Genomic DNA, 72,089 nt, shown 5'->3' with positions numbered 1-72,089 from the left:
CTTTAATCTTCAAAATCAGTTCTGACTCGACTGAACTGTATATAAGCTCAACGGTTCATAACAATCGGTATCAAACACGGATTCAGAATGATAACAATCTCAGATCAGATTCAGAATATCAATACGCAATACTGATCTAATAACTGCATAGAACGCAATTTCTGAACCTCTGCCATATTCAATGTCGTTTTCAGCCACTGATCATGGTCTCACTGTGCTATCATCAGTCAGTATACTGTCTTCAGATATTATAGACTCTGAATACAATCTGTTACAATCGAGATCCATATCCGAACAATTCTGTATACAACAATCTCAGTTCTCAGAATATTCAGTATCATTTCAACTGTTCAATTCAATCAATCATATGCTGCGAAGATATCAAAATATCATAGATAGACTTAGCATAAAATCATCAGAACACTTCCGAGTACAGGATTTATCAAACCATAAACCGAACTGAAGGATTTTCCAAAGAAACGCATAATCAGATGTAACTCTAACTCTTCAGGCAATAAATCTTTCAACTGATATCTCAATCTTCTCAATTCAATCAATATCAGTTTATAAGTAATTCTCAAATGAAACCAATACCTGGAATCACATCAAGGCTGAAATCATTCTCCCTGATACAGGACAAACCTGAAATCTCATCTGCAAGACTATAGCAAACTTCCTGCTACTAGTAAATCAATCCCTGATAGACTTCATCTTCAGTAATCAACTGAATATATGAGGAGTTACTCCATTCCTTTCGATAATCATCGAATCATATATATAATACGGATATCAAGGAATTCAAAATCAAGAATCCTTACCGTATATCATTCATTCTTTGGCCATTTCAGGTCCAAATCTTACCATCTCCTGGCAAGACTCTATAATAGCTCTGTACTAGTTCGATATATCAATATCAATCACGCAGTCATCATCAGACAATCCCAGTACAAGCCAGTCTAATTCACTCTTATTATCAACTTACTGTAGTATATGACATATCACAGGATATCACTGATATCGAATTCTTTCCCCAAAAGATAAAGAATCAATACTACAGTAAATACAGACTCAACAGGTACAATGTATATCAATGCAACTCAGTCAAAGATAATCGTAAAAAATGCATCAGTATATATCAATACATATGCAATCTTATAATAAAAGACCAGTACCTGTCACTGTATCTTCAAGTGTGCCCTGGGACTGTTTCTCGATCCCTCCCACCAGAGGATTCTGCTCCCTGAAATCTTCGGGAACTCTTCTGTGGACAGACTCTAGCAAAGTGTCCTTGCTGTTTACAGAAGTTGCACCTACCAGTCACTCCATGGCACAGCTCCGGGGAATGTCTCCCACCGCAATTCCTGCAATAAACTCCAGTATAATTCGGACTAGAGCCACTGGAGCTAGATGAACCACTCGGTCCACCTCCTACTTTCTTAAACTGTTTCTTTCGAGCTTTCAGCAATTCCTGCTTCCCACTCGTACTACCACTATCAAATCTGGAAGGGAATTGTTGTGTCTGGGGTTGCATCACACACAACCTTTGTAGTTGCCTACTCAGACTCGTCTCCGCTCTCTTCGCTTTACTCAAGGCATCAGCAAAATGGTAAGGTCGTTGCATATTCATCAATGCAACTATCTCCGAGTTCAATCCTCTGATGAACTGAGCCGTTACAGCTTCATCATTCCCAGCTACCTGAGGAGCAAAATGCAGTAGAGTAGAGAATTTATCAACATACTCTTCAATATTAAGTTGACCTTGGCTCAAATTCTCAAATTCTACTTTCTTGTCCTCTCGGTACGATCCTGAGAAGAATCTTTGATAAAATTCAGCTTTAAAGACTTCCCATGTGATCACAATACCACGTAGTTCTAATATTCCTTTGGTTGTAATCCACCAACTCCTGGCGGTCTCTTGCAACTGATGGAATACCAGTTTAACTTTCTGTTCTTCTGTACAATCAACTAAATCAAACAGGATTTCTATATCATCCAACCAGTTTTCACAACCTTCAGACGTCTCGATACCACTCAGAATCGGCGGTTGCAGTAACTGAAACTCTCTCAGCTTTATTTCCATCTGAGTTTCTGATGCATCTATCTGATCAGACGAAGTACTACCCCTTTCTAGAATCCTTCTAGGAGGAATATCTGATAATCACCGATGTTAGTAGTAACAAGAGACAAATCCGTCTCAATTCCAATCCTGATCAGCTTACCTCTGAACAAGAATTGGTTCTGATCCAGTTTCAAATAATACATATTACCAAATCAACTCAGATATTCAGGTAACATGTAGCTTTCTAAACAATAACACATACTGAAATCTTAGTATATACAATGTAATTTCAACATTATATTTGCTCATGTGCCATATAAATCAAGGCAATAAAGCATCATATCATGCTAGCATACACAATGTAATCCACATTATAATAAATCACATGCTAGCAATCAAACGCAGGTAAGAAACTCAATCTACCCCGCTCACTCTTTTCTATCTCAGTGCTAAAGAACCTATAGTTCAAGGACCTACGGCTCTGATACCACCTGTTGTGGGGACCCGGACGCTAATCAAGTTCTTAATCATCATTGGGACTAATTAATCAATTAGTAAAACAGGGTCTAAATTTTTTTTTTTTAAAATACAAAGCGGAAACGTAATGTAATTAAATTCAAATTACATATTAAACATACATATAATTATTGTATGATCTACAATAATCCAACTAGGTTCAATTACATATCAGTACTGAATCCTAAGTTGCTTCTGAAGCCCGGATCTCCACGCTATCTAGTCCAGCCTCGTTCTCTTCCTGACCCTTATCCTGTCCCACCTGTTGTCAAGTACACATACAGACAAGACAACAGCCGGATAAACCGGTGAGAATAACTCCCAGTATAAATCAATGAAACATGCAATCATATAAACAATTATAAAACATGTAATCAGGTATCAACCATATGTAACGAATCTGAAACATAATCAATAGCACGCTGTCAACAATACTCGTAGCTACATAATTCAGACTAGACTCAATCCTAGTCTAGGGATCCCGGTTCCAGACGTCGGCATGTATATATCGACTAACAGTAATAGAAAAGACTCCAGTTCTATCCACGTCGATATAGTATCGATTAACAGTAATAGAAAAGACTCCAGTTCTATCCACACCGATACAGTATCGATTAACAGTAATAGACGAAGCCCTGATTCTATCCACATTGATATATTATCGATTACCAGTAATAGAGCAAGCCCTGATTCTATCCACATTGATATGATATCAATTAACAGTAATAGAAGAAGCTATACGTCTATCCACATCGATATAATATCAACCAACATCTAGTGACAGTTTTTGGCACATCCGCCAATACACCATCTTATGACATCGTGCAATGTGCCCGTGGTGATCCCACCACTAACGGCACTTCTGTCATAAGATTACTCTTCTAATACCTGTAATCTATAACTCAAGAAACAAGTATATCAATCAATCAATGCAAATATCAATGCAATAAAGTAAAGTATGTGATTTAGGGAAACCCAAGTCTAAACCGACTCAAGTCCATCTCCCAGTACCACATTGACTTATACATTTATCTTCTCGCTCAGAAGAAGAAGAAGTCCCGACTCTGTCTCGGTCCATTCCCAATCTGGTGATAACAATACCGAACAAATATAATATCAATAAACAACTCAAATCAATACCTGTTCTGATCAATACTCAAATCAACACATAATCTGATCAATGTCAATTCAAGACACAATCTAATCCATATCGACGATATCACGATATAATCGAAATCACTACTGAATCTGATCAATACCAATCAACTGATGTTTCGACGGCATAACAATACTGTCTGGATAACCCCGTCAGTCCAAACATCACAAATATAATACCAGAACTCATAATCAATATCGATATCAGTTATAATCTCAATAACCATATACATCTGATATAAATTCTCAGTCAAATCGACTTCAAAAATCATAACAATTTCATAAGCAGTCTGTTTCTCAATCTGACTTCGACTCTATGATGTCTAACATGACAAGAACATCATATATGAATTCTATTCAATTCTGACAACATCATAATTTCAAAACATGTCAAAACGTAGCAAAACTTACGTCCAGTTGTAGCCTACGTTGATAGGAACTCGATACTGTACTCAGATTCAAAATCTGACGGACGGATTGAAATAAAAAGGCGTAAGGATTTTTGAAGCTTCCCTCGTGGCTTCTCTCAATTTCTCCCGAATGCATTTTCAATGTTTGTACATATATATATCTATATACATACACGTTTGCATGCAATTGACAAAGTGGCAATTTCTTGTTTCGCATGCCTCGCCCTCGGGCGGTCAAAATATACCGCTCGAGCGCGGAGCCTTCTGTCCGGAACCACGCTGGTTATCCAATGGCGCTCGGGCGGTAATTCTTTACCGCTCGGGCGCCATACATTCTGCCCAAACATTTCCTTGCTATCCACTGGCGCTCGAGCGGTCATAAACTACCGCTCGGGCGCCACTCTTTCTGCCCCAGATTTCCGAATTTCACATGTAGTCTCCTTTTCGTGTCCCGATTAATCCTCTCATAATCATATCACATTATATATCAGTAATTATAGATTACTAGGATTAAATTTTACGGGCATTACAATACTGGTTCTTTAACCTCCCAAATCTATTACTAAATAGATTGTGACGGTTTTGTTTAAATAAACCAAATTAACCGGTTCCGATTCTGTTTCTCGGTCGGATCCGAGTAAAATAATTAAATAAATAAAAAATAATTATGGCTTTTGGGCCAACGCCATTGCATAGATTTGAAATAATAAAGAGTATAGATTCTCTTTCATTAATTTTCTTGTTTGAATTTGTGTTTGGGTGAGGCATGGGTAATATTCTTTAACACACACCTCTATCACCATACCCAAAAATCTGGATACTTGATTATCCATTTATTTAATCGAGTGAAAATCACCTTCATACCCTCTTTCATTCGTGTTGATTATCGGATTATCTGTCAAGTTTGGAAGAAATTATCATCCCTACTCAAAACTGTTTTCACGGGTTCGTGTATCAATATGTCGAGACTATATCTCGGTTCCATGATCAATAAAACTATATATGCATATTATATATATATTTTTTAAATCAAAACTACATTTTATTGTTCTATTTTTATTTTTACAGAAAAATAGAAAAACAATGTCTTCGTACATTTACATTTATGTTTTTTTACAATATTTTATTTACATTCTAGATTCTGAGTAATCGTTTTATCAAGCTGTCTTCAAAAGTTTATATTTCAATTTTCTCAATTACTTTTTACATCGTGTATTTCATGTTATAATAATATAGTATAGATACACAAAATTTGGTAATATGTTATATTTCGATTTACTATTGTATAGGCTTGTATTATTCATTACTTATAATATACTCACTTTGTTTATATATATATGTCTATTGTTTCTAGTTAGCATGTGAAATTTTATCAATTGCTTAATGAAAATTATTATTTTTAAAAGTGATTGATGCACAAATATGTGCAAATGGTAAAGAAGAATAATACAATTTAACAGAATGAAGAATATCTTACTTTTCATTACACGAGACAACGAATACATGCAACTACAAGAATAATTATAAACTAAAGAGAGTGAGTGATTCTCTGTCACTATTCAAGCTATAATAAAAGTAAGTGATTGATTCTCTCAAACTACTTGACAGATAATTATGTTGAATATTTACAACTAAATATTACATAATATATAATTTATCCAACGTTGATGATTTCCTTGATATGCCCCCTCAAGATGGTGTCTCTTGGGAGGACACCAATCTTGACTCGAATTTTCTCGAGACGTTGTTGAGAGAATGCCTTAGTGAGTCAATCTTGTAGTTGATCATCAAAAGAGACACGGGAAACTCGAGTCCTGCTGATTTGTACTTTTTCTGGAACAAAATGAAAATCAATAGCTATGTTTCATTCGAGAACGAAAGACTGGATTTGCACATAAGTATGTAGCACCAATATTATCACAATAAACTGTCAGAGTGGTAGAAATATGAAGCCCTAGTTCATGTGATGTCGACTGTATCCAAGTGATTTCAACATTGAAAGAGATCGCAGCTCGATATTCAGCTCAGTAGAAGAGTGGGTGACAATGTGTTGCTTCTTCAAGCTCCATGAAATAACATTATGACAAGAAACACAACAATAACATTTATCGAGGTGCGATCATTGGTGTTACCGGCCCAATCATGATTTTCTGCTAAATGCATCAGCAACTATGTTGGCCTTTCTCGGATGGTAATTGATACTACAGTCATAGTCTATCACTAACTCCAATCAGCGCCATGTCACACTTTCAGTTCCTTCTGCGTGAAGAAATACTTGAGGCTATTGTGATAATTATAAACCTCACATATTTTACCAAACATATAATTCATCCATATTTTTAGATCAAACACAACAACTTCCAGCTCCAAATTGTTGGTAGGATAATTCTTCTCGTGAATTTTCAACTGCTGGAGGCGTAGGATATCCATCTATCGTTCTCCATTAATACGGTGCCCATCAGTATATAGAACATATCCTCATTGCCCTACTGACATCATTAATAACAGAGCCTTCATCAACTCTTGCTTAAATCCATCAAAACCTTTCTGGCACTCGGGATTCCAAACATACTAAAACATTTTCTTTTCCAGAGAAGTCAATGGTAGTGCCATCTTATAAAATACCTGGGAGAATCTTCTGTTTGCCCTATGAGACCCAAAAAACTATGGATCTCGACGACAGTTTTAGGCACAGGCCAATCACTCACTGCTTCCACATTTTCTGGGCCCACATCTACACCTTCATTCAAAACAACATGACCCGAAAATCCCACATTCTTCAGCCAAAATTCACATATACTGAATTTAAAATACAACTATTTACTTTTTAGGATCTGCAACACTGCTGGGGACAGGTCTGGTGGTAAGGAAAGGGTAATACTGATCTCTAAAAGACATGAGATACTACCAATATATAGACAAGCACCTCTTTGGACCCGACCCCTAGCACCCAAGTAGGTGCACTTTGAGCTACCACTGATATAAAAATAAAGTCGCATATTTGCTAACAGCTATATCTTTTAGCCTAGTGGTAAGCGCTTGATCCTAACACTTTATATCAGAGTGAGGTCATGAGTTCAAGTCTCCCAAGAATCATACTTCTATACTTTTTAGAGGGGGAATGTTGAGTTAAGCTTGTATTAGTAATAGTAGTACTTAGGATGGGTGGCCTTTGGAAAATTCTCATGTGTCAAGCTGCTGACACTGCGCCGCTTGATCTAGTTGACTAGGTGAGTAGTAAAAAGTGACGCTAGATCTTAACGGGTAATATTGTCTCTGCTGGGGATAGAGTAGGCGGTAGAGAAAGTGTAAGAAAATCATACTTTATAAATTTTAGTGGGGGGAAGTTGAGTTAATCTTGCATGAGTGAGATTAGTACTCGGATGGGTGAGGTCTTAGAAAGTTGTCGTGTGTCAAGCTGTTGACATTGCACCGCTTAGAGACTGATCAGCCGACCTAGCTATGAATCGAGCTAAGACGGCTATCCTTCTAGCCAATCTTTGGATTTCTTGCAGATTGCGAGGGGAGCCCATAGTGGCCAAGGCCCGGACTTTCTGGGGGTTGGCTTCAATCCCTTGCCTTGTGATCATATAGCCCAAATTTTTCGGTCCAACCTTCTAGTGTGCATTTGCTGGGGTTGAGCTTGGGCCTGTAATCGCGAAGTGTCCGAAAGGTCTACTCTAGGTCGGTTATAAAGTGCTCGGCTATCTTTGTTTTAATGAGGATGTCGTCCACATATACTTCAATATTTTTCCCGATTTGTTTTCAGAACATGCAGTCCATGAGCCTTTGATAATTAGCCCCTTCATTTTTAAGGTCGAATGGCATAACAATATAGCAATTAGTTCTTGTGGATGTGACAAAACTCACTTTGTTTTGGTCTTCCATCGCTAATGGAATTTGATGGTATACCTGATAGGCGTCCAAGAAACTCACCAATTCATGACTTGCTGTGGAGTTTATTAATGGATCTATCTTGGGCAGGGGATATCAGTCCTTAGGGACACTTTGTTCAGATCACGAAAGTCGATGCACATCCGTCATTTCTCGAGGACTCAACCAGGCAGGAAAATGTACTTCCTGGATGTGCCCATCTCTTAAAAGATCTTCCACTTGTTCCCGAATGATGGCATCTTTGTCCGGCCCGAAATAGCGTTTCTTTTGAATGACGGGTGAGAAATCATTTGAGATGTTTAATTTACGCTCCATTACATCTCTTCGGACCTCTGTGAGATCGACCACGGACCAAGCAAAGACATCTTTTTTTTCTTTTTTTCTTTCTGCAAGCATGTTATCACCTGACTCCTTAGGGGTTCTTGCAGTGTTTTTCCTATTTTAACCGCTCCTACCGGGGGGAGGGGGAGGGGGGAGATAATAATTTCTTTGCACTCCTCTCCCGAGGACATCTGGACGGTGTCTACTATTATGTTCAAATGGTCGTGCTCCCGGGCCCTGGTTGGCTTGGGTGCTCGGTTTTAGTGACCTTTTGTTCAACCCGCACCTCTTCCACATAGCACTTCCGTGCTAATTTCTGATACCTTCTCACTTCTCGGACTTCATTTCCGACCGGGAACTTGATTTTTTGATGTAGAGCTGAGGCGACCGTTGAGAAAGCAGTCATAGCTGGTCGGCCTAGGATGGCATTATACGACGATGGTGCATCCACTATTATGAAATTTATAATCATTGTTTTCCTAGTGTCAGCTTCTCCCAGTGTGAGGGGAAAATTTATCATGTCTATCGTTCGAATGGCATGTCCAGTAAGTCCAGACAGGGAAGTTAACACCGGCTCGACTTTGTATTCTCCCAAGTCCATCTAATCCATAATTTCTTGAAAGAGCAGGTTGACTGAGCTTCAAGAGTCGACGAATATCCGAGCCACTTCATAATTGGCCATCATGTCTCAGATGACCAATACGTCGTTGTGAGGGTCGGACAAATTTTACCTCGGGTACTGTCTGGAGAGTGGATCTTCAAATCTTCACAGCTGATCGGGTCGGGTCGGAAGCTTGGGCTCGGAACAGATAGAAATAAGGTTAGTAGGTGTCGGAGAGTTTTCTAGCGTGACCCTTCCGATTCTTAAGTCAGTCCGGAGAGAAAACTTAAGGAGGAGACAAGTATATTAATGTGAAGGAGGCAAGAGAATGTGAGAGTGTAAGTAATCAAACCGTAGGCCAATACCTGGTATTTATAGGGAGGAGGATGAACTTTCATGTAAGGTTAGGACCCCTATCAAGATAGAGCCTTACCCGATATAGGAGGTTTCAAACATTATAACTTTTGTCTGCGGCGACTGTGACTCTTGTGATTAGATTGACCTGAAACCAGGATTTATCGAGGCTGTAATCTATCCGTTAGCATATATCCATATACTTTAAAAACGTAGGAGCTCAAGACTCCCGACTCTTTTGATAGAAAATGAATAAAAATATACTACATAAGAATAACCAAGAAATCGAATAGAATAAAGAAAAACAAAACAAATCACAAAAATAATATACTACATAAAAATAACCAAGAAATCGAGAACTAACAAACCACTCAAATCTTCCTATAAACACAAAGATATGAGAGACATGAAAGCAGTACGAACATACAAACGAAAAGCTAATAAAAATAAAAAAAAAACAATTGACATGCAATCAAATCGATGTGAATAATATCAAACCAAAAAACATGCTACTAATTAATAAGTAAATAAAAAATCTAAATCCCTCACTACATTTATATGTACTAAATAGTGTTGTACCATCAATATGAAAGCGAAAGTTGACGACAACATAGAAGAGCGATTAATGTTGGTGTATTGACAGAAAGTTTTTCAGTTTCAAATTTATAGTAACATCTGTACATATACAAGTGATTACTCTCTTTTTTCATGTTGGTTATGAATATCTTTGGATGCTACAGTACTTTTCAAATCCTGCGCAGAGGATATCTTTTCAAGCATTATCGAGATCCTCGGCACATTGTTCCGTAGTTGTCGGATGCTGATAGTATCCAAAAACCAGCACTTTGTCGCCCATCTTTACTGCACAACCACGAGCATCTCCCTCCATGCTCACACACAACAGAAAACCATCTGGCCATTTTTTGTCACTCTGTATCTCTGGCCTCCGAGTGATAGTCCACTTACAAGATATGAAGGGTTATTAATGACCCTATTTATCCCACGAAACTCATCATTCGTCAGTTGTTATCACAGATTGATTACAACAAAAAAGAAAGAAATAATTGGGCAAATTAATTATCAAATCAAAACAAGAGATATACCATCGGGAACTGGCCTCTATCGCCCCACATCATGCCACCATCTAGCACGTAGATAGCGGCAGCGGCGAGACCCTTGACTATGAGATCGTTCAAAAAGTCATCCCCATTGAAATCAGCAAGTTGGTCAGGACCAAATTGTATCAGATTTTCATCTTTAGTATAATCATAGTCATTCTGAGGATCCTCACAACCTTCTTCTGAACCTTCTTACTCTTCTGAACTTTCTTCCTCCTAAGAACATTCTTCCTCATCTGAACCTTATTCCTCCTCATAATCCAAATGATCATAATTTCCTTCATCATCTTCCCTTAATATTCTAATCGGTTTACCCCTCAGTTCGGTTAGGTTGAGGCGCTCTAGAGCTGTACAAGATGTTGAAATGTGAATAGAATAAAGAAAAACAAAACAAATCACAAAAAATATACTACATAAAAATAACCAAGAAATCGATGTTAATGACATGAAAGCATTACGAACATACAAACGAAAAACTAATAAAAAGAAAATCATAGACCATTAACATGCAATCAAATCGATGTGAATAATATAAAACCAAAAAACATGCTACTAATTAAGAAGTAAATAGAACCTGCAGGACAAAGTGCTACATGATCGGAGCCACCTCTTGAACTGTAGTAGCCACCTCTTGAACCTGCAGGACAAAATGCTACACTGTAGTAACCACTTTTTGAACTGTAGTAGCCATCTGTAGTAGTCACGTTCTGAATGATGGGTGATTGTGAAAATTCTTGTGTCAATTAATGTTGGTGTATTGACAGAAAGTTTTTCAGTTTCAAATTTATAGTAACATCTGTACATATACAAGTGATTACTCTCTTTTTTCATGTTGGTTATGAATATCTTTGGATGCTACAGTACTTTTCAAATCCTGCGCAGAGGATATCTTTTCAAGCATTATCGAGATCCTCGGCACATTGTTCCGTAGTTGTCGGATGCCGATAGTATCCAAAAACCAGCACTTTGTCGGCCATCTTTACTGCACAACCACGAGCATCTCCCTCCATGCTCACACACAACAGAAAACCATCTGGCCATTTTTTGTCACTCTGTATCTCTGGCCTCCGAGTGATAGTCCACTTACAAGATATGAAGGGTCATTAATGACCCTATTTATCCCACGAAACTCATCATTCGTCTGTTGTTATCACACAATGATTACAACAAAAAAGAAAGAATAATTGGGCAAATTAATTATCAAATCAAAACAAGAGATATACCATCGGGAACTGGCCTCTATCGCCCCACATCATGCCACCATCTAGCACGTAGATAGCGGCAGCGGCGAGACGCTTGACCATGAGATCGTTCAAAAAGTCATCCCCATTGAAATCAGCAAATTGGCCAGGACCAAATTGTATCAGATTTTCATCTTTAGTATAATCATAGTCATTCTGATGATCCTCACAACCTTCTTCTGAACCGTCTTACTCTTCTGAACTTTCTTCCTCCTAAGAACATTCTTCCTCATCTGAACCTTATTCCTCCACATGATCATAATTTCCTTCATCATCTTCCCTTAATATTCTAATCGGTTTACCCCTCAGTTCGGTTCGGTTGAGGCGCTCTAGAGCTGTACAAGATGTTGAAATGTGAATAGAATAAAGAAAAACAAAACAAATCACAAAAAATATACTACATAAAAATAACCAAGAAATCGATGTTAATGACATGAAAGCATTACGAACAAACAAACGAAAAACTAATAAAAGAAAATCATAGACCATTAACATGCAATCAAATCGATGTGAATAATATAAAACCAAAAAACATGCTACTAATTAAGAAGTAAATAGAACCTGCAGGGCAAAGTGCTACATGATCGGAGCCACCTCTTGAACTGTAGTAGCCACCTCTTGAACCTGCAGGACAAAATGCTACTTTGTAGTAGCCACCTCTTGAACAGTAGTAGCCACCTCTTGAACCTGCAGGAAAAAGTGCTACACTGTAGTAGCCACCTCTTGAACTGTAGTAGCCATCTGTAGTAGTCACGTTCTGAAGGATGGGTGATTGTGAAAACTCTTGTGTCAATTAATGTTGGTGTATTGACAGAAAGTTTTTCAGTTTCAAATTTATAGTAACATCTGTACATATACAAGTGATTACTCTCTTTTTTCATGTTGGTTATGAATATCTTTGGCTGCTACAGTACTTTTCAAATCCTGCGCAGAGGATATCTTTTCAAGCATTATCGACAGCCTCGGCACATTGTTCCGCAGTTGTCGGATGACGATAGTATCCAAAAAACAGCACTTTGTCGACCATCTTTACTGCACAACCACGAGCATCTCCCTCCATGCTCACACATAACAGAAAACCATCTGGCCTTTTTTGTCACTCTGTATCTCTGGCCTTCGAGTGATAGTCCACTTTCAAGATATGAAGGGTCATTAATGACCCTATTTATCCCACGAAACTCATCATTCGTCAGTTGTTATCACACATTGATTACTACAAAAAATAAAGAAATAATTCGGCAAATTAATTATCAAATCAAAACAAGAGATATACCATCGGGAACTGGCCTCTATCGCCCCACATCATGCCACCATCTAGCACGTAGATAGCGGCAGAGGCGAGACCCTTGACCATGAGATCGTTCAAAAAGTCATCCCCATTGAAATCAGCAAGTTGGTCAGGACCAAATTGTATCAGATTTTCATCTTTAGTATAATCATAGTCATTCTGAGGATCCTCACAACCTTCTTCTGAACCTTCTTACTCTTCTGAACTTTCTTCCTCCTAAGAAATTCTTCCTCATCTGAACCTTATTCCTCCTCATAATCCACATGATCATAATTTCCTTCATCATCTTCCCTTAATATTCTAATCGGTTTACCCCTCAGTTCGGTTCGGTTGAGGCGCTCTAGAGCTGTACAAGATGTTGAAATGTGAATAGAATAAAGAAAAACAAAACAAATCACAAAAAATATACTACATAAAAATAACCAAGAGATCGATGTTAATGACATGAAAGCAGTACGAACATACAAACGAAAAACTAATAAAAAGAAAATCATAGACCATTAACATGCAATCAAATCGATGTGAATAATATAAAACCAAAAAACATGCTACTAATTAAGAAGTAAATAGAACCTGCAGGACAAAGTGCTACATGATCGGAGCCACCTCTTGAACTGTAGTAGCCACCTCTTGAACCTGCAGGACAAAGTGCTACATGATTGGAGCCACCTCTTGAACTGTAGTAGCCATCTCTAGTAGTCACGTTCTGAACGATGGGTGATTGTGATAATAATTGTGTCAATTAATGTTGGTGTATTGACATAAAATGTTTCAGTTTCAAATTTATAGTAACATCTGTACATATACAAGTGATTACTCTCTTTTTTCATGTTGGTTATGAATATCTTTGGCTGCTACAATACTTTTCAAATCCTGCGCAGAGTATATCTTTTCAAGAATTATCGACAGCCTCGGCACATTGTTCCGCAGTTGTTGGATGCTGATAGTATCGAAAAAACAGCACTTTGTCGGCCATCTTTACTGCACAACCACGAGCATCTCCCTCCATGCTCACACATAACAGAAAACCATCTGGCCATTTTTTGTCACTCGGTATCTCTGGCCTCCGAGTGATAGTCCACTTACAAGATATGAAGGGACGTTAATGACCCTATTTATCTCACGAAACTCATCATCCGTCGGTTGTTATCACACATTGATCACAACAAAAAATAAAGAAATAATTGGGCAAATTAATTATCAAATCAAAACAAGAGATATACCATCGGGAACTGGCCTCTATCGCCCCACATCATGCCACCATCTAGCACGTAGATAGCGGCAGCGGCGAGACCCTTGACCATGAGATCGTTCAAAAAGTCATCCCCATTGAAATCAGCAAGTTGGTCAGGACCAAATTGTATCAGATTTTCATCTTTAGTATAATCATAGTCATTCTGAGGATCTTCACAACCTTCTTCTGAACCTTCTTACTCTTCTGAACTTTCTTCCTCCTAAGAACATTCTTCCTCATCTGAACCTTATTCCTCCACATGATCATAATTTCCTTCATCATCTTCCCTTAATATTCTAATCGGTTTACCCCTCAGTTCGGTTCGGTTGAGGCGCTCTAGAGCTGTACAAGATGTTGAAATGTGAATAGAATAAAGAAAAACAAAACAAATCACAAAAAATATACTACATAAAAGTAACCAAGAAATCGATATTAATGACATGAAAGCAGTACGAACATACAAATGAAAAACTAATAAAAAGAAAATCATAGACCATTAACATGCAATCAAATCGATGTGAATAATATAAAACCAAAAAACATGCTACTAATTAAGAAGTAAATAGAACCTGCAGGACAAAGTGCTACATGATCGGAGCCACCTCTTGAACTGTAGTAGCCACCTCTTGAACCTGCAGGACAAAGTGCTACATGATTGGAGCCACCTCTTGAACTGTAGTAGCCATCTCTAGTAGTCACGTTCTGAACGATGGGTGATTGTGATAATAATTGTGTCAATTAATGTTGGTGTATTGACATAAAGTGTTTCAGTTTCAAATTTATAGTAACATCTGTACATATACAAGTGATTACTCTCTTTTTTCATGTTGGTTATGAATATCTTTGGATGCTACAGTACTTTTCAAATCCTGCGCAGAGGATATCTTTTCAAGCATTATCGAGATCCTCGGCACATTGTTCCGTAGTTGTCGGATGCCGATAGTATCCAAAAACCAGCACTTTGTCGGCCATCTTTACTGCACAACCACGAGCATCTCCCTCCATGCTCACACACAACAGAAAACCATCTGGCCATTTTTTGTCACTCCGTATCTCTGACCTCCGAGTGATAGTCCACTTACAAGATATGAAAGGTCATTAATGACCCTATTTATGCCACGAAACTCATCATTCGTCAGCAGTTATCACACATTGATTACGACAAAAAAGAAAGAAATAATTGGGCAAATTAATTATCAAATCAAAACAAGAGATATACCATCGGGAACTGGCCTCTATCGCCCCACATCATGCCACCATCTAGCACGTAGATAGCGGCAGCGGCGAGACCCTTGACCATGAGATCGTTCAAAAAGACATCCCCATTGAAATCAGCAAGTTGGTCAGGACCAAATTGTATCAGATTTTCATCTTTAGTATAATCATAGTCATTCTGAGGATCCTCACAACCTTCTTCTGAACCGTCATACTCTTCTGAACTTTCTTCCTCCTAAGAACATTCTTCCTCATCTGAACCTTATTCCTCCTCATAATCCAAATGATCATAATTTCCTTCATCATCTTCCCTTAATATTCTAATCGGTTTACCCCTTTGTTCGGTTCGGTTGAGGCGCTCTAGAGCTGTACAAGATGTTGAAATGTGAATAGAATAAAGAAAAACAAAACAAATCACAAAAAATATACTACATAAAAATAACCAAGAAATCGATGTTAATGACATGAAAGCAGTACGAACATACAAACGAAAAACTAATAAAAAGAAAATCATAGACCATTAACATGCAATCAAATCGATGTGAATAATATAAAACCTAAAAACATGCTACTAATTAAGAAGTAAATAGAACCTGCAGGACAAAGTGCTACATGATCGGAGCCACCTCTTGAACTGTAGTAGCCACCTCTTGAACCTGCAGGACAAAATGCTACACTGTAGTAGCCACTTTTTGAACTGTAGTAGCCATCTGTAGTAGTCACGTTCTGAATGATGGGTGATTGTGAAAATTCTTGTGTCAATTACTGTTGGTGTATTGACAGAAAGTTTTTCAGTTTCAAATTTATAGTAACATCTGTACATATACAAGTGATTACTCTCTTTTTTCATGTTGGTTATGAATATCTTTGGATGCTACAGTACTTTTCAAATCCTGCGCAGAGGATATCTTTTCAAGCATTATCGAGATCCTCGGCACATTGTTCCGTAGTTGTCGGATGCTGATAGTATCCAAAAACCAGCACTTTGTCGGCCATCTTTACTGCACAACCACGAGCATCTCCCTCCATGCTCACACACAACAGAAAACCATCTGGCCATTTTTTGTCACTCGGTATCTCTGGCCTCCGAGTGATAGTCCACTTACAAGATATGAAGGGTCATTAATGACCCTATTTATGCCACGAAACTCATCATTCGTCAGTTGTTATCACACATTGATTACTACAAAAAATAAAGAAATAATTGGGCAAATTAATTATCAAATCAAAACAAGAGATATACCATCGGGAACTGGCCTCTATCGCCCCACATCATGCCACCATCTAGCACGTAGATAGCGGCAGCGGCGAGACCCTTGACCATGAGATCGTTCAAAAAGACATCCCCATTGAAATCAGCAAGTTGGTCAGGACCAAATTGTATCAGATTTTCATCTTTAGTATAATCATAGTCATTCTGAGGATCTTCACAACCTTCTTCTGAACCTTCTTACTCTTCTGAACTTTCTTCCTCCTAAGAACATTCTTCCTCATCTGAACCTTATTCCTCCTCATAATCCACATGATCATAATTTCCTTCATCATCTTCCCTTAATATTCTAATCGGTTTACCCCTCAGTTCGGTTCGGTTGAGGCGCTCTAGAGCTGTACAAGATGTTGAAATGTGAATAGAATAAAGAAAAACAAAACAAATCACAAAAAATATACTACATAAAAATAACCAAGAAATCGATGTTAATGACATGAAAGCAGTACGAACATACAAACGAAAAACTAATAAAAAGAAAATCATAGACCATTAACATGCAATCAAATCGATGTGAATAATATAAAACCAAAAAACATGCTACTAATTAAGAAGTAAATAGAACCTGCAGGACAAAGTGCTACATGATCGGAGCCACCTCTTGAACTGTAGTAGCCACCTCTTGAACCTGCAGGACAAATGCTACACTGTAGTAGCCACTTTTGAACTGTAGTAGCCATCTGTAGTAGTCACGTTCTGAATGATGGGTGATTGTGAAAATTCTTGTGCCCATTAATGTTGGTGTATTGACAGAAATTTTTTCAGTTTCAAATTTATAGTAACATCTGTACATATACAAGTGATTACTCTCTTTTTTCATGTTGGTTATGAATATCTTTGGATGCTACAGTACTTTTCAAATCCTGCGCAGAGGATATCTTTTCAAGAATTATCGAGATCCTCGGCACATTGTTCCGTAGTTGTCGGATGCCGATAGTATCCAAAAACCAGCACTTTGTCGGCCATCTTTACTGCACAACCACGAGCATCTCCCTCCATGCTCACACACAACAGAAAACCATCTGGCCATTTTTTGTCACTCTGTATCTCTGGCCTCCGAGTGATAGTCCACTTACAAGATATGAAAGGTCATTAATGACCCTATTTATCCCACGAAACTCATCATTCGTCAGTTGTTATCACACAATGATTACAACAAAAAAAGAAAGAAATAATTGGGCAAATTAATTATCAAATCAAAACAAGAGATATACCATCGGGAACTGGCCTCTATCGCCCCACATCATGCCACCATCTAGCACGTAGATAGCGGCAGCGGCGAGACGCTTGACCATGAGATCGTTCAAAAAGTCATCCCCATTGAAATCAGCAAGTTGGCCAGGACCAAATTGTATCAGAATTTTCATCTTTAGTATAATCATAGTCATTCTGATGATCCTCACAACCTTCTTCTGAACCGTCATACTCTTCTGAACTATCTTCCTCCTAAGAACATTCTTCCTCATCTGAACCTTATTCCTCCACATGATCATAATTTCTTTCATCATCTTCCCTTAATATTCTAATCGGTTTACCCCTCAGTTCGGTTCGGTTGAGGCGCTCTAGAGCTGTACAAGATGTTGAAATGTGAATAGAATAAAGAAAAACAAAACAAATCACAAAAAATATACTACATAAAAATAACCAAGAAATCGATGTTAATGACATGAAAGCATTACGAACAAACAAACGAAAAACTAATAAAAAGAAAATCATAGACCATTAACATGCAATCAAATCGATGTGAATAATATAAAACCAAAAAACATGCTACTAATTAAGAAGTAAATAGAACCTGCAGGACAAAGTGCTACATGATCGGAGCCACCTCTTGAACTGTAGTAGCCACCTCTTGAACCTGCAGGACAAAATGCTACTTTGTAGTAGCCACCTCTTGAACAGTAGTAGCCACCTCTTGAACCTGCAGGAAAAAGTGCTACACTGTAGTAGCCAACTCTTGAATTGTAGTAGCCATCTGTAGTAGTCACGTTCTGAATGATGGGTGATTGTGAAAATTCTTGTGTCAATTAATGTTGGTGTATTGACAGAAAGTTTTTCAGTTTCAAATTTATAGTAACATCTGTACATATACAAGTGATTACTCTCTTTTTTCATGTTGGTTATGAATATCTTTGGCTGCTACAGTACTTTTAAAATCCTACGCAGAGGATATCTTTTCCAGCATTATCGACAGCCTCGACACATTGTTCCGCAGTTGTCGGATGACGATAGTATCCAAAAAACAGCACTTTGTCGGCCATCTTTACTGCACAACCACGAGCATCTCCCTCCATGCTCACACATAACAGAAAACCATCTGGCCATTTTTTGTCACTCTGTTTCTCTGGCCTCCGAGTGATAGTCCACTTACAAGATATGAAGGGTTATTAATGACCCTATTTATCCCACGAAACTCATCATTCGTCAGTTGTTATCACACATTAATTACAACAAAAAATAAAAAAATAATTGGGCAAATTAATTATCAAATCAAAACAAGAGATATACCATCGGGAACTGGCCTCTATCGCCCCACATCATGCCACCATCTAGCACGTAGATAGCGGCAGCGGCGAGACCCTTGACCATGAGATCGTTCAAAAAGTCATCCCCATTGAAATCAGCAAGTTGGTCAGGACCAAATTGTATCAGATTTTCATCTTTAGTATAATCATAGTCATTCTGAGGATCCTCACAACCTTCTTCTGAACCTTCATACTCTTTTGAACTTTTTTCCTCCTAAAAACATTCTTCCTCATCTGAACCTTATTCCTCCTCATAATCCACATGATCATAATTTCCTTCATCATCTTCCCTTAATATTCTAATCGGTTTACCCCTCAGTTCGGTTCGGTTGAGGCGCTCTAGAGCTGTACAAGATGTTGAAATGTGAATAGAATAAAGAAAAACAAAACAAATCACAAAAAATATACTACATAAAAATAACCAATAAATCGATGTTAATGACATGAAGCAGTACGAACATACAAACGAAAAACTAATAAAAAGCAAATCATAGACCATTAACATGCAATCAAATCGATGTGAATAATATAAAACCAAAAAACATGCTACTAATTAAGAAGTAAATAGAACCTGCAGGACAAAGTGCTACATGATCGGAGCCACCTCTTGAACTGTAGTAGCCACCTCTTGAACCTGCAGGACAAAATGCTACACTGTAGTAGCAACCCCTTGAACTGTAGTAGCCACCTCTTGAACTCTAGTAGCCATCTGTAGTAGTCACGTTCTGAAGGATGGGTGATTGTGAAAATTCTTGTGTCAATTAATGTCGGTGTATTGACAGAAAGTTTTTCAGTTTCAAATTTATAGTAACATCTGTACATATACAAGTGATTACTCTCTTTTTTCATGTTGGTTATGAATATCTTTGGCTGCTACAGTACTTTTCAAATCCTGCGCAGAGGATATCTTTTCAAGCATTATCGACAGCCTCGGCACATTGTTCCGCAGTTGTCGACTGCGGATAGTATCGAAAAAACAGCACTTTGTCAGCCATCTTTACTGCACAACCACGAGCATCTCCCTATATGCTCACACATAACAGAAAACCATCTGGCCATTTTTTGTCACTGTGTATCTCTGGCCTCCGAGTGATAGTCCACTTACAAGATATGAAGGGTCATTAATGACCCTATTTATCCCACGAAACTCATCATTCGTCAATTGTTATCACACATTGATTACAACAAAAAAGAAAGAAATAATTGGGTAAATTAATTATCAAATCAAAACAAGAGATATACCATCGGAAACTGGCCTCTATCGCCCCACATCATGCCACCATCTAGCACGTAGATAGCGGCAGCGGCGAGACCCTTGACCATGAGATCGTTCAAAAAGTCATCCCCATTGAAATCAGCAAGTTGGTCAGGACCAAATTGTATCAGATTTTCATCTTTAGTATAATCATAGTCATTCTGAGGATCTTCACAACCTTCTTCTGAACCTTCTTACTCTTCTGAACTTTCTTCCTCCTAAGAACATTCTTCCTCATCTGAACCTTATTCCTCCACATGATCATAATTTCCTTCATCATCTTCCCTTAATATTCTAATCGGTTTACCCCTCAGTTCGGTTCGGTTGAGGCGCTCTAGAGCTGTACAAGATGTTGAAATGTGAATAGAATAAAGAAAAACAAAACAAATCACAAAAAATATACTACATAAAAATAACCAAGAAATCGATGTTAATGACATGAAAGCAGTACGAACATACAAACGAAAAACTAATAAAAAGAAAATTATAGACCATTAACATGCAATCAAATCGATGTGAATAATATAAAACCAAAAAACATGCTACTAATTAAGAAGTAAATAGAACCTGCAGGACAAAGTGCTACATGATCGGAGCCACCTCTTGAACTGTAGTAGCCACCTCTTGAACCTGCAGGACAAAATGCTACACTGTAGTAGCCACTTTTTGAACTGTAGTAGCCATCTGTAGTAGTCACGTTCTGAATGATGGGTGATTGTGAAAATTCTTGTGTCCATTAATGTTGGTGTATTGACAGAAAGTTTTTCAGTTTCAAATTTATAGTAACATCTGTACATATACAAGTGATTACTCTCTTTTTTCATGTTGGTTATGAATATCTTTGGATGCTACAGTACTTTTCAAATCCTGCGCAGAGGATATCTTTCAAGCATTATCGAGATCCTCGGCACATTGTTCCGTAGTTGTCGGATGCTGATAGTATCCAAAAACCAGCACTTTGTCGGCCATCTTTACTGCACAACCACGAGCATCTCCCTCCATGCTCACACACAACAGAAAACCATCTGGCCATTTTTTGTCACTCGGTATCTCTGGCCTCCGAGTGATAGTCCACTTACAAGATATGAAGGGTCATTAATGACCCTATTTATGCCACGAAACTCATCATTCGTCAGTTGTTATCACACAATGATTACTACAAAAAATAAAGAAATAATTGGGCAAATTAATTATCAAATCAAAACAAGAGATATACCATCGGGAACTGGCCTCTATCGCCCCACATCATGCCACCATCTAGCACGTAGATAGCGGCAGCGGCGAGACCCTTGACCATGAGATCGTTCAAAAAGACATCCCCATTGAAATCAGCAAGTTGGTCAGGACCAAATTGTATCAGATTTTCATCTTTAGTATAATCATAGTCATTCTGAGGATCTTCACAACCTTCTTCTGAACCTTCTTACTCTTCTGAACTTTCTTCCTCCTAAGAACATTCTTCCTCATCTGAACCTTATTCCTCCACATGATCATAATTTCCTTCATCATCTTCCCTTAATATTCTAATCGGTTTACCCCTCAGTTCGGTTCGGTTGAGGCGCTCTAGAGCTGTACAAGATGTTGAAATGTGAATAGAATAAAGAAAAACAAAACAAATCACAAAAAATATACTACATAAAAATAACCAAGAAATCGATGTTAATGACATGAAAGCAGTACGAACATACAAACGAAAAACTAATAAAAAGAAAATTATAGACCATTAACATGCAATCAAATCGATGTGAATAATATAAAACCAAAAAACATGCTACTAATTAAGAAGTAAATAGAACCTGCAGGACAAAGTGCTACATGATCGGAGCCACCTCTTGAACTGTAGTAGCCACCTCTTGAACCTGCAGGACAAAATGCTACACTGTAGTAGCCACTTTTTGAACTGTAGTAGCCATCTGTAGTAGTCACGTTCTGAATGATGGGTGATTGTGAAAATTCTTGTGTCCATTAATGTTGGTGTATTGACAGAAAGTTTTTCAGTTTCAAATTTATAGTAACATATGTACATATACAAGTGATTACTCTCTTTTTTCATGTTGGTTATGAATATCTTTGGATGCTACAGTACTTTTCAAATCCTGCGCAGAGGATATCTTTTCAAGCATTATCGAGATCCTCGGCACATTGTTCCGTAGTTGTCGGATGCCGATAGTATCCAAAAACCAGCACTTTGTCGGCCATCTTTACTGCACAACCACGAGCATCTCCCTCCATGCTCACACACAACAGAAAACCATCTGGCCATTTTTTGTCACTCTGTATCTCTGGCCTCCGAGTGATAGTCCACTTACAAGATATGAAGGGTCATTAATGACCCTATTTATCCCACGAAACTCATCATTCGTCAGTTGTTATCACACAATGATTACAACAAAAAAGAAAGAAATAATTGGGCAAATTAATTATCCAATCAAAACAAGAGATATACCATCGGGAACTGGCCTCTATCGCCCCACATCATGCCACCATCTAGCACGTAGATAGCGGCAGCGGCGAGACCCTTGACCATGAGATCGTTCAAAAAGTCATCCCCATTGAAATCAGCAAGTTGGTCAGGACCAAATTGTATCAGATTTTCATCTTTAGTATAATCATAGTCATTCTGAGGATCCTCACAACCTTCTTCTGAACCTTCATACTCTTTTGAACTTTTTTCCTCCTAAAAACCTTCTTCCTCATCTGAACCTTATTCCTCCTCATAATCCACATGATCATAATTTCCTTCATCATCTTCCCTTAATATTCTAATCGGTTTACCCCTCAGTTCGGTTCGGTTGAGGCGCTCTAGAGCTGTACAAGATGTTGAAATGTGAATAGAATAAAGAAAAACAAAACAAATCACAAAAAATATACTACATAAAAATAACCAAGAAATCGATGTTAATGACATGAAAGCATTACGAACAAACAAACGAAAAACTAATAAAAAGAAAATCATAGACCATTAACATGCAATCAAATCGATGTGAATAATATAAAAGCAAAAAACATGCTACTAATTAAGAAGTAAATAGAACCTGCAGGGCAAAGTGCTACATGATCGGAGCCACCTCTTGAACTGTAGTAGCCACCTCTTGAACCTGCAGGACAAAATGCTACTTTGTAGTAGCCACCTCTTGAACAGTAGTAGCCACCTCTTGAACCTGCAGGAAAAAGTGCTACACTGTAGTAGCCACCTCTTGAACTGTAGTAGCCATCTGTAGTAGTCACGTTCTGAATGATGGGTGATTGTGAAAATTCTTGTGTCAATTAATGTTGGTGTATTGACAGAAAGTTTTTCAGTTTCAAATTTATAGTAACATCTGTACATATACAAGTGATTACTCTCTTTTTTCATGTTGGTCATGAATATCTTTGGCTGCTACAGTACTTTTAAAATCCTGCGCAGAGGATATCTTTTCCAGCATTATCGACAGCCTCGACACATTGTTCCGCAGTTGTCGGATGACGATAGTATCCAAAAAACAGCACTTTGTCGGCCATCTTTACTGCACAACCACGAGCATCTCCCTCCATGCTCACACATAACAGAAAACCATCTGGCCATTTTTTGTCACTCTGTATCTCTGGCCTCCGAGTGATAGTGCACTTACAAGATATGAAGGGACATTAATGACCCTATTTATCCCACGAAACTCATCATTCGTCAGTTGTTATCACACATTGATTACAACAAAAAATAAAGAAATAATTGGGCAAATTAATTATCAAATCAAAACAAGAGATATACCATCGGGAACTGGCCTCTATCGCCCCACATCATGCCACCATCTAGCACGTAGATAGCGGGAGCGGCGAGACCCTTGACCATGAGGTCGTTCAAAAATTCATCCCCATTGAAATCAGCAAGTTGGTCAGGACCAAATTGTATCAGTTTTTCATCTTTATTATAATCATAGTCATTCTGAGGATCCTCACAACCTTCTTCTGAACCTTCATACTCTTTTGAACTTTTTTCCTCCTAAAAACCTTCTTCCTCATCTGAAACTTATTCCTCCTCATAATCCACATGATCATAATTTCCTTCATCATCTTCCCTTAATATTCTAATCGGTTTACCCCTCAGTTCGGTTCGGTTGAGGCGCTCTAGAGCTGTACAAGATGTTGAAATGTGAATAGAATAAAGAAAAACAAAACAAATCACAAAAAATATACTACATAAAAATAACCAAGAAATCGATGTTAATGACATGAAAGCATTACGAACAAACAAACGAAAAACTAATAAAAAGAAAATCATAGACCATTAACATGCAATCAAATCGATGTGAATAATATAAAACCAAAAAACATGCTACTAATTAAGAAGTAAATAGAACCTGCAGGACAAAGTGCTACATGATCGGAGCCACCTCTTGAACTGTAGTAGCCACCTCTTGAACCTGCAGGACAAAATGCTACTTTGTAGTAGCCACCTCTTGAACAGTAGTAGCCACCTCTTGAACCTGCAGGAAAAAGTGCTACACTGTAGTAGCCACCTCTTGAACTGTAGTAGCCATCTGTAGTAGTCACGTTCTGAATGATGGGTGATTTTGAAAATTCTTGTGTCAATTAATGTTGGTGTATTGACAAAAAGTTTTTCAGTTTCAAATTTATAGTAACATCTGTACATATACAAGTGATTACTCTCTTTTTTCATGTTGGTCATGAATATCTTTGGCTGCTACAGTACTTTTAAAATCCTGCGCAGAGGATATCTTTTCCAGCATTATCGACAGCCTCGGCACATTGTTCCGCAGTTGTCGGATGACGATAGTATCCAAAAAACAGCACTTTGTCGGCCATCTTTACTGCACAACCACGAGCATCTCCCTCCATGCTCACACATAACAGAAAACCATCTGGCCATTTTTTGTCACTCTGTATCTCTGGCCTCCGAGTGATAGTCCACTTACAAGATATGAAGGGACATTAATGACCCTATTTATCCCACGAAACTCATCATTCGTCAGTTGTTATCACACATTGATTACAACAAAAAATAAAGAAATAATTGGGCAAATTAATTATCAAATCAAAACAAGAGATATACCATCGGGAACTGGCCTCTATCGCCCCACATCATGCCACCATCTAACACGTAGATAGCGGCAGCGGCGAGACCCTTGACCATGAGATCGTTCAAAAAGTCATCCCCATTGAAATCAGCAAGTTGGTCAGGACCAAATTGTATCAGATTTTCATCTTTAGTATAATCATAGTCATTCTGAGGATCCTCACAACCTTCTTCTGAACCTTCATACTCTTTTGAACTTTTTTCCTCCTAAAAACCTTCTTCCTCATCTGAACCTTATTCCTCCTCATAATCCACATGATCATAATTTCCTTCATCATCTTCCCTTAATATTCTAATCGGTTTACCCCTCAGTTCGGTTCGGTTGAGGCGCTCTAGAGCTGTACAAGATGTTGAAATGTGAATAGAATAAAGAAAAACAAAACAAATCACAAAAATATACTACATAAAAATAACCAATAAATCGATGTTAATGACATGAAAGCAGTACGAACATACAAACGAAAAACTAATAAAAAGCAAATCATAGACCATTAACATGCAATCAAATCGATGTGAATAATATAAAACCAAAAAACATGCTACTAATTAAGAAGTAAATAGAACCTGCAGGACAAAGTGCTACATGATCGGAGCCACCTTTTGAACTGTAGTAGCCACCTCTTGAACCTGCAGGACAAAATGCTACACTGTAGTATCAACCCCTTGAACTGTAGTAGCCACCTCTTGAACTGTAGTAGCCATCTGTAGTAGTCACGTTCTGAAGGATGGGTGATTGTGAAAATTCTTGTGTCAATTAATGTCGGTGTATTGACAGAAAGTTTTTCAGTTTCAAATTTATAGTAACATCTGTACATATACAAGTGATTACTCTCTTTTTCATGTTGGTTATGAATATCTTTGGCTGCAACAGTACTTTTCAAATCCTGCGCAGAGGATATCTTTTCAAGCATTATCGACAGCCTCGGCACATTGTTCCGCAGTTGTCGACTGCTGATAGTATCTAAAAAACAGCACTTTGTCAGCCATCTTTACTGCACAACCACGAGCATCTCTCTATATGTTCACACATAACAGAAAACCATCTGGCCATTTTTTGTCACTCTGTATCTCTGGCCTCCGAGTGATAGTCCACTTACAAGATATGAAGGGTCATTAATGACCCTATTTATCCCACGAAACTCATCATTCGTCGGTTGTTATCACACATTGATTACAACAAAAAAGAAAGAAATAATTGGGTAAATTAATTATCAAATCAAAACAAGAGATATACCATCGGGAACTGGCCTCTATCGCCCCACATCATGCCACCATCTAGCACGTAGATAGCGGCAGCGGCGAGACCCTTGACCATGAGATCGTTCAAAAAGTCATCCCCATTGAAATCAGCAAGTTGGTCAGGACCAAATTGTATAAGATTTTTATCTTTAGTATAATCATAGTCATTCTGAGGATCCTCAGAACCTTCTTCTGAACCTTCGTACTCTTCAGAACATTCTTCCTCCTAAAAACCTTCTTCCTCATCTGAACCTTATTCCTCCTCATGATCCACATGATCATAATTTCCTTCATCATCTTCCCATAATATTCTAATCGGTTTACCTCTCAGTTCGGTTCGGTTGAGGCGCTCTAGAGCTGTACAAGATGTTGAAATGTGAATAGAATAAACAAAAACAAAACAAATCACAAAAAATATACTACATAAAAATAACAAAGAAATCGATTTTAATGACATGAAAGCAGTACGAAAATACAAACGGAAAGCTAATAAAAAGAAAATCATAGACCATTAACATGCAATCAAATCGATGTGATTTTATTGTGAATAATATAAAAACAAAAAACATGCTACTAATTAAGAAGCAAATAGAACCTGCAGGACAAAGTGCTACATGATCGGAGCCACCTCTTGAACTGTAGTAGCCACCTCTTGAACCTGCAGGACAAAATGCTACACTGTAGTAGCCACCTCTTGAACTGTAGTAGCCATCTGTAGTAGTCACGTTCTGAAAGATGGGTGATTGTGAAAACTTTTGTGTCAATTAATGTTGGTGTATTGACAGAAAGTTTTTCAGTTTAAAATTTATAGTAACATCTGTACATATACATGTGATTACTCTCTTTTTTCATGTTGGTTATGAATATTTTTGGCTGATGCAGTACTTTTAAAATCCTGCGCAGAGGATATCTTTTCCAGCATTATCGACAGCCTCGGCACATTGTTCCGCAGTTGTCGGATGACGATAGTATCCAAAAAACAGCACTTTGTCGGCCATCTTTACTGCACAACCACGAGCATCTCCTCCATGCTCACACATAACATAAAACCATCTGGCCATTTTTTGTCACTATGTATCTCTGGCCTCCGAGTGATAGTCCAGTTACAAGATATGAAGGGTCATTCATGACCCTATTTATCCCACGAAACTCATCATTCGCCAGTTATTATCACACATTGATTACAAAAAAAAAAAAAGAAATAATTGGGCAAATTATTTATCAAAACAAAACAAGAGATATACCCTCGAGAACTGGCCTCTATCGCCCCACATCATGCCACCATCTAGCACGTGGATAGCGGCGGCCGACGAGACCCTTGGCCATGAGGTTGTTCAAAAAGCCATCTCCATTGAAATCAGCAAGTTGGTCAGGACCAAATTGTATCAGATTTTCATCTTTAGTATAATCATAGTCATTCTGATGATCCTCATAACTTTCTTCTGAACCTTCGTACTCTTCTGAACTTTCTTACTCCTAAGAACCTTCTTCTGAATCTGAACCTTATTCCTCCTCATAATCCACATGATCGTAATTTCTTTCATCATCTTCCCATAATATTCTAATCGGTTTACCCCTCAGTTCGGTTCGATTGAGGCGCTCTAGAGCTGTACAAGATGTTGAAATGTCAATAGAATAAAGAAAAACAAAACAAATCACAAAAAATATACTACATAAAAATAACCAAGAAATCGATGTGAATGACATGAAAGCAGTACGAACATACAAACGAAAAGCTAATAAAAAATCATAGACCATTGACATGCAATCAAATCGGTGTGAATAATATAAAACCAAAAAACATGCTACTAATTAAGAAGTAAATAGAAAAACCTAAATCTCTCATTACATTTATAAACACTAAATAGTGTCGTACCATCAATATGAAAGCGAAAATTGACGACAACGCAAAAGAGCGATTCCTGAGGGGCCTCGTAGTGACGGAGACTGACGGAAACCAGTGGGCCTACTGCTCCAAATGTTTCTTCCAATTCTTCTTCTTCAACTTTCGGGTACAGATATCCATAAAGAGTGAGGTCCTTTTCGGATAATCACCCATTGTTCTTCTTTCTCTATAGCATCAAGAAAAAATATACCAATTTATACACATAAAAAAATACATTATTATACTACATGAGAATTAACAAAAAAAAAACTCTCAAATTTACATAGAAACACATGCAAGATTTCGAGTGCTTAAGAAAATATAGATACTCAAGTGACTCTCATTCAGTCATTTTCGATGGATCCTCAAAGATGTCGTGGACTCCATCAAAGGAGTCGCATCGCCTTTCACTAGAGCTCCAAAGATTTAAATAATTTTTTTTACTGAGAAAAGCCACAACTCTTGTCGAAAAATCAGTGAGGATGACTCCTTGAATATCTTTAGACAAATCAACTCGATAAAATATTATATCAATGGTTTTTCTCTAGAGATTCAGTGTGATACCTTTTGTCTCACATAGTAAAATTTAAAGCTTAAAAATAAGTTTATAATGAGCTACAATGGACTTCTATAGCAACTTAGGTTAATCATTTTCGTAAAAGGAGGACAAATACGAAGTAGTTGCTATAGAGGCCCATTGTGTAGTCACATAGGCGTGGGACCAGGCTCGAGGTGTGACAGAATGGTATCAGAGACGGTCACCAGCAAAGAACACCGGGAAATAAATGTCATGCGGGGCAAGGTGCTACGTGCATGGGAGCCACCTCTTGAACCTGCGGGGCAAAGTGCTACATGATCGGAGCCACCTATTGAACTGTAATAGCCACCTCTAGATTCTCAGCGCTAGTGGATCGAGGGGTCAAGCGCGACAAGGACGTCACGTTCTGAAGGATGCGTGATTGTGATAACTCTTGTGTCAATTAATGTTCGTGTATTGACAGAAAGTTTTTCAGTTTAAAATTTATAGTAACATCTGTACATATACATGTGATTACTCTCTTTTTTCATGTTGGTTATGAATATTTTTGGCTGATACAGTACTTTTAAAATCCTGCGCAGAGGATATCTTTTTCAACATTATCGACAGCCTCGGCACATTGTTCCGCAGTTGTCGGCTGCTGATAGTATCCAAAAAGCAGCACTTTTTCTGCCATCATTACTGCACAACCACAAGTATCTTCCTCCGTGCTCACACATAACAGAAAACCATCTAGCCATTTTTTGTCACTTTGTATCTCTGGCCTCCCAATGATAGTCCACTTACAAGATACGAAAGGTCATTAATGACTATATTTATCCCACGAAACTCATCCTTCGTCAGCAGTCATCACACATTGATTACAACAAAAAAGAAAGAAATAATTGGGTAAATTAATTATCCAATCAAAACAAGAGATATATCATAGGGAACCGGCCACTATCGCTCCACATCATGCCACCATCTAGCACGTAGATAGCGGCGGCCGACGAGACCCTTGACCATGAGGTCGTTGAAAAAGCCATCCCCATTGAAATCAGCAAGTTGGTCATGACCAAATTGTATCAGATTTTCATCTTTAGTATAATTATAGTCATTCTGGGGATCCTCATAACCTAATTCTGAACCTTCGTATTCTTCTGAACTTTCTTCCTCATCTGAACCTTATTCCTCCTCATAATCCACATGATCATAATTTTCTTCATCATCTTCCCATAATATTCTAATCGTTTTACCCCTCAATTCGGTTCGGTTGAGGCGCTCTAGAGCTGTACAAGATGTTGAAATGTGAATAGAATGAAGAAAAACAAAACAAATCACAAAAAATATAGACTACATAAAAATAACAAATAAATCGATGTGAATGGCATGAAAGCAGTACGAACATACAAACGAAAAGCTAATAAAAAGAAAATCATATACCATTGACATGCAAACAAATCGATGTGAATAATATAAAACCAAAAAACATGCTACTAATTAAGAAGCAAATAGAAAAACCTAAATCTCTCATTACATTTATAAACACTAAATAGTGTCGTACCATCAATATGAAAGTGAAAGTTGACGACAACGCAGAAGAGCTATTCCTGAAGGGCCTCGTAGTGACGGATACTGACGAAAACCAGTGGGCCTACTGCTCCAAATGTTTATTCCAATTCTTCTTCTTCAAATTTCGAGTACAGATATCCATAAAGTGTGAGGTCCTCTTCGGATAATCACCCATTGTTCTTCTTTCTCTATAGCATCAAGAAAAATATATCAATTCATACACATAAACAAAATACATTATTATACTACATGAGAATTAACAAAGAAATAACTCTCAAATTTACTTAGAAATACATGGAAAGATTTCGAGTGCGTAAGTAAATATAGATACTCAAGTGACTATCAAGTCATTTTCGATGGATCCTCAAAGATGTCGTGGACTCCATCAGAGGAGTCGCATCGCCTTTCAATAGAGCTCCAAAGATCCAAATAATATTTTTACTGAGGAAAGCAACAACTCTTGTCGAAAAATCAGTGAGGATGGCACCTTGAATATCTTTAGACAAATCAACTCGTAAAATATTATATAAATGGCTTTTCTCTAGAGATTCAGTGTGATACCTATTGTCTCACATAGTAAAATTTAAAGCTTAAAAATAAGTTTATAATGAGCTACAATGGACTTCAATAGCAACTTAGGTTAATCATTTTCGTATAGGGAGGACAAATACGAAGTAGTTGCAATAGGTGCCCATTGTGTAGTCACATAGGCTGGGCCCGGGCTCGGGGCGTGACAGAATTGTATCAGAGACGGTCACCAGCAAGGAACACCGAGAAATAAATACGGGGCAAAGTGCTACGTGGATTGGAGCCACCTCGTGAACCTACAAGGCAAAGTGCTACATAATCGGAGCCACCTCTTGAACTGTAGTAGCCACCTATAGATTCTCAGCGCTAGTGGATCGAGGGGTCAAGGCGCGATGAGGACGTCACGTTCTGAAGATTGGGTGATTGTGATAACTCTTGTGTCAATTAATGTTGGTGTATTCACAGAAAGTTTTTCAATTTCAAATTTATAGTAACATTTGTACATAGACATGTGATTACTCTCTTTTTTCATGTTGGTTATGAATACTTTTTTCTGATACAGTACTTTAAAAATCCTGCGCAGAGGATATCTTTTTCAGCATTATCGACAGCCTCGGCACATTGTTATGCAGTTCTCAGCTGCTGATAGTATCAAAAAAAACTGCACTTTGTGGGCCATCTTTACTGCACAACCACGAGCATCTCCCTCCATGCTCACACATAACAGAAAACTATCTGGCCAATTTTTATCACTCTGTATCGCTGGCCTCCCAGTGATAGTCCACTTACAAGATATCCAGGGTTCATTAATGACCCGATTTATCCCACGCAACTCATCCTTCGTCAGCTGTTATCACACATTGATTACAACAAAAAATAAAGAAATAACTTGGTAAATTAATTATCAAATCAAAACAAGAGATATATCATCGGGAAGCGGCCACTATCGCCCCACATCATGCCACCATCTAGCACATAGATAGCGGCGGCCGACGAGACCCTTGACCTTGAGGTCGTTCAAAAATCCATCTTCATTGAAATCAGCAAGTTGGTCAGGACCAAATTGTATCAGATTTTCATCTTTAGTTTAATCATAGTCATTCTGAGGATCCTCATAACCTTATTCTGAACCTTCGTACTCTTCTGAACTTTCTTCCTCCTTAGAACCTTCTTCCTCATCTGAACCTTATTCCTCCTCATAATCCACATGATCATAATTTCCTTCATCATCTTCCCTTAATATTCTAATCGGTTTACCCCTCAGTTCGGTTCGGTTGAGGCGTTCTAGAGCTGTACAAAATTTTGAAATGTGAATAGAATAAAGAAAAACAAAACAAATCACAAAAAAATATACTACATAAAAATAACAAATAAATCGATGTGAATGGCATGAAAGAAGTACGAACATACAAACGAAAAGCTAATAAAAAGAAAATCATATACCATTGACATACAACCAAATCGATGTGAATAATATAAAACCAAAAAACATGCTACTAATTAAGAAGCAAATAGAAAAACCTAAATCTCTCATTACATTTATAAACACTAAATAGTGTCGTACCATCAATATGAAAGCGAAAGTTGACGACAATGCAGAAGAGCGATTCCTGATAGGCCTCGTAGTGACGGAGACTGACGGAAACCTGGGGGCCTACTACTCCAAATGTTTCTTCCAATTCTTCTTCTTCAACTTTCGGATACAGATATCCATGTAGAGTGAGGTTCTCTTCGGAGAATCACCCAGTGTTCTTCCTTCTCTATAGCATCAAGAAAAAATAGACTAACTCATACACATAAACAAAACACATTATTATACTACATAAGAATTAACAAAGAAATAACTCTCAAATTTACATAGAAACACATGCAAAGATTTCAAGACAGTCACCAGCAAGGAACACCGGGAAATAAATGTCATGCGGAGCAAAGTGCTACGTGCATGGGAACCACCTTTTGAATCTGCGGGGCAAAGTGCTACATGATCGGAGCCACCTCTTGAACTATAGTAGCCACCTATAGATTCAAAGCGCTGGTGGATCAAGAGGTCAAGCCACGACGAGGACATCACGTTCTGAATGATGGGTGATTGTGATAACTCTTGTGTCAATTAATGTTGGTGTATTGACAGAAAGTTTGTCAGTTTCAAATTTATAGTAACATCTGTACATATACATGTGATTACTCTCTTTTTTCATATTGGTTATGAATATTTTTGCCTGATACAGTACTTTAAAAATCCTGCTCAGAGGATAACATTTCCAGCATTATCGACAGCCTCGGCACATTGTTCTGCAGTTGTCGGCTGCTGATAGTATCTAAAAAGCAGCACTTTGTCGGTCATCTTTACTGCACAACCACGAGCATCTCCCTCCATGCTCACACATAACAAAAAACCATTTGGCCATTTTTTGTCACTCTGTATCTTTGGCCTCCGAGTGATAGTCCATTTACAAGATATGAAGGGTCATTAATTACCCGATTTATCCCACGAAACTCATCATTCGTCAGCTGTTATCACACATTGATTACAACAAAAAAGAAAAAAAATAATTGGGCAAATTAATTATCAAATCAAAACAAGAGATATACCATCGTGAACTGGCCTCTATCGCCCCACATCATGCCACCATCTAGCACGTAGATAGCGGGAGCGGCGAGACCCTTGACCATGAGGTCGTTCAAAAATTCATCCCCATTGAAATCAGCAAGTTGGTCAGGACCAAATTGTATCAGTTTTTCATCTTTATTATAATCATAGTCATTCTGAGGATCCTCATAACCTTCTTCTGAACCTTCGTACTCTTCTGAACTTTCTTCCTCCTAAGAACCTTCTTCTGAATCTGAACCTTATTCCTCCTCATAATCCACATGATCATAATTTCCTTCATCATCTTCCCATAATATTCTAATTGGTTTACCCCTCAGTTCGGTTTGGTTGAGGCGCTCTAGAGCTGTACAAGATGTTGAAATGTGAATAGAATAAAAAAACGAAACAAATCACAAATAATATATACTACATAAAAATAACCAAGAAATCGATGTGAATGACATGAAAGCAATACGAACATACAAAAGAAAAGCTAATAAAAAAAATCATAGACCATTGACATGCAATCAAATCGATGTGAATAATATAAAACCAAAAAACATGCTACTAATTAAGAAGCAAATAGAAAAACCTAAATCTCTCATTACATTTATAAACACTAAATAGTGTTGTACCATCAATATGAAAGCGAAAGTTGACGACAACGCAGAAGAGCGATTCCTGAGGGGCCTCGTAGTGACGGAGACTGACAGAAACCAGTGGGCCTACTACTCCAAATGTTTCTTCCAATTCTTCTTCTTCAACTTTCGGGTACAAATATCCATGTAGAGTGAGGTCCTTTTTGGAAAATCACCCATTGTTTTTCCTTCTCTATAGCATCAAGAAAAAATATACCAATTCATACACATAAACAAAATACATTATTATAATACATGAGAATTAACAAAGAAATAACTCTCAAATTTACATAGAAACACACGCAAAGATTTCGAGACGGTCACCAGCAAAGAACACCGGGAAATAAATTTCATGCGGGGCAAAGTGCTACGTGCATGGGAGCCACTTCTTGAACCTGCGGGGCAAATTGCTACATGATCGGAGCCACCTATTGAACTGTAGTAGTCACCTCTAGATTCTCAGCGCTAGTGGATCGAGGGGTCAAGCGCGACAAGGACGTCACGTTCTGAAGGATGCGTGATTGTGATAACTCTTGAGTCAATTAATGTTCGTGTATTGACAGAAAGTTTTTCAGTTCAAATTTATAGTAACATCTGTACATATATATGTGATTACTCTCTTTTTTCATGTTGGTTATGAATATTTTGGCTGATACAGTACTTTAAAAATCATGTGCAGAGGATATCTTTTCCAGCATTATCGACAGCCTCTGCACATTGTTTTGCAGTTTTCGGCTGCTGATAGTATCCAAAAAGCAGCACTTTGTCGGCCATCTTTACTGCACAACCACGAGCATCTCTCTCCATGCTCACACATAACAAAAAATCATCTGGCCATTTTTTGTCACTCTGTATCTCTGGCCTCCGAGTGATAGTCCACTTATAAGATATGAAGGGTCATTCATGACCTTATTTATCCCACGAAACTCATCCTTTGTCAGCTGTTATCACACATTGATTACAACAAAAAAGAAAGAAATAATCGGGGAAATTATTTATCAAATCAAAACAAGAGATATACCATCGGGAACCAGCCTCTATCGTCCCACATCATGCCACCATCTAGCACGTAGATAGCGGCGACGGCGAGACCGTTGATCATGAGGTCGTTAAAAAAAATCCATCCCCATTGAAAGCAGCAAGTTGGTAAGGACCAAATTGTATAAGATTTTCATATTTAGCATAATCGTAGTCATTCTGTGGATCCTCATAACCTTCGTAATATTCTGAACTTTTTTCCTCCTAAGAATCTTAAAATTGTTCTGCAGTTGTCGGCTGCTGATAGTATCCAAAAAGCAGCAATTTTTCGGCCATCTTTACTGCACAACCACGAGCATCTCCCTTCATGCTCACACATAACAGAAAACCATATGGTCATTTTTTGTCACGCTGTATCTCTGGCCTCCGAGTGATAGTCCACTTACAAGATATGAAGGGTCATTAATGACCCTATTTATCTCACGAAACTCATCCTTTGTCAGCAGTTATCACACGTTGATTACATCAAAAAAGAAAGAATTGAGCAAATAAAGAATCAAATCAAAACAAGAGATATACCATCGGGGAACGACCTCTATCGTCCCACATAATGCCACCATCTAGCACGTAGATAGCGGCGGTAACGAGACCCTTTACCATGAGGTCGTTAAAAAATCCATCCCCATTGAAATCAGTAAGTTGGTTAGGACCAAATTGTATAAGATTTTCATTTTTAGTATAATCGTAGTCATTCTGAGGATCCTCATAACCTTTTTCTGAACTTTCTTCCTCCTAAGAACCTTCTTCCTCATCTTAACTTTCTTCCTCATCATAATCCACATGATCATAATTTCCTTCATCATCTTCCCACAATATTCTAATTGGTTTACCCCTCAGTTCGGTTCGGTTCGGTTCGGTGAGGCGTTCTAGAGATGTACAAGCTGTTGAAATGTTAATAGAATAAAGAAAAACAAATCACAAAAAAATATACTACATAAAAATAACCAAGAAATCGAGAACTAACAAACCACTCAAATCTTCCTGTAAATTCAAAGATATGAAAGACATGAAAGAAGTACAAACATATAAACGAAAAGCTAATAAAAAGAAAATCGTAGACCATTGACAAGCAATCAAATCGATGTAAATAATGTCAAACCATAAAACATGCTACTAATTAAGAAGCAAATAGAGAAACCTAAATCCCTCACTATATTTATATACACTAAATACTGTTGTACCATCAATATGAAAGCGAAAGTTGACGACAACGCAGAAGAGCGATTCCTGAGGGCATTGTAGTGACGGATACTGACAGAAACCAGTGGGCCTATTGCTCCAAATGTTTTTTCCAGTTCTTCTTCTTCAACTTTCGTGTGCAGATTATCCATGTAGAGTGAGGTCCTCTTCGGAGAACCACTCGTTATTCTTTCTTTTCTGAAGAATCAAGAAAAAATATACCAATTCATACACATAAACAAAATACATTATTATATAAATGAAAATTAACAAAGAAATAACTCTCAAATTTACATAGAAACACATGCAAAGATTACGAGTGCGTAAGTAAATATGAGTGTCAGTATGAGTACGAAAGCCCCTTCCACCGCCGTTCTTGCTTATTTGAAATTCAAGAAACTATTTTTTGGGAGAAAGTGAGAATCGGAAATTGGAGAAAAATTTGAGAGCCTTCGTCTTTGCTTGTTTTAACTGTCTTTATGATAATTTGACAGTATCATTTTTTTCCATATTTTATAAAACATTAAAATCAAGTATTAAAGATTATTTGAGGGAGATTTTTATTATTTATTTCCCCTTTTAAGGAAAGTTTTCTTTTTAAAAAAAGAAATATTTTTTGGAATAGTAATTATTTTACATATTAATTCCACTAATTATAGCACAATTATATTTGAATTAAATAAACAAATTAATGATGAATTGTACACATATACGTACAAATGGTATCTTTGTTGTATAAGGCACAAGAACCTAAAGAAGAGAACAATAAAAATTTTGACAGAGGAAATCAAGCAAGTCCAAGCTGAACAATGCGCAGACATCGAAGAGCTTGTCTATCTCAGATGGATAAATGCTTGCTTGCGCAATGAAATTGAGAAATCATCAGCATTCCTTGCTAAAATAGTTTCAAGGCACCTCAACAAAATGTTGAGCCCCAAATCAGAAGAGAGATCCAAACAACTCATTTTTTTATCCTGAGAAGTGGTCAAATTTTTAGGCTCCGCTTACAGATTCTAGGGAGAACAACGATTCTTTGTCTGCAAGTACTATGAGATTCCAGCCCAAACAAGAAGCTCAGCCCATGTTTTTTTTTTCAATTAAGCAAATAAGATAATTAAGCAAATAAGAAAAGAAGTTTCTCTCTCCTCGTCTTCATCTTCTTGACCGACGCTGCATATTTCTTCTTTTTTTTTCCAATTTCAAAATTTCTTTCAGCGATTGTGGCCACCTCGGAGTTCGGAAATTGATTAAGGGCTTTTGTTCTCTGTGTCATAAGTTTCGTTTTGGTATATATACTGAGGTATAAAATATGATTCCAGAAATTGTTTAAAGGTTGCTATATTATATTGGGTTAAATTTGGTACTAATATTGATATTTATTATATTATTGATTGTAGGTAAAAGAATCGAGCCGATTAGAGGTATCTATCAGATTTTCGGAATTTATTTGGGAATAAATTTTGAAAATTCAGAATTTGAAAATTGGGTTTTCGAATTTTAGTGTTTAATAAATAAGTGTTTGGATGCTATAGAATTGTCGTATGTTAATTTTAGAAATTGTAAAGCCTAAATTAAGGATTTTTGGAATTTTAGGCTAAATTAGTGAATATTGAAAAAAATAAATAAAACTTGATATGAAATGTATTATTTGCCAAAAGATTGGATTCTGCGAGAAATCCTTAAGATATTTCGGTGGTAAATTAGTTATCAGTTGAGGTACGTATGAACTGTTTTCATTACGACGTCTATTATGAAGTGAGACGACGTTGAGTATTTTGTAATGAGTTGTGGTATGCTTTATGTGCTTCTGTGAATACGTGATTGCATTCATGCATTTATTTGAGTTGATACTATTAGTTCATAGCATTTCGAGCCTTGACTCCTTTGACTGCTATTGATATTGATCTATCGAGTTGTTGCATCATCGATGGAGCGGGTGGGTAGGATTAGCACTCCTGATGACTTGCATGAGGGCTGAGCGGGTAGCTCCCGTACCCTCGATGCTACGTGCATGGATGAGTGGCGACTTGATGTTGCGTTGCAACGTTCTGGCACGGGTGGCCACTGTTGCTGTTGTTGATGCGATTCATTTGGACTCCGTTATCGGTTGTTACCTTTCACGCATTGCATTACATCGCATTTTACTTGATGTTATTTCATGTCAGTTATATTTGTCGTAATATTACTGGTTCGTCGTACTGGGGCCCGACCCCTCGTTTCTTTTTATGTCGTGGTTGTTTTGATGTCATAGCAGGTTATCCAGGAGGATTTGACGTGTCTGGTGGAGCGTCAAGTAGCGGTGCCCAGTAGTTGGTTTGTGATTGAGAGTTCCCAGATATTATATTATGGAGTCATACTTTCGCCAGGGAATGCCTTGTGTAGCTGTACTATTATTTTTATGATGTTTTGGATTGTTGTTGTGTGAGCGAGCCTTGTCGGCTCTGTATATACTAGTATTTTTACTGGGGAAAGCCACAACTCTTGTCGAAAAATCAGTGAGGATTGCTCCTTGAATATCTTTAGACAAATCAACTCGATAAAAGAAGATATAAATGGCTTTTCTCTATAGATTCAGTGTGATACATCTTGTCTCATATAGTAAAATTTAAAGATTTAAAATGATTTTATAATGGACTACAATGGACTTCTATAGCAACTTGGGTTAATCTTTTTTGTAAAACGGGGACGAATACGAAGTAGTTACTATAGGATCATATTGTTTAGTCACGCAGGCACGGGCTCGGGGCGTGACAGAATGTTATCAGAGACGGTCACCAGCAAGAAACGTCGGGAAATAAGTGTTATGCGGGGCAAAGTGCTACGTGCATGAGAGCCACCTCTTGAACCAGCGGGTTAAAGTGTTACATGATCGGAGCCACTTCTTGAACCTGTAGAAGCCACCTCTAGATTCTCGACGCTGGTGGATCTTCTGAATGAGAGTTGATTGTGATACCTCTTGTACCACATGATAAAAATAAAAGATTTAAAATAAGCTTATAATGGTCTACAATTAAGTTCTATAATAACTTGAGTTAATTATTTTCGTAAAGCGATAGCGAATAAAAAGTAATTGGTATAGAGGCTCATTGTGCCAAGCTAGGGAATTGACATTCAGCCTCATCAGGATGCTAAACGAATTGGTAAAATATGCAGAAGCTTTGAAAAATTCACACATGAAATCATCATTTGATCGTAGATCAGTACTTTTATTTAATTCCTTTCAAAATTCTATGGATCAATGAGAACATAGGTGAATGACTTTTTTGTGTCAAGAAATGTTGGTGTATTGACAAAAAGCTTGTCAATTTCAAATTTATAGTAACATCTGTACATATTCATGTGATTACTCTGTTTTTTAATGTTGGTTATGAATATTTTTTGCTGATACAGTACTTTTAAAATCCTGCATAGAGGATATCTTTTCCAGAATTATCAACAGCATTGGCACGTTGTTCTGCAGTTGTCGGTTGCTGATAGTATCCAAAAAACAGCACTTTGTCGGTCATCTTTACTGCACATCCACGAGCAGCTCCCTCCATGTTCGTACATAACAGAAAATCATCTGGCCGTTTTTTGTCACTCTGTATCTCTGGCCTCCGAGTGATAGTCCACTTACAAGATATGAAGGGTCATTAATGACCCTATTTATCCCACGAAACTCATCTTTCGTCAGCTGTTATCACACATGGATTACATCAAAAAAGAAAGACATAATTAAGCAAATTAATGATCAAATCAAAACAAGAGATGTACCATTGAGAATGGGCCTCTATCGTCCCACAGCATGCCCCAATCTAGCACGTACATAGCGTCGTCAGCGAGACCCTTGCGCATGAGGTCGTTCAAAAAGCCATCCACATTAAAATCAGGAAGTTGGCCAGGACCAAATTGTATTAGATTTTCATCTTTAGTATAATCGTATTCATTCTGAGGATCCTCATAACCTTCTTCTGAACTTTCGTACTATTCTGAACTTCCTTCCTCCTCAGAACCTTCTTCCTCCCCATAATCCATATGATCATAATTTTCTTCATCATCTTCCCACAATATTCTAATGGGTTTATCCCTCAGTTTGCTTCGGTTGAGGCGCTTTGGAGCTGTACAAGCTGTTGAAATATCAATAGAATAAAGAAAAACAAAACAAATCACAAAAAAATATACTACATAAAAATAACCAAGAAATCAAAAAATAACGAATCACTCAATTCTTCCTATAAACACACTGATATGAGTGACTTGAAAGCAGTACGAACATCCAAATGAAAAGTTAATAAAAAAATCATAGACTACGGACATGTAATCAAATCGATATGAATAATATCAAAAATAAAATAGGCAACTAATTAAGAAGCAAATATAAAAACTTATATCTCTTACTACATTTATATACATTAAAGAGTGTCGTACCATCAATATGAGAGTGAAAGTTGATGACAGCGCAGCAGATCAATTCCCGAGGGGCCTCGTAGTGACGGAGACTGACGGAAACCAGTGGGCCTACCACTCAAAATGTTTCTTCCAGTTCTTCTTCTTTAACTTCCGGATGCAGATTATCCACGTAAAGTGAGGTCCTTTTTGGAGAACCACTCATTGTTTTTTCTTCTCTGAAAGAATAAAAAAATATCAATTCATACACATAAACACATATATTATTACACGACATGAAAATTAACCAAAAAATAACTCACAAATCTACATAGAAACACATGTAAAGATTACGAGTGCGTAAGTAAATATGACCGTCAGTATGAGTACAAAAGCACCTTCCACCATCATTCTTGCTTCTTTGAAAATCAAGAAAAATACTTTTCGGAGAAAGTGAGAATCGAAAATTGGGGAAAAATGTGAGAGCCTTCGTCTCAGCTCGTTTTAACTGTCTTTCTGATAATTTGACGGTACCATTTTTTCCCAAATTTTATATTTTATAAAACTTTAAAATCAAGTATTAAAGATTATTTGAGGGTGTTTTTATTATTTCTTTCCAATTTTAAGGAAAGTTTTCTTTTAAAAAGAGAAATATTTTTTGAAATAGTAATTATTTTACATAATAACTCCACTGATTATAGCACAATTATATTTGAATTAAATAAACAGAGTAATTAATGATGACTTGTGCACATATGCGTACAGATGGAACCACAAAATTGAAGACTAAGCTCTATGTATACCAACATTAATATGTCAATTTTGATCGATAAATTTTAGATTTTTATAAAAATTACAAAAAAAACAGGTATCTTGATCCAAATGTTGCATTTTTTGTTTTTTTTCCATGTAATTTACAAACTGCATGTCATTGAAAAGTGAAACTTTTGTTTTTGTGGTTTTCATAAAGTAAGAGGAAGGCCACAAGTTATGAATTACGATGCTATTGCATGGTCGATGTAAAGTTACATGAAGGAAAGTTTACAAAGAAGTAACTTGAGTATGATGTCGTTAACTGATAAGATATTGTTACTACCATTAAGTTTCAGTGATCGACAAAATCAATTACGTTGTAAAGACAATTTTGTGGTTGATCATGAGTAATAAACAAGTTTTTTTGTTTATATCATACTATGAGGCTTGTTGTTTTTAATTGTGTGGTGGTAAAACAACGCCGGTGCCGACTAACCCCGATCTCATGGCATGACACACTTGGTATTCTAACTAAACAGGCTTACATTAAGCACAACACAACAGGAAACAATCTAATTGCTACAAGAAAGAAACTCAACAAGGTACCAACTTCCATATATAAAACATCCACAGTCATGCTCCAATAGACGAGGTCCAGCTGTATCTCCAGTTTTAATTTATTCCCATGCCCACGAATCATAGCCATAACGTTAGCCAAGGTAGTGTTTCAATTACTGAATATCTATATATTTAGTGAAAATCACCATTCATTGAAATCTAACTTACCAAAAGTATTGGTATGTTTCCTATTAGCAAAATGTAGTAAGGCAGACGTGCATTCTTTTACCTACCAACTGTCTACTTAGTATTACAACATTCTTATTTCCAAGAAACCACTGTTAAATCCGCACAGATTATGTAATCCGAATCAATTGATCGGTGATCGTGAGGAATAAGAAATAAGCAAAATGGAGAGAAGCTGCTCTTACTAAGAACGAGAAGAAAATATTATGTCAAAAAAGGTAAAGTGGTTTCTACAGCTGAAACGTCTGCCCTTTTTCGTTTTCTTAAAAAGTGCTAGAATTTTTTTTTTTTAAACCTCACATAGCATCGGCCGAACCACAAAATATTTTTGACATCATTTTAAAAATAAACATCCAACTGCCATTTAAAAATCTAAAGAAAAGTATTTTAAAGCATAAATCATCAAACATTTTACCAACCTAAAAAAATTATTTGAAAAGTATAGCCCATACTATAACCTCTCAAAAATATCTCATAATATAAATAAAAGACGTAAAAATATCTTTAACATTACTTAAAATCATAAATCATGACTAGTGCGAAAAACTAGCGTCGGTCCTCGGGTTATGTGCACCTCCAGTTCAGTCAGATCAACCATCAAGACCTCCATTATCATATTCATATCAATATCACCTGCATCAATCACATCTAGTGAGTCTAAAGACTCAACACGTCATATCCTTGATAACGAGTAATACGTAATACAGTTAACATATAACAGTGAAAAATACTTATACTTAAAATATCATTTTCATGAATATTCATAAACATAAATATTTTCGTAAACATTTTCATAATGCATAAAAACATTTTCATAAAAACGTTTTCATATAAACATACACATATCCCATAAACATATTCATATTCATATCCATATTCGTGTCCATATTCATATTCATATTCATGTTCATGTTCATGTTCGTGTTTGTTGAATTCAGATCGTGATTGTGACTCGTATTCTTAAACGTATTGGGCGATTGATCCATCTACATGTAACCACAGTACTGGGCGGCGGGGGACACTAGCAACACTCTCACCGGTCAACTGGGCCCTGGCCTTACGTAATATCATATCATCATATACATATACATATCCGTGTCCGAGGAAATACGATCGTCGGGCTCCCACTGGGACCATAACCCTAACGATATCTCCAAAATATCATCGTGTTAGTCACAATCCATTCACATCATTCAACATGTTATCATCACTTAATAAAAATCATGCTTATAACATTTTTCATTTTAAACCACGCATGCAGCATGTCTTTTACGTTAACGTTTCGTCATAAAAAAATCCATAGACATTTAAAATTCCATAATCCTTTAAAAATAGCATTTTGGCATATGACATCATAAAAACATCCATATACATTTAAAATTCCATGTTAACATATAAAACAGCAAATAGGGCACTGCCATGACCTTTACTAATTTCCCGGTGTAAAAAGATCGTTTTACCCCTGGACTCGACTTTTTACGAATTCGACAATTTTTCTTGATTTCATGACTCTAAAATGTCCCAAATAATTATTTAAGCTTATGTGAATTTTCTCTTAATTTTATTTGGGTTAAAACCTAGGCTTTTTAATTTATCTTTTCTTAATTATTTTCAACGGTGTTTTAATCCCGAAAAATACCAAACTTTAATATAAAATTCCTAAATTCTAAATTTAGTCTTTTTATATTATTTGAACCCTTATGGACCACGACTCGACCCCCGTGAGTCGTTTTCCAAGTTTTTTTTATTTTGAAACTCAATTTGACACCTAAGCTTCGACCCCGAGCCATCTCTTAATTTTATCGAGTTACCCCCGAACCAAATTGAGCCAAAACTTTCCCAACATCTTAAATTTGACTACTGTACCCTTAAACCATCAAGAAATCCAACCCAAATCCAGAAACGAGACCCCTCACTCAACCCATGCAATGGCCGAGAATTCTTATGACACTAGGACTCTATGATTTGCTTCCCAACCCCTGAACCAACGAGCCCAGCCCTTGCACCACCCCTCGTGCACCCTCCTAGGACTCTAGTGCATCGCCTCGACCCGTCCCTTGGACCCCAGACCAAGCCCCCAAGCCCCTGGAAGCCGTGCAACTCTGCGCAATTCCCTGCGCGATTCTCGGGTAGAGTCCTAGCATGGCTAGGACTCTTTCCCTAGCCCTTGGTTCGAGTCCTAGCTTGGCTAGGACTCTCACCCTAACCCTTGACAGCCCCTGGACGAGCCCTAGCCCAAGCCAAAGCCATGCCAACCCCTGGAACAAGGAACCCGATTCCCCTAAACCCATGACCGCAAGTTTCACGTTCCTGCATGTTTTGTTTTCGTTTCCTGTTTTCTTTCTTCGTTCCAGCCGATTATGTGGTGTGTGGGACTCTAAAACATGCATAAACCTTGTCTAACCAATCCTAAACATCATGGCAGCCCCTTAGTATTATAAAACATGAATTTAAATCATAGAACATGAGTTTACAACTTGTGTAAGCCACAAATCCGAAATTTCAGAAAGTAAGTTCGTGCCCTTCATGCGTGCAATATTTGAAACAATATTATGATATGGTGGATGAGCAAAGGAGATTAGGGTGTGCCTTTGCGTTGTAAACGCTCGGATTATCGTTGACGACGAAGAACGGAGGAGACGACGAGGCTTAGAACTCCACGAGAAACTCTTCCCTTCAAATCGTGAGGCTGCTGCCGAGTGTGTGTGTGTTGTGTGGGGTTTGAGAGAGTTTTCAAAATCTTAAAAGTGGGTGGCCGATTATGTTTCTAGAATTGTGTGGGGTTTTGAAATCTTTTTACACTTTAAATAGAAATAAATCCCTAATCTAGACTTTAGGCCTAATAAGCCATTAAATTAGGCCCATTAGTTTATTTAGGATCAATTAAAATAATAACAAAGTTTTCTTTAATTAAAAATTGAATTTAATAGACGGGTTGCTAAAAAGCTCGCATTTTAGTTGAAAAACCAACACCGATAAAATTTACGTCCCGGCGTATAAAATCATCTCAAGAACCCCTTATTTACAATTCCTCCCCCCTTAAATAAAATTTCGTCCTCGAAATTAGAACTTACTGAATAACTCCGGATAGCGACCTCTCAAGTCCCTCTCGGTTTCCCAAGTAGCTTCCTCTTCCGAGTGATTCAGCCACTTGACCTTGACCATTGGAATGACTTTGTTTCGCAATCGTCTTTCTTGTCTAGCCAGAATCTGGACAGGTCTTTCCTCATAAGTCATGTTTGGAGTTAGTTGAAGAGGTTCATAATTAAGCACATGCGATGGATTAGACATGTACTTTCGCAGCATCGAAATGTGGAACACATTGTGAACTCCAGAAAGTGCGGGTGGCAATGCCACTCTATAAGCTAGTGTCCCAATCCTCTCCAAAATCTCGAACGGACCAATAAATCTCGGACTAAGCTTGCCTTTCTTGCCAAAGCGCATAACACCCTTCATAGGTGCTATTTTCACGAACACATGGTCGCCCACTGCAAACTCTAAGTCCCTTCGCCTCTTGTCCGCATAACTCTTTTGTCGGCTTTGTGCGGTCTTCATTCTATCACGAATTTTGACTACAAGCTCAGTGGTCTCTTCAATCACATCCGGACCAATATGAAAGGGGATCGGTTACGGTGACCGGAAGCGCAACGGAAGTTTAAAAAATCAAATTTTAAGCAATATTTTCGGCCACCTCATCTAATGTGTAGCAAATACAATAAAACACCAAAATGACATTCATGTGTGTTTAGAAGTTTATACCTATCAACCTCTTGAGGTTGATGATGGCTCCAACTTTGTTGTCAAACAACAAAGCTCTTGAATGGATGAGTTGATCTACAAGCTTCCTCCTTTCCTTCAAAATTAGGCCCACCACCAACTAGCTAGATCCCCTCATATTTTGCACTAGAAAAATATGAGGATTTTTCATTTGAGAAGAGAGTGTTTCTTCAACCATTGAAGAAAGAAAAATTGGAGAGAAAGTGAATAGTATTTTCGGCACTATTCATCCTTGGAGAGAAGGAGAGACCTTTTTTTTTTGTTGTGGGAAAAGTAGAGTCAAAAAGGTGCATGCTATGCCTTGAAAACTCAAAAAGTAGTCTCCCAACCATTCACCTCCCATGCATGCATATTATATGGTTTTTATCAAAATAAAAACCATGGACTAAATTTAATTATCTCAAACATATTTGAGACTAATTAAACATTACTTGAATTTACCCAAGTCCCACTAGTTAAATAATTAATTTAAATTGAGCTCTACAAGACTCAATATAATTTAATTAATTCAACACTTGAATTAATTTAATTATTTGGACTCTACTAGGTCCACTAGTGTTTAATTAATTCAACACTTGAATTAATTTAATTTAGTCCATAATAATGTTTATGAAAATCACAATTTTCAAATACATTATTCACTTGGCCAAATTTTAATTTAGGAACACTTCCATAAATTAAAATTTACATTTCTCTCATAGAAGTCATACTTCTATTTTTCTTTACACTTATAAACTCATTTATAAGTCGTTCAACATATTGAACTATTTTCTCCTTTATAGAAGTCATACTTCTAATTTTCCTTACGCTTATAAACTCCTTTATAAGCCGTTCAACACATTGAACTATTTTACTTCTCAACGGGATCTAGAAAGCTAGTACTTGTGTGGCCCTCAATGGTTCATTGATACAACTAGCCGTGGGTTCACATCTCCATGTGATTCGGACTAAACATATCCTTATATGAGCATACCCCAATTGCTCCATTCTTACTTATCAACTCCTTGATAATAAGAACGTCAGAACTCAAGTCTGATAGTACCCAACCAATCATGTTAAACGCCTAGCAGCATCGCTTACATGATTCCCTAGGTATCAAATGATAGTGCCTGCAAGAACCATTCAATTATGGTTAGCGTACAGTACGGTCCCTTCAACTCATATATCCCGATCGATTCGACAACCATTGGTTTATCGAGAGTTGTCAATGAATCGATACTATGTGTCATGTCGTAGTTGCATCAATGGTGTAATCTATGAAACCCCTTTCATAATTACCACCATACTCTGGCCAGAGATTTCAACCTACTAACACATGATAACACATAGGATATCCATACCCGAAGGTAAGCGGTGAATCCCCGACTACAATGCATCGACTCCTATGTGTTTCGACAGAACACCCAACCTTGCCACCTGATGACTCATAAGAGTCGGTAAACAAGTCTAAGTGTAATTCTAGCACATAGAGTCTCAATGTTGTCCCGGGTCATAAGGACTAATTCTGTACAACCATAAACTAGGACATTTCCTCTCGATAAGTGAGAACCACTTGGAAAGTCCTTTTATGGAGGGTTGTTCAGTGCACTCTACAAGGAGCACCTATCTGCATGTTCGGACATCACAATGTCCCCTACCAATGAAACATGGTACTCACATCGCAGATACTAGTCTCGAACTCTAGCGGCCTATATCCTTCTTTGTGGCGGCTGAATCGACTAGGAACCGTTTAGAATATACAGTATTACAAATATGAGTTTCATGATACTCATCATATGAGCATCTCATATTCTTTCTACCATTTGTATATTCAAGGGCTTTATCTATGCAACTAGCATGGGTATACAGATAAAGATGTGCCAAAATAATAATATCAAATATTACTAAAATAAAGATTGCTTATACATAGAGTTTCATTGTGAACACTCGGCCAACACTTGGCTCGACGGGCACCTACTCTAACACAATATCCCTTCTTTCCCCAACCTCATCCCAATGAATGGGAGATCTACATTTCCTTCCATAGAGTGCCTCAAAAGGAGCCATCCCAATTGATGATTGGAAACTATTATTGTAGGTGAACTCCACTAGAGGTAACTTTGGTTCCCAACTGCCTTGGAAGTCAATAACACATGCTCGCAGTAGATCCTCCAAAATCTGAATAACTCTCTCTGACTGGCCATCGGTCTGAGGATGGAATGCTGTACTGAATAGCAACTTGGTCCCCATTGCTGCATGCAGACTCTTCCAAAAAGATGAAGTGAAACGCGGGTCTCTGTCAGAGACAATGGACACTGGAATTCCATGCAGACGAACTATCTCTCGAACATACAAGTCGGCATACTGAACCATGGTGAATGTCGTCTTAATAGGTAGAAAATGCGCTGATTTTGTAAGACGATCAACTATCACCCAAATGGCATTAAATCCCTTAACAGTCTTAGGCAATCCTACAACAAAGTCCATGGTGATATTTTCCCATTTCCACTCGGGAATAGGGAGTGGCTTCAATTTTCCCGCTGGTCTCTGATGCTCTGCCTTGACTTGCTGACAAGTCAAAAACTCGGATACATACCTCAAGATGTCTCTCTTCATGCCTGGCCACCAATACAACAACTGCAAATCCCTATACATCTTGGTACTGCCCGGATGAATGGAATATGGTGTGTCATGGGCTTCCTTCATAATGAGATGTCTCAAAAAATCGTCACTAGGAACCCATAGACGGTCTCGATAACGGACTAAACCATCCACCACTGAATATAAATTCCGGCCCTTGGCTTCATCTCTAGCCCTCCACTTTTGCAACTGCTCATCAGTGGACTGCCCATCACGGATCTTATCTCTCAATATCGACTGGACTGATAATGTGGCAAGAGTAGGGGACTCGCCCCTAGCATACACTGCAAGCTCAAACCGCTGTATCTCAGACTGCAACGGTCTTTGGAGTGATAATTGAGTGACGACTGCTGCTTTTCTGCTCAATGCGTCTCCCACTACATTAGCTTTCCCCGGATGGTAGCTAATGTCGCAATCATAGTCCTTTACCAATTCGAGCCATCTGCGCTGTCTCATATTCAATTCCTTTTGGGTGAAGAAGTATTTCAAACTTTTATGATCGGTGAATATCTTGCACTTCTCCCCATAAAGGTAGTGTCTCCAAATTTTCAGTGCGAAGACTACTGCTGCAAGCTCAAGATCATGAGTAGGGTAGTTCTTTTCATGAATTTTCAACTGTCTCGACGCATAGGCGATAACTCGGTCGTTTTGCATAAGAACTACGTCCAAACCAAGCTTAGAAGCGTCGGTATAAAGAACATAATCCCCTTGTCCTGATGGCATAGATAGCACTGGCGCTGATATCAAGGCTTGCTTCAATTTGTCAAAACTGTCTTGGCACTCGGGTCCCCAAATAAATTTTGCATTTTTCTTTGTCAAGGCGGTCATGGGCACCGCTATAGATGAGAACCCCTGAATAAACTTGCGATAGTAGCCAGCTAGTCCCAAGAAACTGCGAATCTCGGTGACGCTCTTCGGTACTGGCCACTCTCTCACTGCTTCCACTTTACTTGGATTGAAGAACCTAAGGGGGGGTGAATAGGTTCTTTAAGGCCCTTTAGCGTTTTTAAAACGAGTTTGCAAAAATTGCAAGCGGAAGACTTGAGGGACAATCACAAATAAAAATGAATGCGTAAAGTAAGTGCGTAAAATAAATGCGTAGTAAAGTAAATGCGTAAAGTAAAGAGGGATAGAGATGTTTATGGAAGTTCGACGAAGAATCGTCTACGTCTCCCCTTCTCGATGAGGATCGAGGTATCACTATAACGACTTGGCTTTAGGAGCTCCAAGCTAGCTTTTACAACCACGCCTCGATGCGTCTACTTGGCCTTGAGGGCTCCAAGGATAGCCACGAACTTTACAACCCACTCGAGAGTATTACTTTCACTCTTTTTCTACAACTCTTTTGATATTACAATTCTTTTAATCAACGCACACAAGAGATAGTAGAAAGCTTTGTAAGAGACAAGAGAGAGTGGAGTGGGATGATTGAGAATGCATCCTCAAAGGCCTATTTATACTAGTCTTGGACGCCAAGGTTCGGATCTTCTGTTTATACTTCGGAACGTCCGATGTGATTGAAATCAATTTGCGTAATTCTGGAATGACTTCGGATCTTCCGATCTTGACTTCGTAGGGTCCGAACATATGCTTCGGAGGGACCGATCAAACTCCGTTTCTTCCGAACAATTCTTTCAGACAGTGTATGAACAGCTTCGGAAGGTCCGAACTCCAGTTCGTACCGTCCGAACATTCCCGCGTTTCCGGAGATTTGAAATCTTCAACACTTCGTAGCTTCCGATCATGTCCATCGTAGCGTCCGAAATCTACTCAATCAACAGTCAGATCAATTTGTCTCCGGATTGAAGCGATTTGATTTCTTGTGTTCGGAACGTCCGATCACGTCTTCGGACCGTCCGAACTTGCTCCTCGCAGCTTCCGAACAGCTTCTAATTTGCTTCTGATTTGCACAATTTCGGAACGTCCGAACCAAATTTCGGATCTTCCGAACGTAACCTTGTTCTTAATTTCCTGCATGCCTCAATATAAAACATTATTACATTTTTAATCCAAGTTTTGGTATCATCAAAACCAAAACTTTGGGATATGTTACAGCATTAAAAACATTAATCTCATCCTCGAGATTTGTATGCGTTTAAGGCGTAACAATCTCCCCCTTTTTGATGATCACAAAACTTGGTTAAAAATTGAGAAACAATAATCAACATAATCTAAATGGTTATTAAATAACTCCCCCTTAATCAAATAACAAGTCTAAGAGGTTGAATTAATAGCAATTTTAACCAAATAAATTCTCCCCCTTTTTGCGATAATCAAAAAGGCATAAGCATAAACAGAGACAAATAAACAGTTAAAATATCCACTAATAAATGCAAGTCTTTTATACAATGATGCATAAAGATAAAATAAACAAAAATAACAAAAACATAAGCTAAGAATCCGCATCCTCGAACGATCCGAACACGTTCGGTGGATCCGAAGTGAAACGAAGCATCCGAATAAGGAACAGTGATTCCGAAGTAGCCAAGATGAGGAACACCTAAAATTTAAAATATTTAGCACATAAATGAATGTTGAGCCATAATTATGGATAAATACAATTAATTTGTATTATCCGACATTATAATACTCACATTAATAATACTCCCCCTCAATTTAACAAATATGTACGAGAGTATTTGACTAATGTTTACAACTCAATCATGCCAAGTTCACCACGCAAACGAGTAAAAGTAGATTCATCTAGTGGTTTTGTAAAAATGTCAGCAATTTGATTCTTGGTGTCAACATAGTGAAGTTCAACATCATTTTGCTCAATGTGATCACGAATAAAATGATGTCGAATGTCAATATGTTTAGTACGAGAATGTTGAACTGGATTCTTTGTTAGACATATGGTGCTTGTATTATCACAAAAGATTGGAATTTTTGAAAAAGTAACACCATAGTCGAGTAATTGATACTTCATCCAAAGAATTTGTGCACAACAACTACCGACAGCCATATACTCGGCCTCGGTCGTTGAAAGTGCAACACAGTTTTGCTTTTTAGAAAACCATGACACCAAGCAATTTCCCAAAAAGAAACAAGTACCACTAGTGCTCTTTCTATCCACCTTATATCCTCCAAAGTCGGCATCACAGTAAGCTTTTAAATCGAAAAATGAGTTCTTAGAATACCATAATCCGAGATTTGGAGTATTTGAAAGATATTTGAAAATGCGTTTTAAGGCGAATAAGTGTGATTCCTTTGGACATGATTGAAATCGTGCACACAAGCAAACACTAAACATAATGTCAGGTCTACTAGCAGTCGCATAGAGTAGGGAGCCAATCATGCTACGAAATAATTTTTGGTCAACAGGTTTACCTCCCTCATCTTTGTCGAGTCTGACTGTCGTGCTCATAGGTGTGGATGAGGCTTTGGAAGACTCCATCCCAAACTTTTTGAGCATCTCCTTGATGTACTTCCCTTGGTTGACAAAGAAACCATCCTTGCATTGCTTGATTTGGAGACCAAGGAAGTAGTTGAGCTCGCCCATCATGCTCATCTCAAAGTGATCCTGCATAAGCTTAGAAAAATCTCTACACAAGTGTTCATTAGTAGCACCAAAAATAATATCATCTACATATATTTGTACTATCAGTAAATCATTATCTTTAGTCAAGGTAAACAAGGTAATATCAACTTTACCCCTATAAAAACCGTTAGACAACAAGAAAGTAGACAATTTCTCATACCAAGCTCTAGGAGCTTGTTTCAAACCATACAAAGCCTTATCAAGTTTATACACATAATCAGATAAGTGCACATCTTCAAAACCAACAGGTTGCTCAACATACACTTCTTCTTTCAAATCACCATTAAGAAAAGCACTTTTAACATCCATTTGAAACAATTTAAAGTCTCTAGAGCAAGCAAAAGCAAGTAGCATGCGAATGGATTCTAGTCTAGCAACAGGGGCATAAGTCTCATCATAATCAATTCCCTCTTCTTGACTATATCCTTTAGCTACTAGCCTAGCTTTATTTCTAGTGATTGTACCATGCTCATCTAACTTGTTCCTAAATACCCATTTAGTTCCTATGACAGGTCTATCAGTGGGTCTAGGTACAAGATTCCAAACTTTATTCCTTCTAAATTCATTTAGTTCATCTTGCATAGCAATAATCCAAGAATCATCAAGTAAAGCTTCTTCTATGTTCTTAGGCTCTATGTGAGAAAGAAAAGCAAGATAATTGCACATATTAGAAGAGCGAGTAGATACTCCCTTCGATGGGCTACCAATGATGAGGTCCATGGGATGATCCTTGTGCGTAGTCCACTCCTTCGGAAGAGGTGCGTCCTCTTGATCTTTAGGAACATCCTCTAGGCTTGTGGACTCCAACTTTTCGCCAAGGATATCTATATCATCATCATCAGAAACAACAGGTCTAGGCAAGCAAGGGTTAGTTTCATCAAATATGACATGAATAGATTCTTCAACTAGTAAAGTGCGTTTATTAAAGACTCTATATGCTTTGCTAGAAGTAGAGTAACCAAGAAAGATACCTTTGTCCGATTTAGCATCGAACTTACCCAGGTTGTCCTTACCATTGTTGTGGATGAAGCATTTTGATCCAAAAGCGCGGAAGTAAGAAATGTTAGGCTTTCTCCCTCTCCATAGTTCGTATGGAGTTTTCTTGAGAATTGGCCTTATTGATACGCGATTGATGATGTAACAAGCAGAACTCATCGCTTCAGCCCAAAAATATTTTGGTAGAGAATGCTCACATAGCATGGTCCTTGCAATCTCTACTAGGGTCCTATTCTTCCTCTCAACGACACCGTTTTGTTGAGGAGTTCTAGGACAAGAAAAGTTGTGACCAATGCCTTTGCTTTGACAAAAAATTGAAAAATTTTCATTTTGAAATTCCGTTCCGTGGTCACTACGGATTTGTTTGATCAACAGATTTTTCTCATTTTCAACCTTTTTGACAAAAATTTTGAAATGATCAAAGGCATCACTTTTGTGGGCTAAAAACAATGTCCAAGTAAAACGTGAAAAATCATCCACAATAACAAAAGCATAGGATTTACCTCCTAGACTAGTTGTCCTCGAGGGACCACATAAATCTAGGTGAAGTAATTCAAGGGGCATAGAAGTGGATACAAAAGTTTTATTTTTGAAAGATTCCTTTGTGTGTTTACCAAGTTGACAAGCATCACAAAAAGAATCTAATTTTAAATTCAGCTTTGGCATTCCGGAAACTAGGTCAAGTTTTAAAAGTTTTTCTATGGTGCTCATCCCAACATGACCAAGTCGTCTATGCCAAAGAATGTTGTCATCAACATTTAATGTTACAAGGCTTTTTATTTTTGAAAAAGATGAAATCTTTAAATCGACCTTGTAAACATTTTCACTTCTATAACCTTTGAAACTAATGGATTTGTCAGTTGTGAGTGATACAGTGCAATCGTGTGGTGTGAATTTGACTTCATAACCCCTATCGCACAATTGACTAATGCTTAGGAGGTTATGTTTAAGTCCTTTCACAAGAAGTACATCATCAATAATAGTAGTGTTAGATATACCTATTGAGCCGATGCCTTCTATGATCCCTTTGCTGTTGTCTCCAAAGGTCACCGATCCCTTTTCTTTTGGTCGAATGGATTGTAGCAGCTTCTTTTCTCCCGTCATGTGTCGAGAGCATCCACTGTCAAGATACCAAGTGCTCGATGACTTGTCTCCCCTTTGTCCCTACAAGATTGAGATACAGTTTGATAGTTGGTACCCGTTTCTTTGGGTCCTTTGAGGTTAGTAGTAGTTGGGGATTTGGGGATCCATTTCCAATAACTATTCTTGTTGTGTTGGTGTCTAAGTTTCTTGCATTTAGGTCTTATGTGGCCTATCTTACAACAGTAAGTGCATGTTGGTGGTGTTCTTGGTTTTGCCTTTGCGATAAGACTAGCGAAGTTGACTGATTTCTTTTCATATCCTAGACCTCCTTTGTCGAAGTTACACCTTTGCATGCTCAAGAGGTTTTCTAGTTTACCGCTACTCACATTGAACTTGTTGAAGGCTTTCTCTAAGTCTCTTAGGTTTGTCTTGAGCTTAGTGTTGTCATGCATCCTAGCTTCTAGTTCAGTTTTAAGTTGCTTATTCTCATTTCTAAGTGACTTAGCCTTATTGTACATACTAGTGTAAGCGGAGAGTAATTCATCGTAAGAGGGTACCTCGTCGTCATCCGAGTCGGTCAGATGATCTTCCTTCGCCATGAAGCATAGGGTAGACTTCTCTTCGTTGTCGTTGTCGCTCCACGTGGCTAGAAGGGCCTTCTTCTTGTCTTTGCCGGCCTTCTTCTTGGAGGGACACTCGTTTGCATAGTGACCCTTTTGTTGACAGTTGTAGCAGGTCACTTTCTTCTCAATCTTTTTGTCCTTCTTGTTGAAGTTGGAACTCCGCATGAATCTTTTGAACTTTCTAGTGAGGAGTTCCATTTCTTCATCGTCGCTATCTTCAAGTTGACTGGTCAAGGCGATCCCTTTCGCCTTTACTTTGTCGTCATCTTTCTTTGTCTCCTTCCGGGTAGATACTTCAAGTTCATGGGTCTTTAGGGTCCCATGAAGTTGATCAAGGTCGTAGGATGCCGCATCTCCCTTGTTGGATTCAATGATAGCCGTGCGCTTTGCATCCCATTCCGCCGGTAGTGCTCGAAGGGCTCTCCTCCACACTTGTTTAGTTGGGTAGTTCTCACCAAGTTGGGCAAGCTCATTGATGATTTGGGTGAGCCGCCGGAACATGGTGTCGATATCCTCCTTGGGTTCCATCTCAAAGGTCTCGTACTTGAGTTGGAGAAGATCTATCTTCGTTTCTTTGACTTGATTGGTTCTCTCGTGGCAAATCTCCAATTTGTCCCAAATCTCTTTGGCGGAGGTGCAAGCCGAGATTCGGTTGTATTCATTCATATCTAGGGAACAATGAAGAATTTTCATAGCTTTAGCATTTTGAGAGATAAGTTTCATATCGTCCTTGGTGAAGTCATCCATTCCCTTAGGAATTTCCTTATCATCCACCGTTTTCATGGGGATATAGGGACCTTTCACCGTTATTTTCCAAAGGTCGTAATCGACGGATTGGATGTATAGAGATATTCTATTCTTCCAATATCCGTAATTAGTACCATTGAAAAGAGGGGGACGATTTGTGGATTGTCCTTGGGCATACTCGCTTGCTAGATTGGCCATTTAAAAGATTTTGAAAAATCTGGCTCTGATACCACTTGAAGAACCTAAGGGGGGGGGGGGGGGGGGGGGGGGGGTGAATAGGTTCTTTAAGGCCCTTTACCGTTTTTAAAACGAGTTTGCAAAAATTGCAAGCGGAAGACTTGAGGGACAATCACAAATAAAAATGAATGCGTAAAGTAAGTGCGTAAAATAAATGCGTAGTAAGTAAATGCGTAAAGTAAAGAGGGATAGAGATGTTTATGGAAGTTCGACGAAGAATCGTCTACATCTCCCCTTCTCGATGAGGATCGAGGTATCACTATAACGACTTGGCTTTAGGAGCTCCAAGCTAGCTTTTACAACCACGCCTCGATGCGTCTACTTGGCCTTGAGGGCTCCAAGGATAGCCACGAACTTTACAACCCACTCGAGAGTATTACTTTCACTCTTTTTCTACAACTCTTTTGATATTACAATTCTTTTAATCAACGCACACAAGAGATAGTAGAAAGCTTTGTAAGAGACAAGAGAGAGTGGAGTGGGATGATTGAGAATGCATCCTCAAAGGCCTATTTATACTAGTCTTGGACGCCAAGGTTCGGATCTTCTGTTTATACTTCGGAACGTCCGATGTGATTGAAATCAATTTGCGTAATTCTGGAATGACTTCGGATCTTCCGATCTTGACTTCGTAGGGTCCGAACATATGCTTCGGAGGGACCGATCAAACTCCGTTTCTTCCGAACAATTCTTTCAGACAGTGTATGAACAGCTTTGGAAGGTCCGAACTCCAATTCGTACCGTCCGAACATTCCCGTGTTTCCGGAGATTTGAAATCTTCAACACTTCGTAGCTTCCGATCATGTCCATCGTAGCGTCCGAAATCTACTCAATCAACAGTCAGATCAATTTGTCTCCGGATTGAAGCGATTTGATTTCTTGTGTTCGGAACGTCCGATCACGTCTTCGGACCGTCCGAACTTGCTCCTAGCAGCTTCCGAACAGCTTCTAATTTGCTTCTGATTTGCATAATTTCGGAACGTCCGAACCAAATTTCGGATCTTCCGAACGTAACCTTGTTCTTAATTTCCTGCATGCCTCAATATAAAACATTAGTACATTTTTAATCCAAGTTTTGGTATCATCAAAACAAAAACTTTGGGATATGTTACAGCATTAAAAACATTAATCTCATCCTCGAGATTTGTATGCGTTTAAGGCGTAACATGGATCTACCTCCACTCCACTAATAGAGATGATGTGGCCTAAAAACGCCACTCTATCAAGCCAAAACTCGCACTTACTGAATTTTGCATAAAGCTTTCTATCTTGCAGTACTTGCAGTGCGGTTTTCAAATGACGGCTATGCTCCTCTCTGCTCTTGGAATAGATCAAAATGTCATCAATGAAGACAATAATAAACTGATCCAGGTACGGCTGAAAGACGCGATTCATGAGATCCATGAAGATCGCTGGCGCATTGGTCAACCCGAATGGCATGACCATAAACTCATAGTGCCCATATCTTGTGCGAAATGCCGTCTTGTGCACATCAGACTCCTTAACTTTTAATTGATGGTATCCCGATCGCAGATCAATTTTTGAAAATATCGAAGCTCCTTGCAATTGGTCAAATAAATCCTCAATTCTTGGTAATGGATACTTATTTTTTATGGTGACCCTGTTGAGCTCCCGATAATCAATACAAAGACGCATGCTACCATCCTTCTTTTTCACAAATAGTACCGGAGCGCCCCATGGAGAGTAACTAGGGCGAATAAAACCTTTGTCTAGCAGTTCCTGAATTTGATCTTTCAATTCTTTCATTTCAGCGGGTGCTAGACGATATGGTGCTTTAGATATAGGAACAGTGCCGGCATGAGATCAATGGAGAACTCCACCTCATGATCGGGTGGTATGCCAGAAACGTCTTCAGGAAAGACGCTAGGAAAGTCTCTCGCAACATCAACATCCTCTAACTTCTGGCTGATAGACTCATGTGCAGTAGTGACACAAGCTAGATAAGCTGGACATCCACGCTTAATAAGCTTCCTCGCACATAGACAAGAGATAACGTGCGGCATTTGCTTGTTCCTTGCTGCCTCGAAAACGAAGGATTTACCACTGGGTGGCCTAATACATACTGATCGCAGACGAAAATCAATCGAAGCTCCATTCGCTGATAACCAATCCATCCCAAGTATAATATCGAATTCGGGCATAGGAAGCACGATAAGATCTGCCCGAACAACCTCTCTGAATAAACGAAGCTCCAGATTCTTAACAATCTTAGATGTGAGCATCTGATCACCGGAAGGAATCGAAACCTTGAAACCCAAACCCATATCTTGAGGAGTAATATTCAGTCTTTTGATGAAGGTTTCTGATATGAAAGAATGTGTAGCTCCGGAATCTAGCAAAGCATAGGTAGCTACACCTAGATTGATAATCCTCCCTGCGGTGAAAACGTCTTTTAAATCTTTTCGTGTTGAAACTTAAGAATTTACTATCATTAATTCCCAAGGTTGGACGAAGATTTCGTGTTGAGCTTAAACATTTCTAGGAAGATTTGCACTTTAGTCCCTTAACTTTTGAAATTTGCAAAATTGACCCATAATTTCGAATTATTGCAATTAAGTCCTTATATTATTCGAAGTTCTGATTTAATCCTTGATGTTTCGAGAATTGCATTTTTGGTCTTTAAGAATTCAGAAATTGTACTTAGGTCCATTAATTTCGAGTTATTGCATCTTAGACCCTTAAATTTCGAAAATTTGCAAAATGGCCCCCCAATAGTTCGAAACTCCCTTATTATGATTTTCTTTACTTTTGGCCCTAAACTTTTTATTTGGAATCATAACATCCTTCACATAAAATAAGGCACAAAATTTAAATCATTCCGTACGGCTTCTAGAATCATAACTTGAATTCGACTAAGTAGAACATGCAACCTAATTTCTTCTAGGTTAAGTCTTGTTCCCGATTCAATTCTAATAACCAATTTAACATTTCATGCAGTAGTAGGCAATATAAAAATGTTAAATGACTAGGTTACCCGTGATGAGCGTAGTGTCTGCCTCTTCCTCAGCTTCCTCGGCGTTCATCACATAATCTCTTCCAACCGTAGGTGCCTTCTTCTTCGGGCAATCGGAAGCTTTGTGCCCTTCTTCCTTACAGATGAAGCATTTATAAGATCCCCACATGCACTTGCCAAAAAGAAAACGGTTGCACTCCTTGCAAGGTTGCTTATCAGCAGGCTTTGGCGCTGCAGGTGGTGGCTTTTGCGGTGCTGGTTTCTTGACTTGACCTTGGGGCTTTTGAGACCCTTGAGGTCTAGGAGGACCCGTATATGGATTCTTGTTGGGTTGGTTATTATTCTGATGCTGCTGCCTCTTACGCTGTAACTCGAAGTCAATGTCCCTTAGGGATTGCTCAGCCTGATATGCATAAGTAACTGCTGTGGCACAATCTTCAGGGCGCATCATCATGACCTTATCCCGAATGGTAGGTCGTAGGCCATCCTTGAAGTGTCTAAGCTTCTCCTCCGCAACTCCAGCAATAAGGGGCACAAAGTGGCAACCCCTATCAAACTTCTTCACAAAGTCGGCAACAGATATGTCTCCCTAACGGAGAGTCATGAATTCCCTCTTTATCCGACTTCGGACATCAGCAGTAAAGTATTTCTCGTAGAATTTCGTCTTGAATTGTGCCCAAATGAGTGTAGCAAGGTTAACACCATGCTCGGCTCCTTCCCACCATAAAGAAGCATCATCCCTAAGCAGATAAGTAGTGCACCTCACACGGTCGGCGTCTCCCATGTCTAGATAGCGGAAATGCACCTCTAGTGAACGGATCCAACTCTCAGCAGCAAATGGATCGGTGGTGCCAGAAAATTCCTTTGGCCCTAGCTTCCGGAACTGCTCATAGATATCCTGCTGTGGCCTAGGTGGCGGCTGTTGCTGCATCTGTTGTAACTGCTGTTGCAACTGCTGCTGCTGCAACTGGTGTTGCTGTAACTGTTGCTCGAAAAGGCGAGCCATGCCTTCTAAAGCGCGAGTAGCAGGATCCCCCGGTGGGGGTGGTGGTGGTGGTGCATTTCCTTGATTGTTCCCTCGACGGTTAACACTGTTCTCGGCTTGATTCTCATGACCAGGTGCACGTCTAGGAGGCATTATATCTGAATGTTTTCCAATTTCTAACGTAACCAACATGCGTTTAAATCTAAGTTTTCTAATCATGCGACAATTCCTAGCTTAAGTGGCAATTAAGCATGCAACGCATAAATACTCAAAAAGCTAATAAACATGCATCATAAACATAAGATCCATAACTTCATGCAGGTTACATCATAAAATCACATAAAGCATGTAAAAATTACAACTTAGAGGCTTGACGACTGATCTTCCCGGCGCTGATGGTGGCACAACCCTTTACAGAACCATTGCTCTGATACCAACTGAAACGTCCTCATCTCTTATTGCTTTAAAAGTATTAAAAGTACTAGAAATTTTTTTTTTCTCTAAAATCTCTCACATTTTCGGTCATTGCATGCACATGCACACAAAAATAATCTTGCACTATTTTAAAGTAAATCATCCAACTAGTATTTGAAAATTGAAAGGGAATAGTCAAACCAGAAATCGTAAAAACGTTTTACCAAACCTAAAAAGCAATAAATGTTGAAAAGTGTAGCCCATACTAAACTCTCCAAAAACCTCTCAAAAGCATAAATAAATAGTCTTAATATCTTTAAAAGAAATCATAAAGCGTAATGCGGAAAATAATGCGCTGGTCCTCGGGTTGTGTGCGCCATCAGTCCAGTAGTATCACTCGTCAAGACCTTCCTCATAACCACCTGCATCCATCACACCTAGTGAGTCTAAAGACTCAACACGCCATAATCTTTATAACGAGTAATACATAATACAGTTAACATATAACAGTGAAAAATACTTGTACTTAAAATATCGTTTTCATGAAGATGCATAAACGTTAAACCTAAACATTTTCGTAAACATTTTCATGATGCATAAAAACATTTTCATAAAAACATAAACATATTCATATTCATATTCATATTCATGTTCATGTTCGTGTCTGTTGAATTCAGATCATTGATTGTGACTTTCATATACGTGTTAGGCGATGGATCCATCTACATGTAACCACAGTACTGGGCGGCGGGGGACACCAGCAACACTCTCACCGGTCAACTGGACCCTGGCCTTATGTAATATCATATCATCATATACATATACATATCCGTGTCCGAGGAAATACGATCGTCGAGCTCCCACTGGGACCATAACCCTCACGATATCTCAAGGTTCCAAATATTCTTAAAAGTCTAAATCCTCATAATTCTTATCATTTAAACCATCAAATTATCGCCTATTGCTAAATTATTCCCCAATTTCTTTAATATTTGAAAAATAAATTCTTAATTTCCTCAAAAATTTATCTTAATTGGTCCTAAATTTCAAAAATTCTATAGTTAACCCATAAATTCTCGGTATTCTTAATTTTCTTCTACAGTTTTCCCATAACATATTTTCAATAAACTTAAACTTATTTACCCAAAAATAAATTTCTATAATCAATCTCACCTTTCGTCAAAACTTAAAATCCCAAATATCATTGCAGTCTTCAGATCATTATTCCTTACGTCTAATTCCCAAAAATTTCATCATATTCACGATTAACTTATGGCCCAAAAAGTAGAACGTCAATAATAAACCCAAAAATCAACATCGTCCAATTCCACCACAAAGCCAACATGCATAAAAAAAATAATAATAATAATTTTCCTTTCATATCGTAACACGTATAAAAATTCCAAAGCATATAAATCACATATCCTCATTAGGTTATTAAACATGTAACGTAAAAATATGATTCATATAATTATACAGATAACATCAGAAAAACATATACAGCATTTAAACTTACAAGTTTGAGGCTTGACGACTGATCTTCCCGGCGCTGATGGTGGCACAACCCTTTACAAAACCATTGCTCTGATACCAACTGAAACGTCTGCCCTTTTTCGTTTTCTTAAAAAGTGCTAGAATTTTTTTTTTAAACCTCACATAGCATCGGCCGAACCACAAAATATTTTTGACATCATTTTAAAAATAAACATCCAACTGCCATTTAAAAATCTAAAGAAAAGTATTTTAAAGGATAAATCGTCAAACATTTTACCAACCTAAAAAAATTATTTGAAAAGTATAGCCCATACTATAACCTCTCAAAAATATCTCATAATATAAATAAAAGACGTAAAAATATCTTTAACATTACTTAAAATCATAAATCATGACTAGTGCGGAAAACTAGCGTCGGTCCTGTGGGTTATGTGCACCTCCAGTCCAGTCAGATCAACCATCAAGACCTCCATTATCATATTCATATCAATATCACCTGCATCAATCACATCTAGTGAGTCTAAAGACTCAACACGTCATATCCTTGATAACGAGTAATACGTAATACAGTTAACATATAACAGTGAAAAATACTTATACTTAAAATATCATTTTCATGAATATTCATAAACATAAATATTTTCGTAAACATTTTCATAATGCATAAAAACATTTTCATAAAAACGTTTTCATATAAACATACACATATCCCATAAACATATTCATATTCATATCCATATTCATGTCTATATTCATATTCATATTCATGTTCATGTTCGTGTTTGTTGAATTCAGATCGTGATTGTGACTCGTATTCTTAAACGTATTGGGCGATGGATCCATCTACATGCAACCACAGTACTGGGCGGCGGGGGACACAAGCAACACTCTCACCGGTCAACTGGGCTCTGGCCTTACGTAATATCATATCATCATATACATATACATATCCGTGTCCGAGGAAATACGATCGTCAGGCTCCCACTGGGACCATAACCCTCACGATATCTCCAACATATCATCGTGTTAGTCACAATCCATTCACATCATTCAACATGTTATCATCACTTAATGAAAATCATGCTTATAACATTTTTCATTTTAAACCACGCATGCAGCATGTCTTTTACGTTAACGTTTCATCATAAAAAAATCCATAGACATTTAAAATTCCATAATCCTTTAAAAATAGCATTTTGGAATATGACATCATAAAAACATCCATATACATTTAAAATTCCATGTTAACATATAAAACAGCAAATAGGGCACTGCCATGACCTTTACTAATTTCCCGGTGCAAAAAGACCGTTTTACTCCTGGACTCGACTTTTTACGAATTCGACAATTTTTCTTGATTTCATGACTCTAAAATGTCCCAAATAATTATTTAAGCTTATGTGAATTTTCTCGTAATTTTATTTGGGTTAAAACTTAGGCTTTTTAATTTATCTTTTCTTAATTATTTTTAACGGTGTTTTAATCCCGAAAAATACCAAACTTTAATATAAAATTCCTAAATTCTAAATTTAGTCTTTTTATATTATTTTAACCCTTATGGACCACGACTCGACCCCCGTTAGTCGTTTTCCAAGTTTTTTTTATTTTGAAACTCAATTTGACACATAAGCTTCGACCCCGAGCCATCTCTTAATTTTATCGAGTTACCCCCGAACCAAATTGAGCCAAAACTTGCCCAACATCTTAAATTTGACTACTGTACCCTTAAACCATCAAGAAATCCAACCCAAAGCCAGAAACGAGACCCCTCACTCAACCCATGCAATGGCCGAGAATCCTTATGACACTAGGACTCTATGATTTGCTTCCCAACCCCAGAACCAACGAGCCCAGCCCTTGCACCACCCCTCGTGCACCCTCCTAGGACTCTAGTGCATCGCCTCGACCCGTCCCTTGGACCCCAGACCAAGCCCCCAAGCCCCTGGAAGCCGTGCAACTCTGCGCAATTCCCTGCGCGATTCTCGGGTAGAGTCCTAGCATGGCTAGGACTCTTTCCCTAGCCCTTGGTTCGAGTCCTAGCTTGGCTAGGACTCTCACCCTAACCCTTGACAGCCCCTGGACGAGCCCTAGCCCAAGCCAAAGCCATGCCAACCCCTGGAACAAGGAACCCGATTCCCCTAAACCCATGACCGCAAGTTTCACGTTCCTGCATGTTTTGTTTTCGTTTCCTGTTTTCTTTCTTCGTTCCAGCCGATTATGTGGTGTGTGGGACTCTAAAAAATGCATAAACCTTGTCTAACCAATCCTAGACATCATGGCAACCCCTTAGTATTATAAAACATGAATTTAAATCATAGAACATGAGTTTACAACTTGTGTAAGCCACAAATCCGAAATTTTAGAAAGTAAGTTCGTGCCCTTCATGCGTGCAATATTTGAAACAATATTATGATATGGTGGATGAGCAAAGGAGATTAGGGTGTGCCTTTGCGTTGTAAACGCTCGGATTATCGTTGACGACGAAGAACGGAGGAGACGACGAGGCTTAGAACTCCACGAGAAACTCTTCCCTTCAAATCGTGAGGCTGTTGCCGAGTGTGTGTGTGTTGTGTGGGGTTTGAGAGAGTTTTCAAAATCTTAAAAGTGGGTGGCCGATTATGTTTCTAGAATTGTGTGGGGTTTTGAAATCTTTTTACACTTTAAATAGAAATAAATCCCTAATCTAGACTTTAGGCCTAATAAGCCATTAAATTAGGCCCATTAGTTTATTTAGGATCAATTAAAATAATAACAAAGTTTTCTTTAATTAAAAATTGAATTTAATAGCCGGGTTGCTAAAAAGCTCGCATTTTAGTTGAAAAACCAACACCGATAAAATTTACGTCCCGGCGTATAAAATCATCTCAAGAACCCCTTATTTTCAAAAATAATAAAAAGCATCTCCCAACTTTTAAATAATTAAAAACAACTATTTAATAAAAATCATTTTCTATTTTCAGCCCTCGGTCCCCGTTCCTCGATCGTCATTTGAGTAACCTTTAAATATCATTTTATGCATGATGACAATTAAATCTCATTTAGCAAGTAAACAAGTAAGTCACATAATTAATTAGCATTTAAAATAAGTTAATTACTCATTTTTCGTATTTCCTATATTTGCATGCAGTTGTATTACGTCGTCTTATTTTTGGACCTTACAACAGCGTGACTTATTTATGGGTATACAAGAGTATGTTGAGTAATGAAACACCCGCTTAAAATTATTTTAAAATGAAATATAACTTGACATCAGCGGAAGCATTTATCGTAAAGAAAATATACTTTATATCCATTGTAACCATTTTCTTAAAATACAAACCAAACAATACATAAATTCAATACATCATAAATCAAATACCCACAATACATATAATAAAATGCATGATATTTTTAAAACTTTAAATGTTCAACTCACACCAATAAAACATTAACATAACCAAATAAAAGTTGTTCCATTTTCAATAGCTATATGACTTCTTCTCCTTGGACAATTTGCTTCAAATCTTTTTATTACCTGCATCACATGAAATAACTGGAATGAGATAAAACTCAGTAAGTAGAGAACTTTACATAACAAATACATATTTATATGGCTTGGCTTGAAATATCTCAATGGCAATGAAAGTGAACAATACCATCTTCAATGAACAATAATGAAAGAATAATATAGATGGTATACCATAGCATGAATATGAAACAATAGCTCAATGATCTATAATCTGTGAATGTTATCTCTGTTAATATATATAAATATATATCGGACTGTGAGAGATAACCATGAAATGAAATGATAGTCTGAAACTTGTAATCTGTGACCTGTGAATATTATCTCTGTTGATATATATAAATATATATCGGACTGTGAGAGATAATCTATGTATAGCATCTCTGTGATATATGAAAATATATACCAGGCTGTGAGAGACACTCTTCATGTGATTGGCCAATGACATGCATGAATTACTATCATTTCCTTGGATTGGAACATATGAAATTCATTGAAACAATTCATCAAACACTTGATATGCACATCGGATTGTAGCATATGGAATTCAATGGGACAATTCATCAAACACTTGATATGCACAAAGGATTGTAGCATATGAATTTATTGGGACAATTCATCAAACACTTGATAGGCACAATAGTTTGCTAGCTTCTTTAACAATGGAATCAATAGAATTCTTGGATCTTTGAATATATAACAATGAATATGACATAATATAACCATAAAAGAAGCTAGACATCAATAAACATGGCTTGGATACATATATATCATGTGAGCACAAGAAATAGCTTCTACTTACAACCCAATCAACACTTGGTTGCAAAGATGACCTCAATAGAATCCCTACAACAATAAACACCATAAAAACCATGAATTAACATCATATAAACTTAGATCTATACAGTCAACGTATTCATCTAACCCAACAATTCTTCACAAAACCCATAAATAATTAAGATCTTACCTTGTAGCTAGCACCTAGTCTAGGAGATGCTAAGATTTCCACAAAATCCTTGAACTTGAAGAAGATTTGGTATAGAGAAATTTTGGGGAAAAAGATGAGAAACGTAGGAGAAAGAAGAAATGAAAATAAATCTTCAAACCATGCTATAAAAACTCATTCCTAACCTTAAAATCGCATTTCGGAATAGCACTTTTCGTCCAAAAATATCCAGCACCGCACCCGCGCTCAATGGGCAGCGCGGGTGCGGCGCTGCCCAGCACGAGGCAGCGCACCCGCGCTGCCTCGTGCAGCGCCGGTGCGGCCCTGCTTCGGCAGGGCCGCGCACCCGCGCTGCATCTTGCAGCGCGGGTGCGGCGCTGCCTCGGCAGGGCAGCGCCCCTGCGCTGCCATAGGCAGCGCAGGTGCGGCGCTGCCTGCCCAGCAGCGCTGCCGCCCGCACCGACGCCCAACTCCTCCGACACGAACCTCTAAAAACGACTTTTCTAGACTTGATATCCAACCTTTTTTTTATTCCACTCAATTATTATGAATTTTAACAACCAACTTCTTTATAAAATCAAGCATAAAACCATCACCAAAACTTGTCCAATCCCATATTCATCAACAACTAGGCCACTATAATTTCTCTAACCCATTGACAATAACATGAACTATAATCAACACTAAAACTTGACCATATCAATATATATGAAAATCCCATAATCATAACACATGAAATCACTGATCAATGAACAATAAAACTTGGGATATTACAAGTAAGCCAAGTTTGGACATCAGAAAATGGTGCTGATCAGAACCCAATGCTTTGGTAAAAACATCTGTTGGTTGACAGTGTGTAGAAACATGAGATATAGCAATCACTTGTTCTCGAATTTTTTCATGGATGAAGTGGCAATCAATCTTGATGTGCTTCGTACGTTCATGGTACAGTGGATTAGCTGCTATGTGAAGAGCTGCCTGATTGTTACAATGAAGCATTGTGGGACTGTTAAAAAGGAGACCCATGTCAGTGAGGAGCCCACGCAACCAGACAATTTCACATGCAGTGGAGGCCATTGATCTATATTCCGCTTTCGCTGAAGAACGAGAAACCGTGCTTTGTTTCATGGACTTCCATGAGATTGGTGATAAACCAAGTGTAATAAGATAGCCAGAGACAGACTTGCGACTCATAGGACAAGATGCCCAGTCTGAATCACAATAAGCATACAAGCTGAAGTCACGAGATGCTGATAAGAAAATTCCCATGCCAGGAGACCCTTTTAGATAACCAATAATCCTTTTCAACTGCACGCATGTGAGACAATTTCGGGGCCTGCATAAATTGGCTGAGATGCTGGACAGCAAAGCAAATGTCGGGGCAAGTAATTGTGAGATAAATTAGGCGCCCAATGAGCTGTTGAAATGCAGTAAGATCGGGGAGAAGAGGGTCAGTGGCAGAGGTAGTGTGCGTTTTTTAACTAAACTTGCATCAAACCCGAAAGAAGTTAATTTGAGGTGTTGTTCCATTGGAGTGAAAAATGGCTTACAACTAGCCATGCCAATATAAAAAATCAGCTCCAGATCATATTTGCGTTGGTTCAAACAAATGCCTTTTGAAGATCGAGCAACTTCGAGCCCCAAAAATACTTGAGAGGGCCAAGATCTTTGATAGCAAATAAAATCTTTGGTCCAAATGGGTGGCTTGGACTGTCTGGATGATCTCCTAGATTCTGTAATATTAGAAGAGAGAGATGGTGGGCTAGGTGATCAGATGGGTACTGGTGGAGCACCATCATCGGAGCTCATGGGTGTATGAGATGGAAATAAGGTAGAGGGTTTAGATATGGTTGCAAAAAGGAAAACATTTTCATGAAACACCACATCTCGTGACACAAGGAATCGGTTGGTCAGAGGATCAAGAAGCTTGAAACCCTTTTGATGAGGTGGATAACCAATGAAAATATATGGTTTTGCACGAAAATGAAATTTATGAGTTGGACGAAGATTTGTGGCAAAACAAAGACAACCAAGTACTTTGATGTGATCAAAGGAAGGTACTTTGTTGAATTGAGCTTTAAAAGGAGTCTTATTTTCAAGGAGTGGAGTGGGAGTATGATTGATTAAATATGACGCATGTAAGATACATTCGCCCCAATAGATATCGGGTAAGGACCCTTGGAGTTTGAGAGCACGAGCCACATTGAGAATATGACGATGTTTGCGCTCAACTAGCCCATTTTTTTGTGGTGTGTAGGGACATGAACTCTGATGAATGACACCAAAAGTATTAAAGAATTCATTACATTCGGTGTTAAAAAATTCAGAACCATTGTCCGAACTAATGTGCTGAATTTTTGTATGAAAATAGGTTGACAAAAAGGCAAAGAATTGTTTCAAGATGCGAAGGGAATCTGATTTAAAGTGCATTAGAAAAACCCATACACATCTCGAGAAATCATCAACCAAAGTGAGAAAGTATTGTGAACCTTCATGAGTGGCAATACGATGAGGACCCCATATGTCCATGTGAACAAGATGAAAAACATGAGGAGATTTATGTCTTTGGACAGAAGGGAATACAGATCTGGTTTGCTTGGCCATTGGACAGATTGTACATTGTTGTATAAATTGATTTTCGGTAACAAAATGTAAACATCGCAATCGGCAACAGACATGTGACCAAATCTTTTATGCCAAAGATCTATATTATTATCACGAGATGAAGAAACATTACAAGATGGTGTTTGTTTGGGTAAATAAGTGACTGAATTACAAGGAAAACATGTAACTGTGTCTTGTGCACATCAAATGAGGACGGGTTGGCAAGATAGTACGATCCATCTTTCAGCTTACCAATCCCCATGATCTTCCCAGTCAAGAGTTCCTGAAACAAACAAAATGTTGGATAGAACACCACACAACATTGGTTATCTTTGGTGAATTGGGATATTGACTTAAGGTTGAATTTGAAATCAGGAACATTAAGGACATTTGGTAATGTACAAGAGGGTGACAATGGAATTTTTCTAGAGGAAAAAATGGGGGTGGAATTGCCATTAGGTAGGCGAACTGATCCAGTAGATGAAGGACATGGTTGAGGATTTTGAAGTCCAGTAGAGGTACCTGAAATATGAGTATTTGCACCACTATCCAATATCCAATCATGGGCAGCAGAAATGGGCATCAAACTGGTAACCGTACCTACCAAATTTGCTGAATGTTCCTGACTGACAGTAGAGTTTTCAAGCAAACAAAGGATTTGAGCATATTGTGCAGGTGTGAAGGTGGCTCCAAAGCATGACTTGCATCAGTGGTTGCAACTGAAGGATCACTGATTGTGTTGTGTGCATATACTTGCGGAGCCTTAGAAACTCCCTTAATCCCTTTGGTTTGAGGAAACCTTTTGTGCAACTTATGCCTCGGTGGGTAACCTATCAATCGGAAGCAATTTTCTTTCATATGTCCCGAAATTGAGCAGTGATCACACTTAATGATGTCCGAGGGCTTGGAGGAGTAAAAAGATATTGTAGGAGCATCAGATATGCTTTGAAAAGTCATCACATGTCTGTGATTCTTCTTGACTAATAAGATAATACACTTGACTCATAGAGGGAAGTGGATTCATGAGGAAAATCTGACTTCCAATTGTACCATAACTATCATTGAGCCCCATAAGACCGCTGTTGTTGCTCGTATTCAACATAGGATCTTGAGGTAGGACATTCACAGGAAGGAGAAGTCACCAACGAGGCTAGCTCATCCCATAGCTGCTTAAGCTTCGAGAAATAGACGAAAATAGTGCCCGATCCTTGAGACAATCGAACAATATCACGGTGAATAGCATAGATGCGCGAACCACAGATCTTGTCGAAGCGCTCTTGCAAATCTCCCCAAACACTGGAAGCCTCCTTTGCATATACAAGACCGCAGAAGATTTCCTTGGATACAGACGAGAAAATCCATGATAAAACAACTGCATTGCAACGCTCCCATTGATATAGAGATAGAGAATTGGCAGCTGGCTTTCGGCAAGTACCATCTACAAATCCGAGCTTGTTCTTAACGTGCAGCGCGATCTTCATTGCCCTACTCCAAATACCATAATTTTCAGATCCAATTCGTGGATCAACAACAAGAGAAATACCTGGTGCATCAGATGGATGCAAATACAAAGGATCATTGAAGCTGAAATTTGAGATCTGAGCAGCCATACTCCCACGAACAGAGATCGGAAAATGAGTTACGCAAAAATGAGTTCAACAATGTGCAGATTGATCAATTGAAAAAAAAAAATTGCTCTGATATCATGTTAAATCCACACAGATTATGTAATCCGAATCAATTGATCGGTGATCGTGAGGAATAAAAAATAAACAAAATGGAGAGAAGCTGCTCTTACTAAAAACGAGAAGAAAATATTCTGTCAAAAAAAGGTAAAGTGGTTTCTAGAGCATGACTTATTATGGGTATACAAGAATTGGTCAACTCAATAGCCAATCATATACCAACACATGTTATATACAGTGGTGTGTAACAACCACACACAAAATATCATTCCACAAAATTCAATTCATATTGTTTCTTCACGAAAATCTTAAACTCGTGAGGTGGATAAAAGACTAGGAAAAGTTCAACACCTTCATGTCACCTCCAGCTCCGATAGATTGTTTCAATAGAATCAGTGACTAATGCCTTCGGGGAAAGACGTTGAGCCTGTTCTAGAAGATCCTGCACCCAAAATGCATCGTTATTTAGTAAAACAATCCAACGGTTTCCAGTCCAACTCTGCAGGTAAAGCATTTACTAGAAAATCACTTGTGATTATATTTCTAAATTTTAAATGTAATGAAGAATTTCACGTACCAGACGCAGCTCGCCAACAAGACTGACTACTCACGAATGCTATGCCATTAGGAATAGGGAATTCCAAGAAAATGCAGAACGCGGTAATCAGTCTTGTTAATTGAAGCATAAATTGATTCAATTACATTTGTGCATGCAAAAGATATAGCTATCAAATTTTTTTCTGAAAAAATCATGCTACTAAAAACTAGCAGCCTGCACGATGGAAGGGTAAATTCTAGCACTCAGAGAACAAATATCAAGAAAATTGTCTATATTTCATGACAACATGCATGACCAAAGTTCAAGAATGTCAGTTAGTTTCATTTGATAACTACAGAAATGTTATTATTCCAGCTTGTTTTTTGGTGAGTTTTTCTTTAAGTTTTTGTTTTCCCTCTTATAGAAATTTGTTGAATGCGATGAGAATAACCGATGTTGCAGATTGTTTCTATACTTACTTTACTAGTTTTGATAAAGTAATTAGGTTTTTAAGGATTTTGGTATGGAATTTCATTGTGTCCCAAGTACATTATATAGTCCTTGGCTTTCAGTAAAACAAAACCAGCGTAGACCCTGATGGCATGAACGTCAATACAAGCTATGTAAAATCATATGTTCTAAATCATTCCTTGTTTTCGTGTGGGATGAGTACTACTGTAATGTGA

Source organism: Primulina eburnea, chromosome 10 (assembly GCF_022965805.1).
Source record: "Primulina eburnea isolate SZY01 chromosome 10, ASM2296580v1, whole genome shotgun sequence".
Lineage (NCBI taxonomy): Eukaryota > Viridiplantae > Streptophyta > Magnoliopsida > Lamiales > Gesneriaceae > Primulina > Primulina eburnea.
Note: the sequence above shows the minus strand (reverse complement) of the source record.